The sequence below is a fragment of the Medicago sativa genome, chromosome 8, assembly GCF_051527215.1.
Source record: "Medicago sativa cultivar Bolivia chromosome 8, Bolivia_mono, whole genome shotgun sequence".
Lineage (NCBI taxonomy): Eukaryota > Viridiplantae > Streptophyta > Magnoliopsida > Fabales > Fabaceae > Medicago > Medicago sativa.
In genome coordinates, this window is record NC_140756.1 from 31,271,115 (window position 1) to 31,343,203 (window position 72,089).

Below are 72,089 nucleotides of genomic sequence, written 5' to 3' on the forward strand. Positions count from 1 at the left end.
CTGCGAATGAGGAAAGAGGGTTTTGATCTCGATTTAGGGTTTATGCGAATCTGGAAACGAACGAAGAAAGAGAAAGCGAACTGAACGAAGAAGGTTGAAGATGAAGCTTGTGGTAAGTTTACTGATTCTCTCTTTCTCTTTATGCATGCGTGTCTTGTTGTTGTTACTATTTGTAGATGATAAAGAAAGGAAGAAATAGATGATAAAGAAAGGAAGAAATGTATGTTGTGGTCCTAAAAGTGTGATGTTAGATTCCATTTCTGTACTTTTCCATGTTTCTATCAACCTGGTTTAAACCAATGGGTTGCTGACACATGTCAAGCTAATTTTGATTAAAAAATTAATTTTGTTTACCACAGATAATGGTTTGTTTGATGTTGTGTTCCATCATGGTGGGGAGTTTGTAAGGGATAAACATATGTTTTATAGAGGTGGTGTACAAAATATTGTGTCTGGAATTGAAGGTAATAACTGGGGTGTGTGTGATATTCAGAATACTATGGCTAGCTGGGGATATGAGAAGAATACTTTTAGGGTTTGGGGTCAAATTGAATAGGTTTCTGAAGAGTTTGTTCAAATTAATGAGGACCAAATTGCTGATGAAATTTCTGGGTATTCAATTGGTAACAAAGTAGATGGACATATTTATGTTGAGCACAATGTGTTGGAAATAACTATGAAGGCAGATGTACCTAGTTTTTTAGATTTGGATGCAGGGTATGATGAGGAAGTAGAAATGTTTAGTAGTGATGATGATAGTGTTAAACCAGATAGGTTTAATGATAGTGAGGATGAAAGAACCACTGCACTTGAAGATGGGTTGGAAGAGGTTGAAGTTGAAGCACCTGCTAATGGTACCAACAGAGTCACAGTTAACAACAAAATAGTAAGGATCAAGAAGTGTGGTTCCAAAACACCTAAGAAAAAATCACCTAAGAAGAATAATAGTGGTAGGATCAATGTGGTTGCACCAGTGTCTCTTTTGAAGAATGGGAAAGGAAATAATGTTGTACATGAAGAAGTAGATGAAGAAATAGATGGAGATTACCTTAGTGAGGAGTTAGGTAGCTCAGACCCTGATGACTCAGATGATGAGACAATTAAATATGAGCAGTTTAGGAAGGAACAATTAAATAAGGATTTTAAGTTCAAGATAGGTATGGAATTTAATTCTCTGGTGGAGTTTAAAGAAGCAATTATTGAGTGGAACGTATTGAATGGTTACCAAATTAAAATGCCAAAAAATGAAAGTTACACGGTAAGGTTGATGTTTAGGGACCAATGTGGCTATAGGGTATAATGTTCAAAAGTGGGTGGCAGGAGGACTTTTCAGATAAAGACATTTCATGGGCCCCACACATGTGTTAAGGTGTTGGAAAATAAGAGTGCCAACTCAAGATGGGTTGCTAAGAAAGTTGTTCCAAAAATGCAATTTACCAAAAAGATGACTGTAAAAGAGGTCTTTAATGAAATGCCTGTTAATTTTTGTGTGGGTATTACCATGGACAGAGCATGGAGAGCAAGGAAGATTGCAAAGAAAATAATTGAGGGTGATGCATATAAGTAGTATGCAATGATATGGAGGTATGCAGCTGAGTTGAAGAGAGTGTGTAGGGATAATAATGTCAAGATAAATGTTGATGGTCCATCTGCAACTATTCAACCAAGGTTTGGGTCTTTTTATTTCTGTTTTGATGGGTGTAAGAAAGGGTTCACATCTGCTTGCAGACCCTTTGTTGGAATTAATGGTTGCCACTTCAAAACAAGATATGGGGGCCAACTGTTGATTGTTGTAGGAAGAGATCCAAATGGCCAGTACTTTCCCATAGCTTTTGGGGTAGTTGAAACTGAGTGCAAGGAAAGTTGGAAATGGTTCATGCAGTTGCTGATGGAAGATATAGGTCAAGATAAGAGATATGTGTTCATATCAGATCAACAAAAGGTATGTTTAGATCTATTCATGATTCATCTATATATGTATTCATTGTTTCAGATCTATTGAGATCTATATCTATTTATTGTTTCAGATCTATTCAAATCTATATTTTATTGTGACCTATGTATATATTTACTGTTATGCAGAGGTTGGTGTCAGTTTTTGATGAGATGTTTGACAACATTGACCATAGATTGTGCCTTAGACATTTATATGCAAATTTCAAGAAGAAGTTTGGAGGAGGCAGTCAAATAAGAGATTTGATGATGGGAGCTGCAAAGGCCACTTAATATCAAGGATGGTTGGAAAAGATGAATGAAATGAAGAAGATAGATATGGGAGCTTGGGAATGGTTAATGGCTGTAGAACCAAAAAAATGGTGTAAGCATGCTTTTACCTTTTACTCTAAGTGTGATGTACTGATGAACAACATATCTGAATCATTTAATGCCACAATATTATCTGCTAGAGATCAACCTATTGGCTGAATGGATTAGACAGTATCTAATGAGAAGGATGGCATCATCTGCTACAAAACTTCAAAAGTGGCAACATAATGTGATGCCTATGCCTAGAAAGATATTAGATAAAGAGATAACCTTAGTTGCTCATTGGACACCAACTTGGTCTGGAATAGGTGAACAATTTCAGGTTATACATTCATATAACCATCAACAATTTATTGCTGACATTGCAAAAAGGAGTTGCAGCTGTAACTTTTGGGAGTTAGTGGGAATACCATGCAGACATGTTGTTGCTGCACTTGGTTATAGGAGGTAAAGGCATGAACTGTATGTTGATGATTACTACTCTAGGAGTAAGTATGCCATGTGTTATAGTTTTGCAATTAGTCCTATTAATGGTATGGATATGTGGCCTGAGATAGAAGCTCCTGAACTTCTGCTTCCAAACTATAAGAATGGACCAGGAAGGCCTAGAAAGCTTAGGATCAGAGAGTTTGATGAAAATGGAGCTAGGATGAGAAGGCAAGGTGTGGCATATAGGTGCACAAAATGTGATAAATTTGAACACAATCAGAGGAGATGCAAGAGTGCTGTTCAGAATCCAGAGGCTGCAAAAAGGAAGGTACATTAATACATCTCAATATTGAATAATTATACTTACTGATTATGTACAAAATCCTAACTTATGACTTTTTATGCATGTTTATGTTGGAGAGGAAAACACCAAGAAGGAAAGCCACTTCAAAAGCAACTGTGCAAGAAGGTGCACCTGTGCAAGAACCATCAATTGTTATGCAGGGGTCTGCTTCTCAACCAACAGGGCCTCATGTATCTACTTCTCAACCAACAATGCCTCATGTATCTGCTTCTCAACCACCAATGAACACTGAACCTGTTCAAGGACCATCAAGGCACATTGCAAAAGTTGTGTATCACAACAGTCACCCTGAACGTCCATTCAAGATACAAAAAGTGGCAAGTTCTAATGCTACTAATACTGTACCAAAAACAATTGTTACTGACTTTTATGATGCCCCTCCTGCATCACAGATTGATAGTGGCCTTGGGCCAGATGTGTTTGATGATCTGGATAACCATGTGTTAGCAGCCATCACTGATCAAATGTTTGAGGCAGCAGAAAACAAATTCAAGACTGTGAATGGTGTGAAGAATTTGAAGCAACAGAAAGTGAAGACCTTGGGGTTGAAGAAATCTGTAAAACCTAAAAGTTGTAGGAAGAGTTCTACGCTGATGAAATTGAAGACCCAAGCAATCAAAGGTGCTGGTTCCAGTCTTGATCAACCTATGGTCATTGAAGAGTCTGAAGAGGGCACCTTGACTTAGGAGAATGATGGTGTGATAAAAAGTGGGACATGTATGAATGTGTTAAGAGGCTTACCAAAACTGGTTATGAGAGGCTCCAAGCCTAATTGAACAAGTGCTTTTGGTTTTATGCTTTTGTTTGTCTAAGTTCAGTTTAAGACTTATGCACTATAAGTGCTTTTGGTTGTATGCTTATGTTTGTCTAAGTTTAATTTAAGACGTATGCACTATAAGTGCTTTTGGATGTATGCTTATGTTTGTCTAAGTTTAGTTTAAGACTTATGCACTATAAGTGCTTTTTGTTGAAGTTACAGACATATGCACTATAAGTGCTTTTGATTAATGTAATGACATATGCACTTTAAGTGCTTTTAATTATTGCTTATGTTTGTCTAAGTTTAGTTTAAGACTTATGCACTATAAGTGCTTTCGAACAAGTGCTTGTGGTTTTATGCTTTTCTTTGTCTAAGTTCAGTTTAAGACTTATGCACTATAAGTACTTTTGATTGTATGCTTATGTTTGTCTAAGTTTAATTTAAGACTTATGCACTATAAATGCTTTTGGATGTATGCTTATGTTTGTCTAAGTTTAGTTTAAGACTTATGCACTATAAGTGCTTTTGTTGAAGTTACAGACATATGCACTATAAGTGCTTTTGATTAATGTAATGACATATGCACTTTAAGTGCTTTTAATTATTGCTTATGTTTGTCTAAGTTTAGTTTAATACTTATGCACTATAAGTGCTTTTGTTGAAGTTACAAACATATGCACTATAAGTGCTTTTGATTAATGTAATGACATATGCACTTTAAGTGCTTTTCATTATTGCTTATGTTATGGCCTGTTTAGGATTATGCAAAGATTACTTCAAACATTTTTCATAGATTACTAAAGGAGTTATATTAGTTGCTGAGATAAACAAAAGCATAAATGCTGACATAATTCTTACTACATAATCATAACATTACAATGACTTAAACAATTACATTAACTTGAAAACAACTGAGAACACAATCCAAGACACAGCTAGCGCAACAATGAGGCCTACATTTTTCTTCTTCTCAGCTTCAAACTTCATTTTCAGTTTCTCATGCTTCTTTGCACTTATTTCTTTTCCAGGTTCTTTTCCATTTTCTTTCACAAACTCTTTCCCAAAGTCTTTGCCAAATTCTCTCAAAAACTCCATTGTCATTACATAGTTGTTGCAACCAGATTCAGACTTCAAACAACCTGGTTCGTAGTACTTTCCAAATTTTTGTAGAAATTCATCAAGTTCATCATCCCAAATGAACAACTCACAACTATACTCAGCCTGCAATAAGTTTCAGGTTATAGGTTTAGCAACTATTACAAAATTGCAGATGTAAGCAAAATTTGAAACATGCACAAAATTGACATCTCCAGAAAACTAAAAAAAATCACTTACACCCGAAAATCGGCATCTCCAAAACTTTCTCTTGGGATTTTCATCTGTGTTTGAAATCAACAGCTTCATAACCTTCTCACAACCGCAGATTGGTTTCTGTTTCCACCATTGTTACTATTTGATGAAGTTCTGCTTCCACCCATGATAAACCCTAATTTCTAATTTCTTCAATTAATTAGGATAGAAGAGATGGATAATGAGGCAACGTTGGATACGGAACAAAGGTAACGATGGAGGAATGAAGAAAGGAACAAGAGATGGAGAAGAAGCCAGAAATTTCGATGGGGGAAGGAAGAAGATGGAGATGATACGGTGGATAAGGATCAAAGGAAGAGATGTTATACACTTTCTTTTTTATTTAAATTTAATTAGTTTAATCTAGGTGGAAAATAAAAAAAATAAAAAATAAAAAAAATACCTAGTCAGCACGCCATGTCGCCATTTTTATACAGTCAGATGCTGACTGTTGGCTTTGGGGGGGGGGGGGGGGGGGGGGGCTAAACCAAAAGTCGCCTAAATGGCAGGGGTAAAAGCCTATTAACCCTTAAAAAAATACAAATTTCTTAGTTTTTATGATTAATAAAATACATTATGTCAACAAATAATAATATACAGTGCGTCGGTGTATTTTTGCAAAAATATTACATATGCTAAGTTTAACAATGAGTACATCTTATACTACAAATAATTAGTATAAGTATAAATCCAAATACTTTAATCGTTATGTGCAATGTTTAGATATTTCAAAATATATACAAAATTAACAAAATTAAGATGATATTTTTTTCCATATCAAATTTAAATTATAACCACACTTATAACTTTAAGATAACATAATATAAAATCTATACATTTGATCAAAAAAGTTTTTTATTTCCCCGTGCTTGGCACGGGTCACTATACTAGTTCATGTTAAACATCACCGACTCAAGTTATTTTAAATCCACCGAGTCATATGCTTTCTCAAAATCAACTTTCAATAACAACATTTCCTTATTAAACCGCTTAGCTTCATCACCCACCTCACATATATTTAATTATATCCAAACATAAATTATTTTATGTTCAATTTACTTGTAGTAACAATCAATTAATTATAAATCAATTTATTTAAAATCAACTATCATAGTCATAGATCAAATAAAAGAAATTACAGAACATCATTTTATAATTGTTAGTTTTTTCTCCTTTTACTAATTGTTAGTTTTAGAGCCCATTTGTTATACCCTTTTAAGATTTTTTTTTTTTTTAAATATCCACTTTTAAAAGTATTCTATGCATTTCTTGCGATTTTGTTAAAAAATTAGAATCTAAAAACAGCTGCAAATGAGAAGCTGTTAATAGTATCTTCTTAAAACATAGATTTTTTTTAAAGGAGATAGCAAATAAATGTCAAAAGATTGAACTAGTTTTGTAAAAAAAAATTAATTTTTTATAATTGTATCCAAATAAACAAATTTTTTTATTTTTTTTAAATAAAATGATTTTTACCACAATAAACAAACGCAAAATAGATCCTGATTTTTTATATTTTTTTTTTTGCTAAGTCAGAAGATTGGACATGCATCAAGGGGAAGCAACGACATCCCAACTAGGATAGCACCCCGCAGAACCCCCATCCTATGTCGCCAATCTTAGAGGAAATTTTTATTAAAAAAAGGGCAAAAAGAGTACAAGAGGGGGGACTAGGCCAAAACCCTAAAAAAACAAAGAACAAACAGAAAAACAGTAAATAGATAAAAAGAAAAAAACTGTCTACGGGAACCTAGAGCGAGGTATCCCACTCCGGTCCAAGAAGAAGTCAATCTGAAGAGTCTGAGGAAACACCGAGTACCAAACCGTGCCCTGTATCGAGTGTCCCGTATAAGCAAGAAAATCACCACAACAGTTACCTTCCCTAAAGATGTGAGAAGTAATAATTTGAATCCCTTGGTTACTTAAATTCCAGCACTCATACAAGATGTTATGTATGATGTCCCGACAGATGTCAAGAACGATGTCAGGACTTCATAATAACTATGTCAACAAAAAATAAAAGATGTACAAGAAGTAAAAAACACAAGGTCTTTGTCAACCCAGTTCAGTGCAACTTCACCTACGTTTAGGGGCTACCAAGCCAGGAAGGAAATTCACTATAATAGTATCAATTCAAAGCATACATAAAAACCCTTGGTCTACTAGATTCTCACTTAATCACTACCCGTGCAATTTCTACCTATGACTCCCACTAGTCCTAGATATGAGAGACCCCCCTCCCACTTCCTCTTAATCAAAACCCAGTGATCGTCCTATAAATAAAAGATAATGGAGGCACACTCTGTGAAAGACAGAATTCACACTTGCTTCAAAGCTTATGAGTGATTCAAAATTACAACTTAAAGACATTCCAGCTATACCATCAATATGATACTGGAGTGGCTCAAAAGTAACAATGACTCAAACCTTAAAAGTCTCTCTTGTATATTGCGGCTTTAGTGCTCAATTAGGTCTTCTGTCTTTGTTTATATAGCCTGCTTCCTGAATGGGCTTTATGCGTAGAACCGGCTAAAGATCAGCTCAATCTCGATATTTCAGCACAAATATTATGAAGCAGATAAGATGTTTCCTTAAAAGTTGCAAAAACATTCTTAAGGACTAAGCTAAGTATAAACCGTCTTTCCCTGCTTTTAGAAACACGCTTTCTTGGTCAACTCTCCACGCGAAACAAATCTTTAGATAATATATGCAAATCTTCACGTTTAAAACGAATCTTCAAGAATGTGGATCAAGGCACGCTATGATGTCGTACCAACATGTTAAGATTGTATATGACATCTTTCTATAACTAAAGTTTTAACAAAATGCAGCCAATACATGTATAAAAACCCAACAGTTACAAGCATTGTGCCATCGATTTCGGAGCATGACCGGGACCAAGGACCAGTTTTTAAAGACCATCACAGTACTCGTCGAGTCGCTCTTTAACCAAACATATATTCAACCATTATGAGCGGCATACTTCAAAGCAAGAAGAAAAGCTTGAACTTCAGCGTTGAAAACTGTAGAGAGTCCGATGTTACAAGAAAAGGCGCCTAGAAGTGTACCTATGTGATCACGGAACAATCCTCCACAAGCGGCATGGGTACCAATCACTGAGCCATTTGTGTTCACCTTTATCCAAGGGGCCGAGGGGGCCTTCAAACTAACCAACAAAATATCTCTAACACGACGATTGTGCGGAGAAATCGAGAAAGTATCTAGAAGCTTTGCATCAGAAGTAATACATTTGCCAGCAGATATATTTCCACTCAGACTAATAGCAGCATGGATACGCACCTGTACCGAATGCAAAGAAGCCATGAGCATAGTGAACCTCAGAATTTTGAGACAACCAGATATGATGAAGAGTGTGCACCACTGCAGCCAAATAGATATCACGAGATTGGGAGGAGCAATTCGGTGGAATAGAAATCAGCAGGAACTGAAATGAAGCAAGATGAAACATAATATTTAAATTGTGACCCAACCAAAGCTGAAGGTCCTTTGCGAATGAACAATGCAGAAACAAATGGTCCGAAGATTCATCCGTACTTAAACAGAAACTACAGATAGAAACAATGAAACAACCATGTCGACGAATATTTTCGTCGGTGGTCATTTTCCCATTCATAATGCGCCAAAGGATAAAAGAATGGGAAGGAGGAATGGAAGTCTTCCAAATCGCTGCAGCCCATGGTAAAACAACATCAACCGGCCACAAAATCAAAAGCTTGTTTCGAAGATAACTTACCATCGGAAGAAGGGAACCAAACAAGAGAGTCGAATAAAGGACTAGTCGGCAAAACCATAGAATGAATATGGTTTGCCACACCTGGTGTCACGACCCAAAAACAATCATCGTGACCGGCGCGCGAACTAGATCATTCTAGCCCGGCAAGCCTATTAATCAAACTTGACAACTATAATACATAAAAATTTCAATTTAAATTTCATTTCAAAATAAATATTCACTGAAATTTCGACGGAGTTTAGTCTATATTTTTAACATTTTCCAAGATGTAAATCCTGTTTTAAAAACCTGTTATCAGCCAGAATCTCCAAATAACATCTTTATTTTTAAACTACTTGTACAACTCAAAATAAACATCCTAGATATTATATTAAATCATGCCCCTTTCTAACTAGTCTAAATCTACAATTTAGCTCATTTCACAAAAATCATGACAAAACCCGTAAGCCTTTTTCCAGCAGAATTATCCAACTTCAAACGCACTTTCCGAGTTCATTACTAATCGGAATCACATGAAATTTAGGTCCAAACTGTAGGGAATTGAATGAGGAATCCAAAAATCTAATTATTACTTTATTCCAGGTTACACAACAAGATATATCACGAATATACTACGAATATGTCATACGAAGCTTTTACCCAATTTTCATAAGGTTCAAGTACGACCACTTTTAACAATAATACTCCATTTTGATCACCAACTCATCTCAATTACATTAGCAATAAACCTTCAACAATGATCATCAAACAAAATTCTCTAATTATCTCCTTTCAATAATATTAGAATAATTCTTGACTTAAAATTTCATATCATTAATTATACATTTCATTCGTTACTATGAGCCGTACCTCATAGGCTACATTATCTCTCGTTGTAGCAAACGGAATACTATGACCCGTACGTCATAGGCTACATTATATCTCGTTGTAGCAAACGGTATACTATGACCCGTACGTCATAGGCTACATTATATCTCGTTGTAGCAAACGGTATACTATGACCCGTACGTCATAGGCTACATTATCTCTCGTTGTAGCAAACGGTATACTATGACCCGTACGTCATAGGCTACATTATATCTCGTTGTAGTAAACGGTTTTTTCCATATATTCTTTTTTTTTTCTTTTTCTATGAGCATGTTACTCATTTCAATTTTTCTCCTCATTTCCATTTTTCTGCGATTTTCTATAATTCACTGTGAGCATATTACTAACAAGATGCATTTCAAATTTTTCTTTCAATTCTTTACTATAAGCATATATGCATCAATTAACATTACTATCCAATCACTTATTCTTAAAATCATCACTTATAAATAATATAAGAAATCCTCTTACAATTATCACTTATAAATAATATAAACAATCCTCTAGGTTATCAAACGTGGAAAAACCTCGATAACCTAAACTAACCGACTTGTGAACAAAAGTAATCGTTACATCAATTGTCTTGCTTAGCATTTTCCTCCAATATTCATACTAACATAAACACACATATTAACATACAAGAGATTTTAGAATAAACACACATATAATTATGAAATAATCATACTATCTCATAATTTCTATTCAAATGAATCATTCATAGGGCACAATTCTACTACTCAAAATGGAAGGTTTACTAAGGAACTCACCAATAAACATCTGACAACTCTTATTTCTCCGTGATACTTCAACTTAATTCCCAATAGCCACTTGTGCCTTCATCTTTGTTACCTTAGCTTCTTACTAATCCAACCGTGAAATTTTTCCCAAAATTGCCACATCCAATTGTTGAAGGAAGACATCAATGTGATGTTTTTGAGGATTTGAAAGACAAAAACTCTCTTTTTCTTATATTGATGTACGGTTAGAGAGGAAGGGAAAATAGAATTTGATGCATATTTCTCATTTCAAGTTGCTAGAAAAACACTAATCCAAACATGTGAGTTGAATTGCTAAGGATTTGGTTGAGAAAAATGAAGATTGAGAGGGAAAGGGTGAGTGACGAGAGAGAGAAGTGAGAGAGGAGAAGAAGAGGAAAATTTGGAATGATGTGGAAGAATGTAGAAAATTGTGGATTTTCCACTTAAAAAAAATCTTGAGTGGCAAAATTACAATTCTGCCCCTTCCTTAAAAAAATCTTATGGAGGGATATTACAGTGTGTTTATGTTAGTATGAATATTGGAGGAAAATGCTAAGCAAGACAATTGATGTAACGATTACTTTTGTTCACAAGTCGGTTAGTTTAGGTTATCGAGGTTTTTCCACGTTTGATAACCTAGAGGATTGTTTATATTATTTATAAGTGATAATTGTAAGAGGATTTCTTATATTATTTATAAGTGATGATTTTAAGAATAAGTGATTGGATAGTAATGTTAATTGATGCATATATGCTTATAGTAAAGAATTGAAAGAAAAATTTGAAATGCATCTTGTTAGTAATATGCTCACAGTGAATTATAGAAAATCGCAGAAAAATGGAAATGAGGAGAAAAATTGAAATGAGTAACATGCTCATAGAAAAAGAAAAAAAAAAGAATATATGGAAAAAACCGTTTACTACAACGAGATATAATGTAGCCTATGACGTACGGGTCATAGTATACCGTTTGCTACAACGAGAGATAATGTAGCCTATGACGTACGGGTCATAGTATACCGTTTGCTACAACGAGATATAATGTAGCCTATGACGTACGGGTCATAGTATACCGTTTGCTACAACGAGATATAATGTAGCCTATGACGTACGGGTCATAGTATTCCGTTTGCTACAACGAGAGATAATGTAGCCTATGAGGTACGGCTCATAGTAACGAATGAAATGTATAATTAATGATATGAAATTTTAAGTCAAGAATTATTCTAATATTATTGAAAGGAGATAATTAGAGAATTTTGTTTGATGATCATTGTTGAAGGTTTATTGCTAATGTAATTGAGATGAGTTGGTGATCAAAATGGAGTATTATTGTTAAAAGTGGTCGTACTTGAACCTTATGAAAATTGGGTAAAAGCTTCGTATGACATATTCGTAGTATATTCGTGATATATCTTGTTGTGTAACCTGGAATAAAGTAATAATTAGATTTTTGGATTCCTCATTCAATTCCCTACAGTTTGGACCTAAATTTCATGTGATTCCGATTAGTAATGAACTCGGAAAGTGCGTTTGAAGTTGGATAATTCTGCTGGAAAAAGGCTTACGGGTTTTGTCATGATTTTTGTGAAATGAGCTAAATTGTAGATTTAGACTAGTTAGAAAGGGGCATGATTTAATATAATATCTAGGATGTTTATTTTGAGTTGTACAAGTAGTTTAAAAATAAAGATGTTATTTGGAGATTCTGGCTGATAACAGGTTTTTAAAACAGGATTTACATCTTGGAAAATGTTAAAAATATAGACTAAACTCCGTCGAAATTTCAGTGAATATTTATTTTGAAATGAAATTTAAATTGAAATTTTTATGTATTATAGTTGTCAAGTTTGATTAATAGGCTTGCCGGGCTAGAATGATCTAGTTCGCGCGCCGGTCACGATGATTGTTTTTGGGTCGTGACAATTTGGTATCAGAGCAGGTCGATTCAGATCGTACCTTGGGTCAATGGAATTCAATAAGATGTAGTGTGACTTTTGGGTTCCAGATATTTATTCCAAATGTCATATCTGGCTGAGCTTGATCAACTCAGACTAGTATATAACAGTTAGAATAAATGTCTGAGAGATGAATGGAACCTTAACAGAAGACGCAGTATAAGGAGTATGATGTAAGGTGTGAAGAAATAAATCAGAGTGGCGCAGCGGAAGCGTGGTGGCTGGTACCTATACAGTTTAAATTAGTCAGGAAGAAAGAATCAGTTCGTAATGGACGTATGTTGAAATCTAAAGTTGAAATTGTTTATGCTTATTAGCAAGTAAATCCCTAAAATTTCGAGGACGAAATTTTCTTAAGGGGGGTAGAATGTAATATCCCTCCATAAGATTTTTTTAAGGAAGGGGCAGAATTGTAATTTTGCCACTCAAGATTTTTTTTAAGTGGAAAATCCACAATTTTCTACATTCTTCCACATCATTCCAAATTTTCCTCTTCTTCTCCTCTCTCACTTCTCTCTCTCGTCACTCACCCTTTCCCTCTCAATCTTCATTTTTCTCAACCAAATCCTTAGCAATTCAACTCACATGTTTGGATTAGTGTTTTTCTAGCAACTTGAAATGAGAAATATGCATCAAATTCTATTTTCCCTTCCTCTCTAACCGTACATCAATATAAGAAAAAGAGAGTTTTTGTCTTTCAAATCCTCAAAAACATCACATTGATGTCTTCCTTCAACAATTGGATGTGGCAATTTTGGGAAAAATTTCACGGTTGGATTAGTAAGAAGCTAAGGTAACAAAGATGAAGGCACAAGTGGCTATTGGGAATTAAGTTGAAGTATCACGGAGAAATAAGAGTTGTCAGATGTTTATTGGTGAGTTCCTTAGTAAACCTTCCATTTTGAGTAGTAGAATTGTGCCCTATGAATGATTCATTTGAATAGAAATTATGAGATAGTATGATTATTTCATAATTATATGTGTGTTTATTCTAAAATCTCTTGTATGTTAATATGTGTGTTTATGTTAGTATGAATATTGGAGGAAAATGCTAAGCAAGACAATTGATGTAACGATTACTTTTGTTCACAAGTCGGTTAGTTTAGGTTATCGAGGTTTTTCCACGTTTGATAACCTAGAGGATTGTTTATATTATTTATAAGTGATAATTGTAAGAGGATTTCTTATATTATTTATAAGTGATGATTTTAAGAATAAGTGATTGGATAGTAATGTTAATTGATGCATATATGCTTATAGTAAAGAATTGAAAGAAAAATTTGAAATGCATCTTGTTAGTAATATGCTCACAGTGAATTATAGAAAATCGCAGAAAAATGGAAATGAGGAGAAAAATTGAAATGAGTAACATGCTCATAGAAAAAGAAAAAAAAAAGAATATATGGAAAAAACCGTTTACTACAACGAGATATAATGTAGCCTATGACGTACGGGTCATAGTATACCGTTTGCTACAACGAGAGATAATGTAGCCTATGACGTACGGGTCATAGTATACCGTTTGCTACAACGAGATATAATGTAGCCTATGACGTACGGGTCATAGTATACCGTTTGCTACAACGAGATATAATGTAGCCTATGACGTACGGGTCATAGTATTCCGTTTGCTACAACGAGAGATAATGTAGCCTATGAGGTACGGCTCATAGTAACGAATGAAATGTATAATTAATGATATGAAATTTTAAGTCAAGAATTATTCTAATATTATTGAAAGGAGATAATTAGAGAATTTTGTTTGATGATCATTGTTGAAGGTTTATTGCTAATGTAATTGAGATGAGTTGGTGATCAAAATGGAGTATTATTGTTAAAAGTGGTCGTACTTGAACCTTATGAAAATTGGGTAAAAGCTTCGTATGACATATTCGTAGTATATTCGTGATATATCTTGTTGTGTAACCTGGAATAAAGTAATAATTAGATTTTTGGATTCCTCATTCAATTCCCTACAGTTTGGACCTAAATTTCATGTGATTCCGATTAGTAATGAACTCGGAAAGTGCGTTTGAAGTTGGATAATTCTGCTGGAAAAAGGCTTACGGGTTTTGTCATGATTTTTGTGAAATGAGCTAAATTGTAGATTTAGACTAGTTAGAAAGGGGCATGATTTAATATAATATCTAGGATGTTTATTTTGAGTTGTACAAGTAGTTTAAAAATAAAGATGTTATTTGGAGATTCTGGCTGATAACAGGTTTTTAAAACAGGATTTACATCTTGGAAAATGTTAAAAATATAGACTAAACTCCGTCGAAATTTCAGTGAATATTTATTTTGAAATGAAATTTAAATTGAAATTTTTATGTATTATAGTTGTCAAGTTTGATTAATAGGCTTGCCGGGCTAGAATGATCTAGTTCGCGCGCCGGTCACGATGATTGTTTTTGGGTCGTGACAATTTGGTATCAGAGCAGGTCGATTCAGATCGTACCTTGGGTCAATGGAATTCAATAAGATGTAGTGTGACTTTTGGGTTCCAGATATTTATTCCAAATGTCATATCTGGCTGAGCTTGATCAACTCAGACTAGTATATAACAGTTAGAATAAATGTCTGAGAGATGAATGGAACCTTAACAGAAGACGCAGTATAAGGAGTATGATGTAAGGTGTGAAGAAATAAATCAGAGTGGCGCAGCGGAAGCGTGGTGGCTGGTACCTATACAGTTTAAATTAGTCAGGAAGAAAGAATCAGTTCGTAATGGACGTATGTTGAAATCTAAAGTTGAAATTGTTTATGCTTATTAGCAAGTAAATCCCTAAAATTTCGAGGACGAAATTTTCTTAAGGGGGGTAGAATGTAATATCCCTCCATAAGATTTTTTTAAGGAAGGGGCAGAATTGTAATTTTGCCACTCAAGATTTTTTTTAAGTGGAAAATCCACAATTTTCTACATTCTTCCACATCATTCCAAATTTTCCTCTTCTTCTCCTCTCTCACTTCTCTCTCTCGTCACTCACCCTTTCCCTCTCAATCTTCATTTTTCTCAACCAAATCCTTAGCAATTCAACTCACATGTTTGGATTAGTGTTTTTCTAGCAACTTGAAATGAGAAATATGCATCAAATTCTATTTTCCCTTCCTCTCTAACCGTACATCAATATAAGAAAAAGAGAGTTTTTGTCTTTCAAATCCTCAAAAACATCACATTGATGTCTTCCTTCAACAATTGGATGTGGCAATTTTGGGAAAAATTTCACGGTTGGATTAGTAAGAAGCTAAGGTAACAAAGATGAAGGCACAAGTGGCTATTGGGAATTAAGTTGAAGTATCACGGAGAAATAAGAGTTGTCAGATGTTTATTGGTGAGTTCCTTAGTAAACCTTCCATTTTGAGTAGTAGAATTGTGCCCTATGAATGATTCATTTGAATAGAAATTATGAGATAGTATGATTATTTCATAATTATATGTGTGTTTATTCTAAAATCTCTTGTATGTTAATATGTGTGTTTATGTTAGTATGAATATTGGAGGAAAATGCTAAGCAAGACAATTGATGTAACGATTACTTTTGTTCACAAGTCGGTTAGTTTAGGTTATCGAGGTTTTTCCACGTTTGATAACCTAGAGGATTGTTTATATTATTTATAAGTGATAATTGTAAGAGGATTTCTTATATTATTTATAAGTGATGATTTTAAGAATAAGTGATTGGATAGTAATGTTAATTGATGCATATATGCTTATAGTAAAGAATTGAAAGAAAAATTTGAAATGCATCTTGTTAGTAATATGCTCACAGTGAATTATAGAAAATCGCAGAAAAATGGAAATGAGGAGAAAAATTGAAATGAGTAACATGCTCATAGAAAAAGAAAAAAAAAAGAATATATGGAAAAAACCGTTTACTACAACGAGATATAATGTAGCCTATGACGTACGGGTCATAGTATACCGTTTGCTACAACGAGAGATAATGTAGCCTATGACGTACGGGTCATAGTATACCGTTTGCTACAACGAGATATAATGTAGCCTATGACGTACGGGTCATAGTATACCGTTTGCTACAACGAGATATAATGTAGCCTATGACGTACGGGTCATAGTATTCCGTTTGCTACAACGAGAGATAATGTAGCCTATGAGGTACGGCTCATAGTAACGAATGAAATGTATAATTAATGATATGAAATTTTAAGTCAAGAATTATTCTAATATTATTGAAAGGAGATAATTAGAGAATTTTGTTTGATGATCATTGTTGAAGGTTTATTGCTAATGTAATTGAGATGAGTTGGTGATCAAAATGGAGTATTATTGTTAAAAGTGGTCGTACTTGAACCTTATGAAAATTGGGTAAAAGCTTCGTATGACATATTCGTAGTATATTCGTGATATATCTTGTTGTGTAACCTGGAATAAAGTAATAATTAGATTTTTGGATTCCTCATTCAATTCCCTACAGTTTGGACCTAAATTTCATGTGATTCCGATTAGTAATGAACTCGGAAAGTGCGTTTGAAGTTGGATAATTCTGCTGGAAAAAGGCTTACGGGTTTTGTCATGATTTTTGTGAAATGAGCTAAATTGTAGATTTAGACTAGTTAGAAAGGGGCATGATTTAATATAATATCTAGGATGTTTATTTTGAGTTGTACAAGTAGTTTAAAAATAAAGATGTTATTTGGAGATTCTGGCTGATAACAGGTTTTTAAAACAGGATTTACATCTTGGAAAATGTTAAAAATATAGACTAAACTCCGTCGAAATTTCAGTGAATATTTATTTTGAAATGAAATTTAAATTGAAATTTTTATGTATTATAGTTGTCAAGTTTGATTAATAGGCTTGCCGGGCTAGAATGATCTAGTTCGCGCGCCGGTCACGATGATTGTTTTTGGGTCGTGACACCTGGAGCAGCCATCACTTCCGAAGGTAAATTCCAGTCCCCATCAACAATAACATCAGCCACTGAAGAGATTAGGTGCTTGTGAGGAGATGGCAGAATGTGCAACAAATCCACCGTGCGATTACCAAGCCAATTATCGGTCCATAACTTAATGTTTGCACCCGTAACCACAATCCAAATCGAATTAGATGTAATCGTACCCATCTGCTCTTTAATACCACACCACACCGAAGATTGGTAATAGTGCTGAAGCGGTGTGCCATTTTTGATCAAACGCTTTCTTAACAGCTCCGCCCATTGCGAATCCCCCGATGAAAAATGCCAAGCAAGCTGCAAGATCAAGGATTCATTAATGAGACGTGTCGGCTTAAGATCAAGACCACCCGGCAATCGAAAAATTCCAATCCAACGTGTCAACGGCTTTTTTAATATCGACTTTCAAAGCCAAATTACCGCCAAATTGCCTTTTATCAATCATATTAACGGCCCCAGATGCAAGAATAATACATTCAGAAATATTCCTATCACGAATTAATCCCTGTTGCTCCGGAGAAATAAATTATTCGATATCAAAATCACTTTTATTTAAACCGTAACAAACAAACTTTTACATAAATGAAAATCCATAAATTTGCTCACTTGGTATTTGTCGGAAACCATGTGACGAAGCCATTGATAATAGATAGGCCCAATAAATATCATGTGTTTTTTTGAAATAAAATATCATGTTAGTTTTGTTGCATAGACCCCGCAGTAATTAAATTGATTTATAGTTAAAATGATTTATAATTTTTCTTCAAATGCATAGTATTGTTCTTGCAGCTAACTGAGTTGCGTTTACAAGACAAAAAATTAGATAATTATAAAAAAAAAAATGGATAAGTAATTGTTATAATTTATCCTCGTGAACTTAATTCAGTTGTTAGAAACAATGCATAATATATGCAAGATCAGAGTTTGAACTTCAAACACCTCACTTATTTGTCTTAGAGGTGAATTTTTAACCACCAAGTTATTTGGCTATTTTTTTTTATTGTCGCTATTTAATGATTTTTTTTTTGAATGAATTGTCGCTATTTAAAGATATAGAGTTATTATTGCTGAAACTCATTTAATATTTTTTTTAAGTACCAAATTGCAAAGATTATGTGATTATTAAGTGTATACCGACATGAGTAAGAATCGTCTCCATTTATAAAAATAAATGGAGGATGCTATTTAAAATGAGATACACACAAGAATAAGTTATGAGTCCTACTACTAAATGAATTTCATCATCTTTAATTTTTATTTATTTTTTATTTTTATGTGTCTTTATCTCTTCAAATAAAAGAATTTTTTTTTTTTTTTATAAATGGTAAGATCCTAAGCCGACCGACATAATCCATTTAAGCGGTCAAATGAGTACGGCTCTGTGCATGGTCCATTGCCTTTATGTGTATTGTAATCTCATTAAGTTGATCCCTACCAAAAAAAATAAATCTAATAGACAGTCTCTCCACACTTTATTGTTTCTGCCTGAAATATATATCAAAGAAAAGGGGCGGGTAGAGGTATAATATTTTAATTTAAAATACATTCACGAAGTTCACGTGGGGTATTGTTTATTACAAAAGTAGTGATAATAACATTCTTTTCAACATTCTTTTGACACTCGCTTTTAAATTTGATTAAATCAATAAGGGTATTATATTTTAGAAATGTAACTCATATAAAATGGTAGGACATACTTGAGTGACCGGTTAGAGAATGTTCAAAAAAGTGCATTTCTAGTATTTCTTTTATTATAATTGTGTCATTCTGTAATTTCTTAATTAAAACTTTCAAGCTATATAAATAAGAGCTGGTTAAGAACAAAATTTTCAAGGTAACGACTACCAGTGGAATACCAAGCTAGTATTTGTGTTGTCCAATGGCTTCAAAAGATCTCACACATATGAATGGAAACCAATCAAGGGGTGAACAAGAAAAAATTAGTGAAGAAGATAAGGTAAGTCATGATTATAATGAGTTAATCTTGTCACTTCCTAGAGAAAATGGTCCCATAACCCAATATATGTATTTTTATCATGGATTTTGGTGTCCATCAACTCTTATCCAATCTGTAAACTCTTTTCAAAATAATTTACATGCCAAAGATTATAATGAGTTAAGACATTGTGTATGACGTCTTGCTATAACTAAAGATTTAACAAAAATGCAGCCAATACATGTCTAAAAACCCAACCGTTACATGCATTGTGCCATCGATTTCGAAGCATGACCGGGACCAAGGACCGGTTTTTAAAGACCATCAAAGCACTCGTCGATTCCCTCTTTAACCAAACATATCTCCAACCGTTCTAAGCGGCATACTCCAAAGCAAGGAGAAAAGCTAGAACTTCAGCGTTGAAAACTGTAGAGAGTTCGATGTTACAAGCAAAGGCGCCTAGAAGTGTACCTAGGTGATCACAAACAATCATCCACAAGCGGCATGTGTAACAATCACTGAGCCATATGTGTTCACCTTAATCCAAGGGGCCGAGGGGGTCTTCCAACTAACCAACAAAATATCTCTAACACGACGATTGTGCGGAGAGACCGAGAAAGTATCTAGAAGCTTTGCATCAGAAGTAATACATTTGCCAGCATATATATTTCCACTCAGACTAATAGCAGCATGGATACGCACCTGTACCGAATGCAAATAAGCTTTGAGCATAGTGAACCTCAAAGAATTTCGAGGCAACCAGATATGATGAAGAGTGTGCACCACTGCAGCCAAATAGATATCACAAGCTTGGGAGGAGCAATTCAGTGGAATAGAATTAAGCAGGACCGAAATGAAACAAAATGAAACATAAAATTTAAAGAGCAATGATATTTGAACAACCATTTGGTACAACCTATTTGACAACCTTCCTTTTCTCTCTTTTCATTGGTCAAAAACAATGGAGAGAGAAAAAGGAAGAGAGAGAGTAAGAATATAATGTGAGTATGAGAGAGAAAGTTGTCTAAAAGTTGTCACAAAATGGATGTACAAATATCATTTCTCATATTTAAATTCCCACCCAACCAAAGCAAAGGTCCTTTGCGAATGAACAGTGCAGAAACAAATGGTCCGAAGATTCATACGTACTTAAACAGAAACTACAGATAGAAACAATGAAACAACCACGTAGACGAAGATTTTCGTCGATGGGCAGTTTCCTATGCATAATGCGCCAAAGAATAAAAGAATGGGAAGGAGGAATGCAAGTCTTCCAAATCACTGCAGCCCATGGTAAAACAACATCAACCGACCACAAAAAATCAAAATCTTGTTTCGAAGATAACTTACCATAGGAAGAGTGGGACCAAACAAGAGAGTCGGATAAAGGTGTAGTCGGCAAAACCATAGAATGAATACGGTTTGCCACACCTGGAGCAGCCATCACTTCCAAAGGTAAATTCCAGCCCCCATCAACAATAACATCAGTTACCGAAGAGATTAGGTGTTTGTGCAGAATGTGCAACAAATCCACCATGCGATTACCAAGCCAATTATCGGTCCATAACTTAATGTTTGCACCCGTACCCACAATCCCAATCGAATTAGATATAATTGTACCCATGTGCTCTTTAATACCACACCACACCGAAGATTGAAAATAGTGCTGAAGCGGTGTGCCATTTTTGATCAAACGCTTTCTTAACAGCTCCACCCATTGCGAATCCCCCGATGAAAAAAGCCAAGCAAGCTGCAAGATCAAGGATTCATTAATGAGACGTGTCGGCTTAAGATCAAGACCACCCAAAAAATTCCAATCCAACGTGTCGAAGGCTTTTTTAATATCCACTTTCAAAGCCACATTACCGCCAAATTGCCTTTTATCAATCATAATAACGGCCCCAGATGCAAGAATAATACATTCAGAAATATTCCTATCACGAATAAATCCATGTTGCTCCAGAGAAATAAATTATTCGATATCAAAATCACTTTTATTTAAACCGTAACAAACAAACTTTTACATAAATGAAAATCAATAAATTTGCTCACTTGGTATTTGTCGGAAACCATGTGACGAAGCCTTTGATAAGATAGATAGGCCCAATAAATATCTTGTCAGTTTTGTTGCATAGACCCCGCAGCAATTAAATTGATTTATAGTTAAAATGATTTATAATTTTTCCTCAAATGCATAGTATTGTTCTTGCACCTTCTAACTGAGATCCTAAGCCTACCGACATAACAAATGAGTACGGCTCTGGGCATGGTCCATTGCCTTTATGTGTAGGAAAATGCTAACAAATGTCCTAAGGACATTGTTTAAGCATCTAAAAGTGGCAATTTTTGTATTGAAAATTATACGATTATGACTTTTAAAAGTGTTTGACTTGTATTTTCAAGACATAATTTCTTTTTTTAGATTTCTTAAACAATGTCTTTAGGGCACTTGTTAGCAAGACCCTTATGTGAATTGTAATCTCATTAAGTTGATCCCTTCCAAAAAAAAAAATCTAATAGGCAGTCTCTTATTTTTTTTTTTTGCCTGAAATATATATTAAAGAAAAGGGGCGGGTAGAGGTATAACATTTTAAAATACATTCACAAAACTACCAATTAACTTATGAAAAACCCTCTCTCTCTTCTCTCCTTCTCAAACCCCTTTCTTATTTTTCTTGTCAGAAGGGTGATTTAAGGTTTTGACTCAAAAATCATCTATCCGAGTTGTTTTTCCTTCTATCCTAATTGAATAAGTGATATTTCACATATTTTTTGTTTTCTTTCGTTTGTTTTTGTGATTTCGTCGTCTCTGAACGATTCTGTTTGTTTTGATTTTCCGTCTTTGTGCGGTGTGTTTTTGATTTCCCGTCTTAGTGCGGTGTTTATTTGATTCAGATTGAAAGATTAGCTTTGAGCAAGTGCAGATCCGATCAATGACAATGACTTTGGCGTCGTCAACGTTGCAGATCCGGAGACATGAGTATTCTGGAGACTTGAATATAGTCATATTACTCATATTTGTAGGCATAGATACTTTGCCGTTTTATGCTATTAACATGGATGCCGTGAGATTGTTCATAGATTCATCCTTTCTGTTTTTAGCGAATTTAAATTTGTATTGTATCGATGTTCTCTACCAATTTGAATGAATGAATATCGTTTACTTTTGTCAAAAAAAATACATTCACAAAATTCTCGTGGAGTATTGTTTATTACAAAAGTAGTATTAACAACATTCTTTTCAACATTCTCTCTAACACTCGGTTTTAAATTTGATTAAATCAATGAGGGTATTATATTTTAGAAATGTAACTCATATAAAATGGTAGGACATACTTGAGTGACTGGTTAGAAAGTATTGAAAAAAGTGTGTTGCTAGTATTTCTTTTATTATAATTGTGTCATTTTGTAAATTCTTAATTAAAACTTTCAAGCTATAAATAAGAGCTGGTTAAGAACAAAAATTTCAAAGTAACGACTACCAGTGGAATACCAAGCTAGTATTTGGGTTCTCCTCCAATGGCTTCAAAAGATCTCACACATATGAATGGAAACCAATCAAGGGGTGAACAAGAAAAAATTAATGAAGAAGATAAGCTGGTAAGTAATGATTATTATAATCAGTTAATCTTGTCACTTCCTAAAGAAAATGGTCACCTAACCCAATATTTGTATTTTTATCGTGGATTTTGGTGTCCATCAACTCTCATCCAATCAATAAACTCTTTTCAAAATTGTTTTAATGCAAAAGAGAGTGATATTGTTGTAGCTTCCATACCAAAATCGGGCACTACATGGTTGTCAGCCCTTACATATGCCATTGTTAACCGCAAACATTTTCCCTCCTTTGAGAATGACCATCCATTACTTGCATTCAATCCACATGAATTAGTCCCTCATTTTGAATTAAATCTTTATGGTGATAGAAATGGTCATCATTCTCAAATGGACCTATCAACTATGATTGAACCAAGGCTTTTTGCAACACACCTTCCATTCCCTTCGTTGGCCAAGTCAGTTAAAGAGTCGAATTGCAAAATAATTTATATATATAGGAACCAATTTGATACATTTGTGTCATATTGGAATTTCATCAACAAAATTAGATTAAAGATGTCTTTACCTTTGTTAACCATAGATGAAATTTTTGAAAAATACTGTAATGGGATAAGTGCGTATGGACCGTTTTGGGATCATATGTTGGGTTACTTGAAGGAGAGCATAGTTAGACCTAATAAGATTTTATTCTTGAAATATGAAGACCTTAAAGAAGATGTTAATTTTAACATCAAAAAAATTGCCGAGTTTGTGGGATTTCCTTTCACTCAAGAAGAGGAAAATAATGGAGTGGTTGAAAATATAATCAAGTTATGCAGCTTTGAGAGTATGAAGGAATCAAAGGGAAATCAATCTGGAACTGTATCAACAATCGTTGAGAAAAAGTTTTTCTTTCGAAAGGGAGAAATAGGAGATTGGGTAAATTACTTTTCTCCTTCAATGATAGAAAAATTATCCAAAGTCATAGAAGAAAAATTAAGTGGATCAAACCTATCATTTAAAGGTGGCCCTTAACTCTGCTAGAGTTAGTGATTACGTACTTTGATGCTGTTTTAATGTGTAATATGTGGTTGGTGTTTGTACGTTTTTATTTCTTTCTATAATTTTCAAAATAAAGACATGTTACATGTCTCATCAAAATTATGTGGTAATCTTAATTGTTACCCATGAACTCCATCGTGAAACAATTTGATGGAAAGTATCAGCGTGTGTAATTTTACCTGTTGAATTTATTTACTTCTTTAATTTGCAACTTTTATTTAGACGAAACAATCATTCATCTTTATTATTTAATACTAATAACTTGGGTTAGTTTTGTAACTTTCATTAAACAACAAAATAAAAATAAAAAACGCAACATAGGTTGGCTCATAAACAAAACAAAGAAGAAAAACATGCATACAATTATAAACTTTGTTGTCAAACACGGCCGCTCCTGGGCGCGGAGCGGCCAAAAATGGACTGCCGCGTCACAACGCCACCGCGCAGCGCGTTTGGAGAATGCGGATTTTGTGGCCGCGAAACTGGGAAGCGGAACGGGTCGATAGAGGGTCAAAGCGGCTGCTATTTGGGTCGGAGCACAAAACGAGAGGGAGAGAGAGCCAAAACGATTGTGTTTTGGTCTTTTGAAGGTTGTTTCTGATTTGAGACGGAGTTGCAGGAGAGAGACAAGGAAGGAAGAGGAAAGAGAAGAAGAGAAAAGAGAAGAAGATCTAACGTTATATTAGATCTGAGAACTATTTTACCGGTGGGATACAACTGTTACTTTTCCTTTTATTTGAATTACTAGAAAAATGCTCGTTTTACAGGCAAATAGAAAAACATTCAAATCGAATACTTTCTCTAGTCTCTATTATAAGATAATGTTTAATAATGTTTATTTTGTAAATTTATTTAATAAACAATATATTTAAATAAGGTCTCTTTGTGAAATGAGGTATATTTGATCTACCAAAAAACAAAAAAAGGATGAGATCCATTTGATGTACATCGTTGCTGATTTTCTCGTCAGCTATATCACATGGCTGGTCCCGTTTTCTCTTGATTTTATTTGCAAAGTTGGTCTGGTGATGATTAATGAAATTCATGTCCTTTTATTACTGCTGTTTTTATGTGCAGTGTATCCATTATTGGTGTCTAAGTGATTGGGATAGCTATATGATTGCACTCTTTTTTTTTTTAAGGAATAATTGCACTCATTATAGTTACAATTTTTTTTTTGAAGGATTTACAATTTTCTTTTTGACAAAAGACTTTATTTTCATTTGGTTCAACAAGCTTAATATTTTTTAATAAATGAAATGAAAATAATCTTTGAAAACTTACAAAGCTTAATATTTTTTAGATAAAATAATAATAGTATTTGAAAACTCAGACAAGTGAATGAACCGTGATTCAAATCACACTAACAATGTATGATTCAATAATTCGATATTTTTGTTAGTTGAGGTAGAACACATGACAAAAACTCGATTATTTTTAATCTATATATAAATAGACAGAAGATTTGTGCGAAACATGGGTAAGAAGATTTGTGCTATAGGAGACTAACGCTGAGAGATGGGGGGAGAAGCAATGGTGATTGGATTGAAGTGGATTGTGTTTCTTTTCACTATTGGTTTGGAGTGTTTGAAAATTTTTCTTCTCCCTTTGATTTTTGCTCATTTCCACCCTGGAATTCTCCAATTAACTCCAGTGACAGTTAACTGTCACTCGGAACCTAACTGCAGTTAACTTTCGATGTCCCAGCGACAATTAACTGTTGTTACGTCCTTTTAAAGCAAAACCAGCAATTCATTTATTCCATTTCACATTACTCAATCTTTAAAACTCTCTCAAATCATCCAACATCCTATTTCTTCAAATTCAAATCAGCCAACACTCCAATAACAAGTAAGTCTTCATAATTTATTATCATTGGTATTTTATGTTTACATGTTACATTTTTCCTCTTAAATTAGAAATGTTTTTAGTTTAAGGGTTTATGTCATTTTTTTGTAGAAAAGAATTAAATGTTTACATGCTTATGTTATGAATCCTTGTTAGACTATTTTTTTTTTTGTAGTTTTAAGTTTTAGGGTAGATGTATAATTTGCACTTCAAGTGTTTAATGAAATGTTAGAATGAGTTTTTCTTTGATTGTTTTTGATTTCTTATGGTGTAGATATAAACCATGGACATTTATCCAGTACATCTGAACACGGAGTTAGTTGCAGTATGCTACAACGGTGGAAAGCTCCATCTGTTTAGAGTTTGGGTCGATATCACGTTAGTAGATTAAAGGATCAACTGGATCAAATCAACCGAAGGTTCAACCATAGAGACACAAGGATGGTGGACGGTGTAGGGTATCGACGTCCATCAATTGACTCAATCGGGAGATTGCAGTTCAACCAGATGGTACTCAAGAACGACAACAACATGAGGATCATGTTCTCATTATTTGGTCAGCACAACACTAAAGGTCCGAACGAGTTAGATGTTTCGTTGCTGCTGAGGTCTTCTAAAAATATTCTCAAGAGTTTGATTCAGGCAGATGAAGATTAGGTTGTATTATTATGTTGTGTCAATGTTTTGTTGGATTTTAGTTTAATTATTGTTAGTTTGTTGAAAATGTTGGTATTGAAGTGTCTTATACTTAGTGTAACAGTTTGTCAGTCTCTTTGAAAACTCAAAAGAATGAAGAGAACGCATTTTGTATTCTACCAAAAAAACTATACACGTTGTCACATCGAATTCCTTCGTATAAGAAGAATGGGGCATGAGGGAATGCATTTTTAAGATATTTTGATTTTGATCATGCTCATCTATCAATTGAAACTTGTCAGTTGACAAGGTAGTATCAAAGCTCCAACAGCGGTCCAATGCTCTAGGATTTCTAGAAACTGAGACATGACATCTTCATCCAAGACCATAAAGCATTAAATATATGTGTCACCTCTCTTATATATCCAACACTTACTCATTCATAGGTGATGGAGGATTTAACCGCTAATATTTGAAACTCAACAATAACCGATGGAGCTTTTTTTTTGTGGTGGCCGGGATTTGAACCCCGAACCTTGCATATATAATGCATTGTTCTTACAAGTTGAGCTAAGCTCACGAGGACATAACGATGGAGCTTGTAATGAAGAACTAGAGTTTATATATATAGTATGAGCAATGCTAAGAACAGTCACTCTTGCACTCTCTATTGGTCACTCTCTCTTGTATTGGGCCACGTAATTCATTTTTTAATCTCTTTCCCCGGCAACCGGTTGAATAGGTAAAGGAGCCATAAGTTTTTTTTTTCTTTCTGAAATTGTTTATCTTTAAAATTACTCTCCGGACTCAATTCGTAACCCAATCCGAAAACACCCTCAATTCAAACTCTCCATTGTTGCTACAGATTTAAGGATCGAAGGAGATCTTTCTTAAGTGACATCTTTCTTTTTGATAACAAATTTATTGTGTACCTAAACCACTGGACTGGCTTTGCAATCTCAAAAACTTTTATTGCAAATCTCTGAAGCTACAAATTAATGAACAGGGTGGCTGATTTCATAGTTGTTTCGTGACTGGGTAACAGTAGGAGAGCGAATAATTGACTTTTTGTTTTCTCTTTTCTGGTATGTTGATTTGAGTGTTGGTAATCTTTGATTTTGGTTTTTGTTTAAATTTATTGGATGCATCATTATTGGTACGTGAAAATAGATTTATTGGAGATTGGGAGTTTATTGGAATAATTAGATTTGGCCCTTCCACCCTTCGTCAAATTTGGGAATATATTTGGTTTTATTTTATGAAATTGGAAACTGAAACTTGAAGGTTGGGTTTGATGAGTGTCAGCTTGCTGTGATGTCTGCTCCAGATCCTCCTAGACAACTTCCTTCTGCAGTTAATTAAGTCCAGGTCGAAGCAGCTATGGCGTTTTGATTTTTTTTTTTCACATTAAAAAATAACAAAAAACTAAACTTGAGGAGCCTGTAAACAGGTAACCGAGTTATTAAGAAAGTGTGACGTGGCCCTATAGTCAAGAGAGTGTGCAAGCGAGAGTGTGCAAGCAACTGATATTAGCATTCCTCATATAGTATTTTTATACCTCTTCTTCTGTTATAATTATAAGCAATGTCAAACTTCGTCAACGTTATATTTTAAACCAAATCCAATAAATAATTTTTTTTTTATGTCTGAAATGGTATTTCTTTATTGTCATTAACCTTAAACGAAAGCAATGATATACTTATATAATAATGCTTGCATTATTGAACAATAGTTTGACTAGATCTTGCTAAAAGAATTACAAAGAAACATTAAGGTAAAAAAAAATATACTATGCCAGAAACTTTCAAATATTTGCAATAGAAGCTAAATTGAACTAAAAATTGATCTATAAACAATTTTATTCTTACGAAAAATTTCACTAAATTAGGACTTGCATACAATTATGACAAACAAAGAAACCAACCACCAAATAAATGTGGGGAACCACATACAGATTCCATTATTATTTCAAAAACAGTCATTTTCTTCTACATATCATGTTGTCAAGTTGTTTTCTTTTCCGCAAACTTATATATTGTTCCTCTTGGGGAAGAACAAAATATTCATCACACTAGTGACTACCAAAATCAGTTCTCCTTCAATGGATGGACAAGAAGCAAGCCAAGAAGACGGTAAGCAGTTCATCCTCTCACTTCCTAAAGAAAATGGGTGGGGATTGTCACAAAATTTATATTTGTTTCAATGTTTTTGGTGTCCATCAAATTTGATCCAACCTATAATCTCTTTTCAAAACCATTTTCAAGCCAAAGACAGTGATGTTGTTGTTGCAAGCTTACCAAAATCAGGCACCACTTGGTTGAAAGCACTTACATTTGCAATTGTTAATCGTCGTACTTTTTCCTCCTTAGAGGATCATCCATTACTTAAAAACATTTCACATGCACTAGTTCCTTCCTTTGAACATAGTGTTTATGCTGTTGATGTCATGGACCAAATTCCTTTATCAAAAATGAATGAACCAAGGATTTTTGGGTCTCACATTCCATTTCCTTCACTTGCCAAGTCAATCAAAGAGTCCAATTGTAAGATAGTTTATATAAGTAGAAATCCATTTGACACTTTTGTGTCTTATTGGATTTTTGGTAATAAACTAAGGTCAAAAATTCCATCTTTACCAACTTTAAGCTTAGAGAATTTTTGGATTGTTTATAGTTGTTGAACTTCATTGTTGTTTGAAGTATTTCATGTATTTCTTTTTATATCTTCTTACTACATCTACTTCATGTGGAGCATCATCATCAGCTTCTTGCAACTTCAACCAGTCCTCTGAAAAAGTTAAAAGAATTAAATACAAATTGCAATTCAGTTCCAGAAAACATTTTCTTTTAATTTCATGTTAATTTCTACTAATAATTAACAAGAGAAAAGTTTGTATTTCCTATTTTCACTATTAATAACCAAATATGCTACCTTGGTTTCACACTGCAACTTATTTTTTGAAGATTTGTATATAGAACAAGTGAAAGAAAATAAATTATTTTCATTGTTTCCTATAAAAATATTTGAAAACAGGAAACATGGTGAAAATAAAAATAACGAAAATGATATTTGTCGCGAATAGAAAACTAACAAGCTGGCACATATAGTAATGCAACCTTCCATGCGTGTTTTCCGGTCAATACATGATTTAATTGGCTGACTGCAAAATCGCGATAACTTCGTGAGAAAATCAGTCGCTATATTTAGCATAACTCGAAAAATAATTACAAATAGAAAGCATTTTCTCTAACCAAACTCTAAATCATATTTGCTTGCTGATTCCAATACAACATTTCCAAGAATGCACTTTACTATGTGGTGATGTGGAGTAATTGTTTTGGAGTAGAATAGAGTCAAATTTTAGATTAAGGTCCCGTTTGGATTGACTTATTTTTTAGCTTATGAAAAATAGTTTATGAAAATACATAATCTTTTATGAAGATTCATAAGTTCTTACTAACAAAAATTGTATCTTCATAAGTGATTTTTTCATAAACTACCTTGGACAAACTCATGAATAATACATAAAAGCTTATTTATTTGCATAAGTTGTTTTGCATAATCTCAAAAACAAGTAAATCTAAACGGACCCAAGGCTTGTTTTGTTGAATAGTTCGGGTGCTTTTTTGTTGCAAATCAAGTGCATTTGATACTTGGGTTTGTATCATTGAAAAATTTGATCTACCCCTTGCACAACTAGTCTAAAAATAAATTTTAAACACTTATCTTGGTCCTGGGCCTCGTCTAAAAACAACATAGGAGAATTTTTCATCTTCAAAGCCATGTAAGGGTTCACCCTTCGAACGCTGAAATATGATGAAATTTAGAACATAAATTAGTTGGTTGTGATGATAATCCTTCCTAATATCAATGAAAAGAGAAAATTAGGAATGTAAATTTGAGTGTAATCCATGAAATACAATATGCATAGACCTCTGAAGCTCAGATACTTCAAAATTGATGACGTACCGTATCCCCTGCGTATCTTGCACCGATACATGTCTCATACTTCCAGATACGTATTAGAAGAGTATCCGAAGAATAAATTTTATTTAAAAAAAAAAAAACAATTATCCGATATTACTTACATTTATATTTCTATTGTTGCCGCCGTCTGTTTTGTGTCTCTTTGATTGTTTGAGAACGATATTATTGTTGATTGTTGTGTGAAGACAATTTCATTGATGTGCCTTATTGTTTTTCTATGTCTGTTTGGTCTAGGTTTTGCATCATTTTTGTTTTGTTTTTGAGTTTTAGTCCCTATTTTGTATTTTGAGTGTTAATATGTAGTTCAAATTTAATTTTTTATTGAAGTTTCACAGCCGTATCATATCTTAAATTTTAAAATTTTCCCGTATCGATGTTGTATCGTATCATGTATCTGGGCTTCATAGGCATAGACTAACAAATCTCAACTACTTAAATTGAAGAAGCTGCATTTCACAAAAATATACGTGAATAATCCAAAAGAACAAACTTACAACAATTACAAGGTCATGGCCTCTCTCTACTTACAAAACATGTACTCCCTCCGGTCTCAAATATAAGAAAAGATTCCTTTTTTAGGTTCATTGAATAATTAATGTATTTGTTTTACAAGGTAGACTAGATACATTAACTACTCAATGAACCTAAAAAAGAAATATTTTCTTATATTTGAGACCGGATGGAGTATATGATTAAAAAAGATAGCACCGTGCTTTAATTTTCAGTATCTTGGGCAATTGGGTATCTTGTTCAAACAAGTTATGTTGGGCAATTGAACAAAACTTCTTAGGATGGACTCTTCACGTGAACTCTTTAAGGCCTTGTTTGGTTGTGAAAAGAACTCTTTAAGGCCTTGTTTGGTTGTGAAAAGAAAGAGTGAAGAGAGAAAAATGTGAGAAAGAGTTTGAAAAGAGAGAAATAGAGTAGATTTGATATATTATTTGGTACAAGAAAAGAAAAAAAAAATAGAGGAGATAGAAGTGTGTTTAATTTTTGAAAAGACTAAAATATCCTTGGATTAAAAAAACTAATACAATTTATTATCTTAGTAGTTTAATTTCGTATATAAATTTTTTAAGAGGATTTCATATATAAATTAATGCAGGTTTTTTTATTCTAATTTAATTAAGAAATTAAATTGATTATTTTCACATAGAAATTAGACTACTTTTTAATTAATTGCTTAAAATATTTTAACATAGTCAGTTAATTAAATCAATTCATTACAGTAATTTTTTCAACAAAAAAAATATTTTACTAGATTATCACGCTATTTAATTTCACTGGTTTTATCAAATCATGTGTTGTTATTTGGTCATACGAAAAATAATAATGTTATTCAGCCTTTCAAAAATAGTAATAAGATGGTCTATGTTACTGTTATGTAAGCAAGGACATAATTGAGAAATGCACAAAATAACAACAGCTCCTCCTGTTTCTTTCTTCCAATCCATGGAGAGAAAGAATATTGATGGGGCCCACTGATTTTTTTATCTCTCTCCCCCATTTCTTCCCTCACCAAAGAGCTTTGATGGGACACTTCTATCCTTTCTCTCTCCCTTCAACTTCTGTCGTCCCATCTTCTCTTCAACCAAACAGACGCTAAAGGAAAAGAGACCAAGTATTGTTTACTTTCACCAATTTGGATATACATGATACATCTTAAACAATAAAGTCTATTTAAAAAAATTTGATGTCAAAACTCAGAAGGGTATCTTCTTAGGATACTCTGAACGCTCAAAAGCATACGGAGTATATAATTCTAAAACTAACGTGGTTGAAGAATCAATACACATCAAAGTTGATGACAAAAAGGTTGAAAATAAAATGACAGAGCTAGTTGAACGTTTTACCGAGATTTAGATCATTGAAGATGCTTCAGAACTTATTGGTGCTACGGATGGTTCGGAAGCTAGTGCAACCTCTGAAGCACGCCTAGAAGGACATTCAAATACAAGTATTCACATCCAGAAGAGCTAATCTTTATGAACAAAGACACTCATTTAAAGACAAGATCAGCATTCAGAGATGAACATTCAATGCTGGGACTACTTTCGATGATTGAACCCACTTTTATTAATGAAGCACTTTCACATGATGAATAAATTGTAGTTATATAAGACGAGTTGAATCAGTTCCAAAGAAATGATATTTGAGACTTAGTTGTTAAGCCTAGAAGAAGAAAAAAATTGGAACAAAATGAGTTTTCAAAAACAAGCTAAATGAGCAAGGTGAAGTGGTAAGAAACAAAGCTAGACTTGTAGCTCAAGGCTACACTCAGCAGAAAATTATTTATTACACATAAACTTTTGCACTCGTTGCTAGATTAGAAGCAATTAGATTATTTATGTCATATGTTGTTAATCATGGTATCACTCTATATCAAATGGATGTTAAGAGTGCTTTTTTAAATGGTGTTATTTTTGAAGAAGTGTATGTCAATTCTAGTGGATTCCAGAAACCCTTATTTGCATGTTTATTACTTGCAACTTGTTTGTTTATCTCTTAGGTTTAGCACTTGCTAATCCTTGCTTCTGTTCTGCGTCTAACACATTGAGATAAAACATCATTTTATTATAGATTATGTTCAGAAATGTGTTTTAGATATACAATTCATTGATACAAATCAACAATGAACTAATATCTTCAACAAAAAAAAACCTTTAGCGGATGAAAGAATTGACTTTATTAAGAAAAACTTGAACATACATTTTATATCAGAATGATACTTGCCTCTAAATAAAAAGTCGGAGTCTACGTCTTTGATTTTAAAAATGATCGACACTATTTTCAATTAACGTAAATATTTATTATTGATTTTAAATACTACATGTATTTTTTATCACAATACTACTATTGTCATTTTATACTAATTAAAAAAAGATATGTTTGATATATAAAATAAAAAAAATGTAAGGGAATGTGGTGTTTTTTTTTTAAAAAAAAATACTAAATTAAATCTTTTGAATAATTAAATGTGGTATACTTTTGACCAAGTTTAATGTGGTTTTGTTTATTTGACCAAATTAAATGTGGTACTTAAAAAAATAGTATTAATTTCTAGTGATTTATTTGAATAAAACACATCACTTCAATGTTTAAAAATTCTTCAACAAGTACAAAGTAAATACATATTATTTATTATTTAAAGTAAAAGTAAAAAGTAAAAGTCATTCGAACTTAATTTAGTTGGTTGAGACATTTCGCAATATATACAACAATTGCTGTTTGAACTTCGGACATCCTACTTATTTATCTTAACAATGAATTTCTAGTCATTAGAGTACTTCACAAAAGAAATTTGCTCGATAAGTACAACTATGTTGGTAGTTGCAAAAAGTAAAAGATTGGGCAAATGCTTTGAAGAATTTGAGTTTGATTTCTAGTAGAAACGAGTCTTGATAAAATTGTACTTATCACTACAGAATTATAAATTATCGAATCTCAACTCCTCTAATAAACAAAGGATTAACACCCACAAAACCGATAACTTCAAAGAATATGTAAAGGTTGAGATCCTAACTCTAGATACATCATTAAGGGCCCCACATACCCACATAAAAAGGTTGAATGAAAAAAGAAACAGACAATGAAACTCTTAAAATGAGTAAAAGTACATGAATCCAACGGCTGAAAACAAACTACAACCGTTAAGCGGTGGTCACACACAAAAAACAAAAACAAAATATCTCTCCCGTAACCAAAACATTTGTGGTGGGTAAGTCCTTTATCGTGTTTAGGCATTGGCGAGTCTATTTTGTGTACTTCTTGAACTGCTTGTAATTTTTTAGCGTTCTCTTCGGTACGCCTTGTGCTGGGAATGCTATAGTAGTGTTATTATAATTTCATTTTTCCTTGTTAAAAAAAAAGATATTATTGATTTTAAATACTAGGTGCATTTTTATCACAGTACTACTATTGTCACTTTATAGTAATTTAAAAGAAATATGTTTATAAAAAATGTAAAGGAATGTCGTATTTTTTTCAAAAATATTAAAAAATACTAATTTAAATATTTTGAACAATTAATTGTGGTATTTTTTTGACCAAGTTTAATGTGGTTTTGTTTATTTGACCAAATTAAATGTGGTACTTAAAAAAGTAGTATTAATTTATAGCAATTAATTTCTTCAAAGTAAATACATAGTATTATTTAAAGTAAAAGTAAAAAGTAAATTCATTCAAGCTTAGTTCAATTGGTTGAGACATTTCACAATATATACATGGATTATGGTTTAACCGTCGGACTTTCTACTTATTCATCCTAGAAATTGAATTTCTAGTCATTAGGGTACTTGACAAAAAATTATTGCTCGATAAGTACAACTATGTTGGTAGTTGCAAAAAGCAAGCGATTGGGCTTTAGTTGACAATGAACTCCCTCTAGGACGAATGCGTTGGAGAACTCAAGCTCGATTTTTAGTGGAAACAAGTCTTGATAAAACTGTACTTCCCGCAAGAAAATTATAAATTATTGAATAATAAACAAATGATCGTCCTCGTGAGATAATCTCACTCGATAGAGATAATGCATAATATATACAAAATTTGTTGTTCAAACCCTAACCACCACAAAAAAAAACCAACGATTAACACCCACAAAACCGATAACTTCAAAGACAATATAACATGTAAAGGTCGGGATCCGAACTCTATATACATCATTAAGGGCCCCACATACCCACAGAAAAAACTTGAATGAAAAAAGAAACAGACAATGAAACCCATAAAATGAGTAAAGTACATGATCCAACGGCTGAAAACAATCTACAACCGTTAAGCGGTGGTCACGCACAAAAAACAAAAACAAAAATATCTCTCACGTAACCAAAACACTTTCACTGCACACTCTTAACTCCCTCTCACATGTTTGACACGTGTCCCTCTCCGCCAAATACAAGTTTTTTATTTTATTTTTTTTCACTGTTTACGTGGGCCCCACTCTTCTTCGTGTTCATATCGTGAAAACAAAGAAGAGAACAACGCAAGTTGCTTATATAATTGCCATAGGTAATTGCACTCTAACCCCTCTCTCTCTTCTTTCTCTCTCTAATTCTTAGGTTCACTTTCTCTCTCTACAATACAATTTTCAGTTTTTTAATTTTGGTTTTCAATTTTTGATTTTGATTGTGATTATGATTATGATGAATTGGATTGTGTAGGGAGGATTTTAAATTTACTGGAGGATCTCATGTACTCGCCTGTGGATCTTGATTATATTCACGATCATGATGGCCCTTGAAAATTCAGGTTTTTTTTTTAATTCAATTCGGTTTTTGATCAATTGGATGAAAAAAAATGTTTTTTTTTGTTTCTGGTTTTAAAATTTTTGATTTTTTATTGTGTTTATGTGTGGTTTATAATTGTGTGAAAAATTGTTGTTGTTGTTGAGAGTGTTGGGTTAGTGTTTTTTGGTTTTATAGTTGTTGAATTTTGGTTTGATCATTGATTTGGTGTGGTTGGGGACAATGTGTCTAAGAATTGGGTTTTAATAAGTGGTTTTTTACTTTGTTCTGGTGTTAATTTACTTGTTCAACTGTGAATTTTACCTTTTTTGTGTATAAGATTTTTGGATTTGGCATGTTAATGCTGTGGGAGTGGGTAGCACACCTGGGAGAAAGTGTGAGATTTTGTATTTGGTGGATGTGAAGAATTTAGTGTCAAAGGTATGCTGGGAGTGTATATTGGAGAGCTATGAACGAAGCACCGACACTGACACGTTTATTTGCGAAAATGACACAATGTCGGCTACATATGTCAGACACTGGACACTACTTCGATCAGATGTGAGTGTCGGTGCTACAGAGTGCGAGAGAGAACAGCATGGGGAGCTTATTTAGTGTGTTCATGTTAACTTATCATAGTTTCAGATTCAAATTTAATTCAAATTTAAAACAGATTGAAAACCGAGTAGTTTGCACTAACATTTTATTTTGAATTGTGTTACTCCTTGGATAGCACAACATGACTTAGATTTTTTTTGACATTGAAGATATCTTTCTGATATTGTTTATGCATTTTAAGTATGAAAAATGTTAATGTGTTTAACAAAAAAGTTCTCACATATATCCAATGAATGATGTGGCATGGAGAGCTTGCCCTTCAATACTCGGGTTCTTTTTCGGTGGTCGGTTCTTTTTGTTTTCTTTAGTTTCTGCATTATTGCTTGCCCATGTGAAGGGTCTTACGTAATCATAACCAAGGAGAAGAAACTACCAACAACTAAAATCAGTTTCACGTGGAGAGAGAATTAAGATAGAAAAGAGCTTGGTTTTGTTTGTCTTTTATTTTGGATGATATTTTGATTTTAGTTTATCTTTTATTTAGAAGATTTAAAAGATTTCCACAAGCTGTAGATAAATTCGAAATATCTGAGGTTTCACCCATTCGTTCAATTCGTGCAAGCGGTTTGTTGTGTCATATTGCATTGTTCCATTTTGTCTGCAATCCAGTCCTTTTTGGGAAACTTGATTCTTGAATACCACTGTTGTTGGTTTATGCTAATAGTTTGTTTAGTTTCTTACCATATACTGTGGATGTATGATTTTTCCAGATTTATACTGGCCTCAATGTAATCCCGCTTCTTTCTTTTCGTGCAGAAAATATGCAAATAACCTGTGAGGCATCTCTAAAGTGCCTCCAGGGAAAGGGACCCCCTTTCACTTTTCAGTGTAATGGGAGTTCTATGGAAGTATTTCCGGAGCTTAGTAATGAACCTGGTAATCATCCAGCTGGGAATGTTCCTGAACCTAACCGCCGTTTAGGCAGTGAGTTTCTTGAGCCTTCCAATGAATTTCACAATAAACCTACTTATCACCATGATTACAGTACCTGGACATCCTGCCATTTCCACCCTCACAAGATGCAGCAGTGTCAAATGAATGCTTTTGAGAACCACTTTTACCCTCATCCCGTCGAGAACCAATTTCAGTATGCTCCGATTAATATGGTTTCTCAGGGTTACCCGCGTGAGCAATATCAAGAATTTCAGTATTTTGTGGTCATAGACTTTGAGGCGACCTGTGATAAGGATAAAAATCCCCATCCTCAAGAAATAATTGAGTTTCCATCTGTCATAGTGAGTAGTGTCACCGGTCAGCTGGAAGCATGTTTCCAAACATATGTGAGGCCTACCTGCAATCAGCATCTGAGCGACTTCTGCAAGGATCTGACTGGTATCCAGCAAATTCAGGTGTGTTAATGGCAAAATCTTACCTTTACTTCTGAAAAGGAAATAATTCAAAAACAGCAAGATAAACTTTTATGCACCTTTATTCTGTGATTTGTTTAACTCTTCGTTTTGTCCTTATTATTGAACTAATTAATACAATACTATGTGCATATCAAACAACAGGATTTCTGTAATATTTGTATATTTGTAATTGTAAATGGTAGCTTAGCAGACGTGAAAATAAATTTATGCAGACCACCCATCTCCGTAACCAGTAATGTTTATTTAGGATTGCTTGTATAATAACAGTTTTTTAAGAGTTGACTTGTATAGAATTGCATGTCTTTTAACTCCATATAGGTAGCTATCATACTATATATAGTAAACTGTATACCTGTTAATTAAACATGGAACAAATTCCAATGATATAGAAAACCAGCACTAATTACCTGAAAACATTGCTTAAGCAGGTGCATATGCGTCTTGTGAACCAACTTGTTACAAAGAAAGTCAACCTTAGGTTGTTAAGAGATTTAGTAAATATACAAGCTAACTGATTTTTTAAATGTATAGAACCAAAGTGATCTTGCTTGAAAGAATCATTTTGTTTCCTAAGAAAATAACTATTTGTTCGGTTCTTCGTTAAAAGCTGAGCGAAGAGGCAATATGCAAAGCTATTTGGGGGTCACAAGTCCATTTCATTTCCTTAATATCTCCCAATTTTAATTGCTAAAGCAATTGTTTGACTATATAAGATTATAGGTGGCTATTGCCATTTTACCCTAGCACAATACTGTCTTTTACTGTCAATATAGTAACATCCAGCATCAATTAACCTTCAACAAGGACACAACATCCTAAATTAATCTTCTATGAAGTTAGATGGTAGACTTTATGTAAGAATGTTGATGTAAGAATATTGACGACAGCATCCCAATGACTATCTAAACCAAGGAACATTCCAAAAGTCCCACCCTCACAGCTAAAGTAATCTTTGGTCAACCGAGGTCTATCATTAAACCCCCATAACTTGGCTGAAGCATTATTGTGAAACTAGAAATTTGACCCGTAAACTCGTCTGTTTAAGTTTCTAGGTAGGGAAAACATTGTATCTTGTTACGGACTTGTACTCCATCAAACTAAGGCAGACTTATTAGAATCAGTTTGGCCTGCTCTTACTTGTGAGTTGGTGACCTAGTATATTCGTCTGAAACAAGCTGGAATAAGCCTAAAATGACATGGCTCCTAGCCGTATCACTTTTTTTTCCCCCTGATTCTTCACTGCCTTGTTTGAAACCACAGAATAGAGAGTGCTTATTGCTAAGGGTACTTGAACGGTGTTTTCCGGTGAATGGAGAACAGGGCTCTCAGTGGGCAGAAACTTCTGGAAAACAACGATGTGCTGCAGAGCATTCCACTGCAGCACCAAGCAATCTGGGAACTGTGTCCTTGCATTGCATCTTTTAAACTGCCCTGCCGTTGCATCCCAGAGCATGGTTGCTTCACTTGCTTATTTGAATCTTGTGTCCTGCTCTTCATCTTTCCATCTTGATGGAACATGTCTTCGCATATTCTTCTGTTTTTCTGTTTGCGTCTTTCCACCATTTTAATTTTTGTTATATTTCCAGGTCTGTGTTTCTTTGTTATGGAAATGTTTTCACTTTAGGGACTTCTGTATTTCTATCTTATCTAGTAATGTACAGTCTTCATTATTCTGCTTTGCTACTTGCTTTACTATGGAGTTTGCAATGTTGAATTATTGTTGTGTCAACAGTATTCTATTATCCACACTTGCCATTTAGAGGTTTTTGTGATGTTATTTTTTATAGTAGATAAACTTGAGTTTACGAGTCAAGTCAACATAAGCTCTATGACTTTATGCGAACTCTTGAGTTTTACAACTTTGGTTAGGAATTGAACATTAGGATCCACTGGAGTTTTGTTAGATTGGTAGTCCACCATGCCTCCTGCTTGTTTCCTAAAGCATGTGTAAAGCATACTTTGAGTGATGGCAATAATAACATTTTCTTGAGCAACCGCACTCCCTAAAAAGTACTATTTGATAGGCCCCAAGTGTTGTTTGATTGTGGTGTGTCTGAAAGATATTGCTTTAGATTCTAGATGCTAGCCTAATCATTTTCTCCTGATGATGATGTTATGTACAATTTTACACAAATAACTATGTGAGTGTGTTGACTTTGTTACAACAAAACTTACCAAACCAAACACAGGGTGGTTCTTTTTTTGTCCATAATTAAGGGTACAGCATGGAAGGCATTCCTATGTCGATGCTTCATGTGGAGTAAAGATCGTAGTTGTTGCATATAGACCTTTTGTAATATACCATGTTGAAAATAATTCTTAATGTCTAACTAATGAAATGGCCATTAATGAATAGTAGCACTGGCAATTAAGTGGGAAACGAAAGCCACATTGTCCATAAGAGAAAAGGCGTCTCTGTAATTGAAGCTGAATATCTATGAATATCCTTTAACCACAAGTGAACTCTTAGGCTGTCAACTTCTTTATTGGGGCCAATCTCAGCCGTATAGACCTATTGACAAACAGTAGAATACTGTTCCAATTTTAAGCAGCCAATTCGTTAACCTTAGGCCCCATTTACTTTGCGAAAATGTTTCTATTTTCATTTTCTAAAATTTCTGTTAATTTTACTTGCTAACAAGGAGATATTTTACTTGCTAACAAGGAGATACTAGACTCTTGGAGTGAAAAATTGTGTGCATTTTTTGAAAACATTGAAAATGTCAAAAGGTTGGTTTCATTATCTCCAAAAATGCATCATCTTTAACTAGTATTTTGTCTACTCTCTATACAGTTGTTCATTTTAAGAGTCTCACATGTTCTTATTAGTAAGTTAAAAACGAACACATTTTAAAACATGGAAACATATGTTTTCAGATAGTAAATGGGGCCTTAGCTTGTCTCCATCTGGGATTTAGGTAGGGCTTCACTTGTAGTTTTGGGTGCAGAAGTAGAAACCAAAGAGGACACAAAAGTGTAATAGGAAAGAGATAAATGATGACATAAAAAGCATTAGGTTACAAATTTAGCATATATGTCAGTGTTGTGCTACTGGCCTGTTTAGCAAAGGAGGTGGTTTCAGAGAGTTCGGTGGAGTGGGACATCGGAGTGGACTAGAAAGGTTTGGGTATAGTGGGTTTTGTATGTGTTTGTGGCTGTTCTTAGAAAAACTAAAAGCTGAATGTATGAACGGTGGCTGATGTTGGGAGTTAGCCGTGTATAGAACAGGGTCTCAAAGTAGCACACTCGCTCATACGAGTTGAGTTTTAAAAGACACAAAAGAGAAAGGTGTGCATAGGATATTCGTAATAGTGCATCTGATGAGGGAGGCAGTGTGCTTATTGGAAGCGTTGCTGCTGATTTGAGGTTGTTGGAAGTGATTGTTGCTGTCAAACGGTAGTGGTAGCTAAAGGTCGTTGCAGATGAGAGGGATCAGGCCATAAGGGGTTATACCATATTGAATAAGGACTGCGGTAAAATTATGTATTTAATCTTTGTAAATAGAGATTCATGTTTTAGCGCTTGTATTAAGTTATTATCAATTATATTCGAAGTTATTATTTTCTCTGCTCCTTTTATCTTAAATCCCATTAATTGAACATGAATCAGAGCTTGATTCTATTCTCCGTGACTTGTCTCGTCACTGTTATGCTGCCTAGTTCCAAAACATGTTTGGGAATGTAAGTTTCCCCTTTTTTGCACAAATTTTTCATTTTCTGGTTGCTGTCACTTTTAGGCATCATCAATGTCGTCCGCTACCACTTTTCCTGCGACCTTCCTGTTCCTGATCCAGTCGCATTTGTTAAGTTGAGGATAAAGTTTCCAAATGTATCTAGACCTTATAAAATACCTGTTGGGAAAATTGGAGCAGTGTTGATGTGTATAGTTCCAACAGTACTAATATTTGTGGTTTTAGCTCTTGCTACTTTGAAGGTCTTTCTCATAAGTATCTCAGCTGTTATAATCTCTCGATTTTGTGTTTTAGGCCAACATGCACCTACGTTTCAGTGCATACACCTCCTTTCTCTCCTACTTTTGACGCATTTTTCTCTCTTCTTTGACCGATCATGACTTCCTGTTGTTACAACTTCAATTTAGTGCTTCTTTTGTTGTTGAAGCTTTGTCTTGTGAGAATTTTCTGAGCACTTTGTTGTTGTTTGCTGACCTTCCGCTTGAGATGCACTGGCCTAGTCTTTGGCATCGTAGCAATTCTCAGACTTATTTTCAAGTAAAATATTTAGGGTCTCTGATGGTTTAAAGATTCCAATTGTGATTTTGAGAAGGATGGAACTTTCTTCGTTCAATGTTTGCCGTGAATTTTTCTCATGTTGATGATTATTCCAACTATTTGATTAAACCATCTTTAAAAGTAATTCTTTTCGGCTTCTCCAATATCCTTGAGTTGTCCTCCCAACTTTTGTTTTTGGTGGAGTTCAATTTTTGTTTGGTTTTCTATTATATTTTATATGTGTGGCGAGGCATTGTTTTCTTGTAACAGGTTAAAGTGTAGTAAGCTTTAGCTTGAGGGAGAGTGATAGACTACAAAATAATATTGCAGAATATCCTGGTTTATCTCCTATGATTAGTTTTCAGTCGTAGCACATCTTAGATTATTGTTTAGGATTGAGTCTATGTATCCTTATTAATAGTGATTAGTGTTCAGTCTTTAGTGGCAAGTCGGTATAAAATTATTAGTAATAATATTCGAGGTCCCTATTATTTTCTTTTCTCCTTTTTATCTAAAATCTCACAACTTCAACAATTCAGAACTGCGGTATGATGTGTGGTGCAATTATGATTGTCAAAATAATGTGATTAATATTTATTTTGAGCATATACTGTTACTTCTCTATTAATATGGAAATGCAAGAAATATTGATACAAGGATGTTGATTAGACATTCATATTATGTGGGTCTGTAAATTGGGGAAATGAAGAGTATTTTTGATACCTCCCTTTCGGTGAGTGCTTTCGGTCACTGCTAAGCACTCACTAGGTTTTGGTTGAGTATAGTCTTGCAAGTGCTTTTCAGATAATTTTGTATCATTGCATCTTCTGGATCAGCCAGAGGTGCAGGCTAGTGTTCAGGGGCTTGAGCCCATGCATAATTTTTTAAATTTGTAATTAAAGCTCAATGCACATAAACCTATTTGAAACCACATTATAAATATTTGCATTATTAAACCTAGCCATTGTGGTAGTGTGTCCAAAGGCCACGTAAACCCCCCTGTACCTCATCTTTTCTAGAATTTTTTCAAAAATTGTCACTAACTTTTTGTTTTGGCCTCTGTGAGACAATAGTCTGGCTCTGCTCCTGGGATCAGCCTTGTGTGTGCAGTCTGATTGGATGATTAATATCCTTTGAGGTTGACACAGTTAATACATGGGCGTAAATAAAGAACCTTCACTTAGGTATGGGCTCAGTAGTTTCTTTGTGCCCTTACAGACAATCTCTTTTGAACACATAATAAGTTGTGCAACCCAAACTTACCTGACAGAAATACTTTGATGCTTTATTTAGTATTTTTATAACCTATTTTGCTTGTCAAATACTACTATGCCTTGTTCATTCTTGCCTTTGGGTGAAGATTGTTAATCGTATTTCTTATTGTATATGGTTCAGGTGGACAGAGGTGTTACATTGAGTGAAGCTCTACTTAGGCATGACAAATGGCTCGAGAAAAAGGGAATAAAGAATGCCAACTTTGCTGTGGTTACATGGTCTAACTGGGATTGTCGTGTGATGCTTGAATCTGAGTGCCGTTTCAAGAAAATTCGAAAGCCACCTTATTTCAACCGGTAAATGCTGCACAGTATAAATGATAACCTATGTTTATCAGGATTTCATTTCAACTGACTTTTGTTTATCTGCTTTTGAACTTCTGTTAGCTGGATCAACTTAAGGGTTCCTTTCAGTGAGGTATTTGGTTCTGTGAGGTGCAATCTAAAGGAGGCTGTTGAGATAGCAGGCTTGGCATGGCAGGGCCGTGCTCATTGTGGTCTTGATGATGCCAAAAATACTGCTCGTCTGCTGGCACTGCTCATGCATAGGGGTTTTAAGTTTTCCATCACCAACTCCATTATGTGGCAGACTGCTGATCGATCACTGATATGGAAGCAGTCTCCCGAACAACCAAGTGCTTACCCTCATTTCCCCTTCAAAGCAAGGGATATGAATACCCCCATCATTCAGTATCATCACCCTTGCTGTTATTGTGGGGTGAAAAGCAGTAGGGGAATGGTCAGGAAGCCAGGGCCTAAGCAAGGGAGTCTTTTCTTTGGATGTGGAAATTGGACTGCAACTAGAGGTGCCCGCTGCCATTACTTTGAATGGGCTTCTGCCTAATTTAAGGGTACATTTTGATCTACTATGATCAAATTTCAAGTTTTCTTATATATGTAAAAAAGTGAAAAAAAGAAGAGAGAATGGCTTATGAAAGTAGTGTTGTCTCTAGTGGAAACATGTATTCCTGGATTGTGTGCTGAGGTTTGTGCTTCATGAAGTGTAGAAAAATTAGTTGGCTCAATGGCTCATTACTGTGACTGCTAAACATCAATAGTGGTCTTGTTGAGGAGAGAGGGAGCTTCAACCTTGTAAATCTGACTTGTTGACTGGAGAACCATTGGGAGTGTGAGGAATGGATAGTTAGGATTGATGCTTTTACATGCTAAAGCATGCTAAGTTATCTTTTAAAATAATCTGTGAAATAGGACTCTGTTACCCTTGCTCTAATGGGAATCACTATAATTTCCTGTGGCCCTTTCTCTGCGTGTTACCGATAACATTCTAACTTAGACTCTCTTTACTGTCCTTGAGATATGCTCGTTGAGTTTCGCTAGGATTTGGATTGCCTGCGGTACACATTCATGCAATCGATAAATCTGGCCCTTTGAATTCATTTATTTGAGAACTTAGGAAGAGATGTTGGGAAGCAATGGATGAGTTTCATTGGCTGCATGAATGCTTGCCTATCATAATTGTAGGCAATCCAAAGTAGGAAGTAGTAATGATAAGAGTAATAGGTATTGAAGATGTCTCCTCAATGGGAAATTGCTCAAGAAAATAGTATGACATAAAACAAACCAACCCTCTATTACTGAGGAAAATCAAGTAAGTTTTTGAAACTTTTTTTCAACAAGATCCAGATTACTAAACAATGAAAAATATTAATTCACATTACAATAACAAACAAGTTTTATCCCATTAAGTAGTAAATATTAATTGACATTAAGTATGAAAAATCTCAGTCATACAAAACAGTTTAACTAACATTCATTTGATACTGTGGGGTCTTAGAGAGTGTGACACCAAGGATGGGCTATAGGATCATTACTTTGATTTCCTTCCATAATGATAGAAAATGTGTAATTTACCATTGTGTTTCTAACAATCTCTATTTAAAAAACCTAAATCACTATCGTTAAACATTGTCACAACCTTTCTAGTAGGCAAACCTTCTTCACTAAACTTCTCAATTCAGTTAAACACTTTTGGCACTAGCCATAACATGATTGTGATTATTGTCAAAAGATTCTATAGCTCACACATGTCTATTCTTTTCTTTTGATACAATAAGTGATGCTTGACATCCCATGCACATGGTTGAACAATTTTTCCTAACTTCTATAATGTCATCGATTTTACTCTTCTCGAGTAGTTTATCTTCTCTCTACCAAAATGCAATAATTTGACTTCATTGATCGGATACCAATTCCAAATCCTTTTGCCTTTGCAAATAATGTATAAATTTTTCTAGTGAATCAAACTTCATTCTGATATAACTTCATAAGTTTGGTCTAGTAGTAAAAAGATAGGTCTTGAATCCGAGAGGTACCGGGTTTGAACTCCGTTAGTATCTTTGGAGGAACGTAAATGTAAAATACATTTGTAAGTACTCTTTGAGCCTAAATGTATTTTCTGCTTTGAACTGGTGTATCATCCCTCGCCCTAAACTTTGTTAATAACAAAAAATAGAAACTTCATTCCGACATGAGGCTAAATATTCTCTCGCTCAACAATAGCAATCTGTGGCTCATCATTAAAATCAGAATGTGTAATTTGTCTATCATCAGAAGTGATAAGAGTCTCCATCATCGTGTTAGAAAAATTGACAGTGTCCAAATCCATTTTTACTAACCTGAAGAAAATTAAAGAGAGATTAATCTAACTTACCCCACCAAAAGAATCTATAGGTAATGTTGGATGTCACTCCAACCATGTAATAGCAGTAATAACAGTAATTATATGCCTAAAATAATTGATACAGTAGGTATCTGCCCTAAACCAATAAATGACTATTCTTTTCAAAAACAAAGATAGAAAGCAAAAGCAAGAAATAGAAACATTGTTCTCATGACATAACTAGTGTATACCTTAGTAAAATAGAAAAATATAACCAGTGATACTGCGTTTATGATGTCAAACAACGTCGAATCAGTGTCGTGTTTCACTGAACAACTTATGAGAAACGTACTTCGGGCGGATCGCACAAATAGTGTTTCCAGCGAATAGATCGTGGCAAAGAAGGGTCTGTTTGTCTTTGGTAAATTAATATAAAAAGAAAAGAGAAAACAAAATAAAAAGATTGGTGAATCCCATCCAAAAAGAGAGACGGTTGATGAAAGTTATGACAGATAACTGAGACGAGGTTTCAAAAATAGAGGTGGAAGAGAAGATTAAAGGTTGTAACTTGAGCATGATTGAAGGTGCACTTAAAGAAAAGAGGTTTCAGCCATATTTGAATTCGGTTTTCTCTGGCGTGGACACAAGATTTACAGTAAAGAAGCGCCCGATTGAGTTTTCAACGAGAAAGGAGTTGGAATGTCACGTTAGTACTTAAAGTGGTTATATTGTAGCCACTACCAAATCAACGGTTAATAATGAGTGTAATTTTAATGTTAGACTTTCAGGCTCAAAATAGATACAGATTTTTCGCAACTTAAAATTCCAACACGTATAATCAATGAAAACATGGTTATGAGTTGTAAACATATCTTATTTCTCAGCAGTATTCTGAGTTTAGTTTCCTTTTAAAAATGAGAAAGATTGTGTTTAATCTACCAAAGGAAAACATTTTATTGTTTTAACTATTTGAAAGTAAGACCTACAATTTGCACTAAAAACTAACAATACACCAAAAGTACAAAGGGTTAGAGGCGGCATTCTACAATCCCACCGCTCGTACATAGCCCCTTGTCTCAAAAACCACCAACACCTAGTATGAACTCAGTATCAGAAAAGAGACAAGTAGAATGTACACATCATTCAATTTAAGAGTCAGGTTGCTCAGACTTCAACGGTGCACCCGATGATGACGCGGAACTTCCATTCTGCAGATAGAGGCTGTTTGCAACCATAGAGTCACTAACCAAGCCCACATCAACGTCATCAAACTTGAGGGGTCCTCTTACTTTCCGGTTGCTGAAAAATGGAAACAGAATAAAATAAGGACGCAATTTGTTGACACAAGTACAATTCAAAAATTAGGACAGAAAGAGGAGCATACCTGTTTAACCGATTGTTTATGGCAGTCAGGTCTTTTGAAGGGCTCTGATAGGCATGAGTGCTCTCCCCAACACATGCATAATAGCTTTTGGAGCTATGTGAAATTAAAGCATCCATCTGCACGCACATACATAACCAATGAATACAATTATGCTCTATAAAACAATTATGTATCTCAATTAGATGCTGGTTTTGTGCAGTAAAACTGAGAATAAGTCATTCATTTTGGCAATTAGGTGCCTAACTGAAACAAAAAAAAAAAAAACTAGCAGAAATGACCAAAGTTCCTAACTGTTGTAACTTGGTTAAAATGGAAAAAGAAAAAAAAAAAAAACTTAACCAAAGCATCCAACATTTGTAATTTAAGGGAGAAAAATGAAACGGAAAAACTTTACCAAAGTGAAATAAAAAGAATAATAACTTAAAGGACCAAAAGTTGTAATTTAGCCTGGAAAGAAAACAATTTTCTATTTCAAATAGATACTGGTTTTATGCAGCAAGACTGAGTAAAAATCATTACCAAACCAAGTACCCTCCTTTCCCTATCCATTTTCTCAGACAAAATAGTCCAAAGAAATTATAACAAATAAATTAGTACCTTGGATGACCGTAATGGAGAGACATACACATTGTGTGCGGCAGACACTTTTTTAGGGGACATGTCAGGAAGGCTTGGGAAAGGCGATATTCTAGGAGATCCAGGATTTTGAACTAAATGGCCTGCAAAGAGTAAACCAAATGTGTCACGGATGCAGAGGACTACATAGCAGGTATGTAAATGAAAGTAACTTGGGGAATAAGCAAGTACCGTCAGTTTTGCTGTTAGCTTCGGGTACTTGGTCACTTCTCACAGTTGCTCCACCAGGGCCAAGTTCAACCAGAAGTGGCTTTACAGAGGGAATGAAAACTTCGTTGTAAAATGAAATGATATCGATGTGCTCCTGTCCTGTTCTATGTCTAGCTCCCCCATTACGGCGTGCCGGCGACCAGTCAACAAATACACTACGGAAAACCTGTGGCTTGCATTGTGGTTGCTTTCTGTAGTTGTATATAATCTCCCTAAAAGTTAGGTTCAGTTGTGAAATCTGCAAAACAGAATAGAATGAGAAAAAAGTAATCAAAGCATATAACATTCAAGTTTCTAAAATTTAAGAGAAACCTTTGCTACTCCATAGAAGCAACACAAAATGATTTGGTCAATATGGCGGTTGAAGAAGAGAGATGTCCGTTGATTTAGGATTCGCTGGAAAAGAGAGTATACATTCTCCCTTGTCTGCTGAGATAATTGTAGCCTTTCAACCATTCCACTTATTCTGACTGCTCCCAACTTAACAATCTAGAAAACATAGGTAACAGAAGATTTAATGCTTAAAATGACTTAGTGAAGAAACAAAATGCTTAACTATCAAATTAAATAAACATACAAATCAGAAGAGCTAGCCATCAGCATAAAATTACACATGGAAGTATGATGTAACAATCCTTATAGACAAACACATACAGTAGTTCATAAAATAACATTATTGGGTCACAAAGGTAGAGCTTCATATTAACAGATAAATGTCTTTCCACATTGAACAAATAGGTAATACAGTTTCACACCAAAAGGGTTTGATTTGAGCCCACCCAATTCCAGTGTCTAGAAAGTTATCAAATGAACTCTTATAGAAGACTATGTCATATATAGCTTGCAGTTCGTATTTTAAAACCAAATGGGTATAACAGTACTCTCAAGGCTCAATACCTTGCTAAAAAAGACGCTGATCCCAGTTTCTGCACATGTTTCTCCTCCACCTCCTGGATTCGGCTTTGTTGGACTGCAAGGAATGCATATAAAAATTTAGCACAGTAACCAAGTGCACCAACAGTAAAGTGGTGAAAAATTGAAATAAAGCAAATTTATAAAGAATGTTGCTTCAAGACTCATCAGACTTATACCTGGCGAATGCTGATTGCAACGGAGGTGGGAGTAGTTTTGATTTAAGGTTACTTAAGTGAAGAAGCCTATCTTTCACCGGTGAAGTAAAAGAATTTCGTTCCGCTAAAACATTTCGATTCTCTGTACAGAGCCGCTTTGGTGATCTCATATCCCCATTTTGAGCTGAAATCAATTAGTTGATAGATGTGTTACTTAAGGTAAGAAATGTGTATCTTTCAACATGTGCTATTTGTGGGAGGGATTCGTAGAAAGAATGAAGGAAATTATGCATGCATCATTATAGATAACAGTGACAACAACTCCATAGAAGTACAAAAAATTATATGAAAACATGACTTAAAATTTTAAAATTATAAAAGAGAATCATTTACCAGGCAAAGTCTCGGGCTTAGGCAAGGAAGGCACAGGAGGCAGTCCTCCACAAGAGAAGTTAATATGCATTGCAATTTCATCTAATGATGGCATTGGTTCGGCTAACATACTAAGCCGATTGATTTCTGCAGAAAGGGCAGGTCTAGCTACTGCTAATGAATTATACATCGAAGAACCTTTTTCCCATACCAAGCTCTCCAAAAGTCGTTCCTCCAATGAATTAAGATGTCGCCTCAATTCTCTTGGGAGAGATTCTTCATATCTAATGAAACTTTCTATCACCTTGCTAAGATCAAAAGCTGTTATTCCAGTCCTCTCAAGTACAGCAGGAAACAACATTGTCACAGTCTTGTGAGTAGCCAGGACTAATTCTGCAGAACATGCAAGCATACACCTATGGAACCTCTCATTAGTGAGCAGTGAAGTTAAATTGTTGCCAAGTATTTGAGCTTCTGCTCGGCACATTGTTGCCAACAACCTATAGTATAACTTCATGGCTTCTAATCTTCGTTGTTCGGCCCATATATTGTCCATGAGATTGGCACTTTGCAGGCTTCCAGTTACACATCGGTCGCCAAGGGGACTACTAGGAAATATAGCTTGCAATATAATCTGTGCTCTGCGTACTACCTCACTAGTAATATCTCTGTCACATGAAGTCAAGAATCGCTCTAGCTCTTGTGACGGCTTTGATGGAAGTGGAGAAATAACAGTTCGAAGCCACTTTGCAGTAGTCATTGCTGTGCTTACAGGGGTGGCAGCAATCTTTGAATTTGTGCTACCTGGAATACCATTAGCATGGGACGCAGGAGAGCGCTGGGGTGAAAGCGGACTTATAATGGTCTTGGAGGGTGACATCATCAAATCATATTTCCTCTACAGAACACAATCAATAGATTATTTTAGATATTATCTTCACAAGACGGAACAAGAAATTTAGAACAAATTTTTCATTAGACATACCTTTACACCTCCTGCTGAAACTGAAGAACCTCCAGACAAACTTCCTGAAGCTAGCAGGCTGTCATCCTCATTAATGAATAACCTTTCATCCAGTTCACCCTTGTTGCGAGTCATTTGATCATAATCATTTTCTAAGATATTCAAACTAGACGCCAGAGAGGATTCCTCCATGAGATCTTTAAAATAGGTCAAACCATCTACAAAGTGCAATAATAAACAACAGTTAAAGACATCATATGTTGGAATCCTGATGCATAGAATGATAAAAGGGCAAAGGAAAATAAACCTTTATCAAAATCCTCTAGGTTTTCAGTTTCGCATTCAGATGCCAAACAGGGCGTCTTCTTCAATATATCTGCTACTAAATTATTGGCTTGCTCCATGGTTTTCCTCAACTCATCTTCTGAAGTGTTATATATGTTGCAAAGTGAAGCAAGGAGGTCCACACCTTTGCTGCTTTTCTTAACTGAAGAAATTTTGAATGGACTTAAATTAAAATTAGTCCACATTTAAGCCCACCACTGTAATACCTTATAATTATAAGTAAATGTGTATGTGTGCAGATACCATGTCCCTAAGATATAGAACAATAAGAATATAATCAAAATGCAGGAAGGGGTAACAAAGACATTACCGAAGCGTGCAGAGTCCTGAATGTTGAAATTCCGAAAACGAGCCGGAACATGAATAATTAGGATAGCCTGTAACAGATACACCAAGAACAATAAGAAATTGTTTCCTTCACCTCAAAAGTATTACAACCAGACATAATGGAATAATTGAAATTAATCTATGTACATTAAAAATATCAAAATGCTCAAACAATTATTTTCAAGTGTTCAAAGTTTCAGCAGTGAAACAGACTCCAATGACTGAATTTATCCTAATATTTATGCGAAAAGAAAAAAGATATGAAACCACTTCATGGATATTCCATTAGTGAAAAAGACTAAAAGACTGCAAAAGAATCTAACTGACCATGATAGAAATTAAACCATTGGTGCAAGTCACCAAGTCTTTAAAACGGCTGAAAGCATGTACACGGAGCGCCAAGAAAAGTAACCATCCAAAACGATGGCACTCAGATACACGGTTGGTAACAGACGACTTATTTTCAATATTTGCATCAGTTGACACGAAGAACTCTTCAAATACACGCTTATAATACCTGGCACCATCAAAGTTGTAAGATGTAAAGCAAACTATAATCAAAGTAAACAACCTTATCCTGCAAAAATAAAATAAAATATACTGGGCTTCTCACTTGCTAAGAATCTTCAAGTGAATAGTGTTAGCATGCATCTCTTTCGCCTGATATAAACATAGCAACATAAAAGATTGGCTAAGTATATAACTGATTTGAAGGATTTAAAAGTATATAATCACAATTAATTTGGCAAAAATACAATCGTGATTCTCAGACTAGTCAATACCTCAAGCTTGTTTTCCCAATCAGAGCCGAATCGATTGCTTAAAATTGGACCAGCTTTGACAACAAACTGAGGAAGTTCTTTAAAAAAATCTGCAATGCTGTTCAATACAAGATAAACATAACAGTTAATAAAAGACCAAACTGAAAACTCTAAGACTAGATAAAGGTCAGAAAAATACTTAAGCTTCGCTGCTCTCAATATTCGACACAAGGTAAGACCAGTATTCTCAATCTCTTCTTTTTCACTCTCCTCATTTTTCTGAGTCAGCCTCTTGATAGAGTATAAAATAAAAGCAAACCAGTACCGCTCTGCTTCTTCTGTCTGAAAATATTTATAAACCTCATGAATTCAAATAAAAACTTCAATGACAAATGGATTTCATACTAGAGTTATCTACATACGTACCGTTCCATTTCCCATTGATGAAACATTTGCCATGAGAAGATGTTTGGTTTCTCCAAACAGATCCATTGCTTCTTTACAGCTTTTCTCATCCAATGCTAGCTCATTCTGCAACAAAAGAGAGAAAGTTAGAATACATAAAAATTATCCTGTCACAAAAATATTATATTATCTCGTAGGATTATTTTCTTATACTTTCCCATTTTACTTAGATATTATCATAATTTGTTTCCCTATTTAATTAGGATTTGGAGTCTTAAGATAGTATAAATAAAGGTTAGTACTTAATATTTTTGCATCATCAACCACAGTCATATTTTTAAGTCATTATTCTTTATCTTCACTATCTGTCCAAAAGACTATCATTTCAACAGAGCCAATCAATGTATAATATAATGAATAAAAAATCTCAGTTTGAAACTCATTATATCTGTATAAACACAAGTAATAACCATACATATACATTTATCCTATTTGGCGTCGCACATAAAGAAAATTGTTGTGGAACAGAGGATACTGCAGAGCTTAGCCATAATGAGAAGGTACGGCAAGTAAACGGAGTGAGTTGAGCGAAAATAATGCAAGCTTCGAAAGACATGTGGCTTAATGACAGGACTTGGCCAGCAAATGAAGGGGCTGGGATGCGAAGGGATAGCCAGCGCTTAATCGGGCAGCGTGACTATCCTTCGTAATCCATCCGTTATTTGAAATAAGCTAGGAGTTTCATGTTTCAAACAATGGATGCAATAAGTGATGCTACTCGCAACTATTAATTTGTACCATAAACTCTTTCTGGAACAAATTAATAATGAATAGGTAACCGATGTCAAACTCCCCTCCCAATAACATAAAAGAACCGGAAACGACAGATCAATTAATAATAGTGATCCTAAAAGAAAGACTCCCAACAGATCAATACAGATCAATTAATCATAAAGTGAAAACGCTCGATCACTTAATTTGTAAACCACATTAACCGACCATACACCACAGATCAATAAATCGGTCAAACTTTTCTGAATTTATACATTCATTTCCGCTAAATTAATGACCTAGGAAGGGTTGCTGATCCGCTAAATTGATGACCTAGGAAGGGTTGATGATTAATTGCTCCCTAAGTTTTCACCATCACATACTATCACCAAAACATGTCTGATTGTTGTAACCAAGTCAAAAAGAATAATAAAAAACTCAACTTTATCATACACCAAAATGTAAAAAATGCCTCAAATCACAAGTAAAATACCACTGCACCTATCTTTTCGCAAAGATCGATCGATTAATCAATAAAATATTTTAACATGCATCTTCTTATCTCTCAATAATAATTTAATTTAGGGTTTACAAACAAAAACAACAAATTTCATTTCACTTCTTCAAATCACCAACCAACCCTACAAACTACAAAACTTAAAGATCACAACTTTATAAACATAATTCACAAGCTCAAACACAATTAAAACACAAAACACCAAAAAATACATTAATTTAACTAATTTCACATCAAACAAAATAAAATAAACTGACCCAGAAAACGAAAAATGAAAATTAAAACAAAGCAATCACCTTTGAAAACTCAGCAAAACGAGAAACAGCTTGGTCACCATTTTCGACAACAGAAGGCTTAGTATCTTCCATCTCCGTTTCAGCTGAAGGACTCATGAAAGAACCCTAATTCACACAGATCGAGAGATTAGAAACCCTAATTTGAGCGAAAAGTGGGTGAATTTTGACAAGGAATCGCAATTTGGGTGTGAAATTGAGAAACCCTAGGATGAAGGAAAGGGGGGAATAAGAACAGAGAAATCTCAGAAACTCACAAAAAGAGAATAAACATTTTTATTTTATTTAATAATAATGTTTTTTTATTATTAAAAAAAGGTTAAGATTGTGTTTTGGCGCCACATATGTTGTGTCCTACAGGTTTTTCCCGCCTAATGTAAGGCTGATGTGGATTTGGGGTATGTTAGGGATTTTGTGTTGTTTGACTGGTTTTTTTGTCTTTCTATGTTTTTTACTATGTTTTGTTTTCTTACCTTTTGGTTGTTTTTTTGTTTTGACGCAACCTTTGTATAATTTTTTCACATTTGGTTGAATAGGATGAAAAATAAATAAAAAGTTCTCTTTAAAAAAATAAAAAGCTATAAAGTGTAAAAAACAAAAGTGAAAAAATAAATAAATTACATTAACTCTACCTCTCTCTAAGAAGTGGCTATAGTTTTTCTCTTTAGTTATCTCTATTATTTTCTTTATTGATGTTCTAAAATTGTCCATCTTTATCTTTTTCCTTTATATTTTAATCTAAATAACTGACTTTTAGATAAATGGGTTAATAGTGTTTTAATCCCCTGTAAAATATTTTTTTTGAATTTCATCCTTGAAATTTGAAATTTTTTTGGTTTTGGACCTTCATGAAAAATTTTACCCTCTATAATTTGAGCAAATTTAAGTTTACCCCCTTGTAATTTGAAAAAAAAATCGGTTTACCCCCTGTTAATTTGAGCAAATTTCAGTTTACCTCCTGTCATATCTTCGATTTTGTACTGTCAAAATTCATGAAGGTCCAAAATCAAAAATCTTCAAATTACAAGGACGAAATCCAAAAAAAATATTTTACAGGGGGTAAAACCGGAAATGACCTATATTGCAGGGGGGTAAAATACTATTAACCCTAGATAAATTTAGTTTTTTGCTTGGTGATTTTGTCGTTCAAGTGTGGTGTTACTTTATTCGTCGCCTTTGTGCGACGTTGATTGATTTCTTGTTTTGATGCATTGTTCGTTTGGTTCGACTTGACAAATCAACTTTTATGTATCCATGTTCAATTAAATGACCATCATTTGAACGTTGTATATCTGAAGACATGAGTATTTCAGCCACTTTGATTTTATCGAATTAATAGTATGCATATTGTGATTTTATGTTATTAACTTGAGTGTTGTGAATTTGTTTGCAGATTAATACTTTTCACTCTTACTAATGTTGAATTTTAATTCATTCTTATGTACTCTACTAATTTGAATGAATGAATATAGTTTATTTTAGTAAAAAGGAAATGTTAAAAATAAAATATGTGGTTCAACATAATTAGGTGACATTTTATTAGAGAAAGTATCTTCTAATTTAGTTTCTTGTTTTTGAAACTCCTATTATTTGATTTCTATCCATGTTTGTTTTTGTAATAAACGGTATTTAATCTATCTATTATGAATTGAATTCATTGATTTATTCATTGATGAGCTACTAATACACTATACTCACTTTTGGCACGGTTTCGGTAAAAATCACTTTAAACATAAGTGAGGATTATTCTACTATTACATGAATTGAATAGATTGCCTTAAAAAAAATGAATTGAATAGATTTGAGAGGTGGAGGCTCCGTTAGCGCAACTATTGTTTCTTATCATGCAAACAATGTGTATAAAGAATGGTGAAACAAGATATTAGTGATGAAATTAAGAGAAAGTATTTTTGTTGTATCAATTCTCACTGGTGAATGAAAAATGTGATTGCAACCTATTTTATATTGGTTATTTGTTAGTTAAGTAACAAACTCAACTAACTAATTAACTAAGGCTCTGTTTGGTAAAAATAGCGGATAGCTGATAAGCTAGCTGATAGCTTTTAGCTGATAGTTGATAGCTGATAAGCTAATTAGAGTGTTTGATAAAATTAGCGGTTCAACTAGCTGATAAATGTAAAATGACATAAAAAGACATTTTAATTCATAAAAACTTTATATCAATTAATGTTTTAAATATTTAATAAGTAAATTTTTAATTGAAGATATATTTTATATATTATTAAATTAATTTTTCAGTAAAGTTTTTTTTTTAGTTTATTTCATTTCATTCCTAAAAAAAATCATTTCATTTCAGTTTTTTATTTTTATACGTATAAAAAATAAATTATGCAGTTTACCTAAAGTAGATGAACATTCTTTCATAAATGACAAAAAATATATATTTTTCATAAGTCATACTAATGTAAGCAACTAAATGACATAAAAAATGACATAAAAAATATATATTTTTCATAAGCCATACTAATGTAAGCAACTAGATTTGTACCCAGAAAAAAAAACGGAAGCAACCACATACATTCATATAAAATTCAGTTATAAGGAACATAAATGCAATTATTTGTGAAGAAAAAAATGTAACGATTGCTTAATGAAACTAAATAAATCGTACGGGACTCAGTGAAGGTGTGTGGTCATAAATAAATCATAAAAGGTATATGTGGGTTTTAATAAAAATAATAAGGGTAAAACTGGAATTAAAAGTGAGACGCTATAAGCTATAAGCTCAAACGCTACTTGGAATAGCTTCTGAAAAATAGCTTATAAGCTCGTTGAAATTCGTGAAATAAGCTATAAGCTCATTGTAAAAAAAGTTACCAAACAGAGCTTATTTTGTCAAATGAGCTTATAAGCTATAAGCTATAAGCTATAAGCTCTTTTGGTGGCCTTACCAAACAGACCCTAACTATGTAACTAAAAAGGTGTTGACTCATTTTTATGATTAGATGGGAGATAATGTGCACGTATGTAAAGAGTCAATTAAGGGAAAAGATAAACAACACGATTAAGTAAATTATACTAATTCACTCCATAATCTGAAGTTAGTCCAATTCTCTCGCACTTTCGAGAAATTTCATTATGATCCAACATATTATAACAACAAACACTAAGACTACATATAATTTAAAAAATCTTTCAATAATTTTGATTATATTAGCTGCAACAATTAATTAATTTCTAATGATTAGCAATTAACTCAAAATATCAATTAGGTCTTAAGCTTCCAAACAACATGCACAAGTAACACTAGAAGAGTGATAACGAAGTTAACAACATTGTTTCATTTATTTAACTTTTTGTACCAATTTCAACAATAGAAAAAGTCCTCAAAGATACATAAGTAGAAAAGAAATAAATACACGAAAAAAACATTACGACCGAGAATTAGGATTAAACATGCAAAAAATGTAAAAAAAAAAAAAAAAAAAAATCAATTTCCCCTCATAATTTTCAGCCCTCAAAATCTTTCCTTCCCCTCCACTCTAAACTTCCAAGGCTTTGTTTGAGAGTTTGAAGCGGAGGGAAAAGGAGGGCTTTGGGGGTGGGAAATATATAGGAAAATGAAGAAATCTTTCATATTGTTTGAAAGAACAAATTTTTAGAGAAAGATAAATTAACACTTATGATTAATATATTTTTAATTTTAAGAATATTATAACAACATAGATTTAAATTGAAAAATTCATATAATCCCTCCGAAAATCCTCTTCTAGTACAATTTTTGAGTTCCCTAAAATGAGGGCGGATTTAGTATTATGTATAAAAAAATTAACCCCACAAAACTCTTTCATCCCAATGTCTTTTATTTCTGCTTCTTTTTTTCAAAACCCTTCCATCCTCTCCAAACTCTCAAACAAAGTCTAAGTTTTTAACCATAGATAATTTCGGATAATAATTCATATAGACCGATAGTATAAAATAACTAATAAATTTCGGATTTAATTCATATAGACCGATAGTATAAAATATTTTTACACATACATCCAATCATTTTAATTAAATATTAGTAGAGGTATTAAGAAGTAGCTTAAAAAAAAGTAACTTGATCAAGAGATCCAATCATTTTAATTAAATATTAGAGCATGTTTGGCCCTCCTTATTTTCTACTTATCTTCCAATTTTAAGGAGAAGTAGGGCCAAACACAATTTTAATAAAGCTATTTTTAAAAAAAGTAACTTATTTGTAAAGAAGAAAACCACATAAAAATAACTTTCAAAATAAGGTGTAAAAATGAACTTTAAACCAACTTATACGGCACTTTTGATAATTTGTTCACCATCGATTCCCATCTGAGACATTTTTTCTTTTATTTTATTATTTATTGTGCATCTCATTTCAAATTTTTCTGGTGCCCACCCAGCTCAAAGCATTAAATATTTTAGTTTTAATTTTTTTTTTTACATTAGTTAAAAATGTTATCGAAATATGCATATCCAGTAGCCACGTTTTTATTTTCTAATAATTTCAGTAGCCACGTTTCTATCTAATGTTAGAGTAATTTTTTTTAGGAAAATATTATAATAATATATACATGTTAGATTATCTAATTTTTTTGACCAGATATTATCAAAATGGTTAAATAGGTTACAAGGTAATTATTATTTAATAATACTATACTTTATAATATTATTAAAATATAACACACACTATGACATGTTTTTTACGAAATAAAATATTTTAATAGATTATTATTGAATTCTCTTCAAATAATTACTCTTGTAAAATATTTTGTATGTGTTTAATAAAATTATTTATTAAATTTTATTTATCACATATAAAAAATTATATATTTTTCTTATTTATAAATTATGATCAAGACTTTCAATAAAAATTATATATAAAAAAAAGTTTGTCTAATGTGTATTTTTAGTAAACTTTAATAAAATGTTATTTTTATTTTCAGTTTTTCATTATTATAAAATTTATGCTTTACTATAATTTTTTTAAGACAACTATGAATTGTAAATGTCCATCTTGGGGTTCTCGTGAGCTTAGCTCAGTTGGTATGGACAATGCGTAATATATGCAAGGTCCGGGGTTCGAACCCTGACCACCACAAAAAAAAATGTCCATCTTAGGACTATTTTTGAGAGGACTCTATTAAACAACCCTAAAAAGTTTTACTAATTAAGTTGAAAAAATAACAAATACCAAACGACTTTAACTTTAACTTTAAAGTTTTAATTCTCAACTTTATTATCAAAGTAGCTTTTAGACCTCAAAAAAGTAGGGCCAAACACACCCTAGTAGAGGTATTAAGAAGTAGCTTAAAAAAAAGTAACTTCCCTAAAAAAAAAAAGTAACTTGATCAAGAGGCGTCAATATGATTAGATTAGATACGAGTATATAACATAGTGCATAGAAATTAATCTTATTTGTTTAATGATATGAAATTTTTTAATGATAATATGTTGGTGTAATAATTTTTACACCGTGAATTGATAATAATTGATTGATCACTGATTATGTTTGGTTTTACTCATATCTATTTTAAAAATTACACATATAATTGGTTGTAATTTGATGACGGTATACAATCTTCTACACTATCGATGTATGATGATTATATCATAAATTTATTTTAATAATTTATAAGATTAATTTTTATGCACATCGTAGTGTAGTTTATTTTACAAACGTATTCAATCGAATCACACAAAATATCATTTTTTGAAGAAAACACACAAAATATCATTGTTATCGATTGATTCCTAAAATATATCCACAAATATCTACGTGACATAATTTGGTATTTTCATTCAAGTGTAGGTAGATAAAAAGCTATGAGCAATTTTTTGAGGAAAAAACTATGAACTTATAGCTACAAACGCTAGGATAAAGGCATATACATTAGTAAAAAATAAATAAAATATCTTCCATCCACACATACATAATACAAATTTTACTACAATGTTCTGAAATTATATTCAGATAAACTTGATACTTTAATTTGTTATTAAGAGCACCGTGCTTGATTATCTTTTCCTTGCTACATTGATCATAGAAAGTTTAAAAAACCGAAAGCTTAGTAAGGTTTAGTTTAGAATGAGTTTACATTAATCGGTTGATCCTGATATGTGTCACTAGTAATGCTAAGATACTCTTTAGTCTAAACAAGGAATCTACAATAGTGCTAGAGTTACATATCTGCAAGAGGAGTGATATTTGTACAACCCAAATTAGACAACTTTGATGACAACCAATGTTCTCTTCTTGTGATTGGACAAAAACAATGGAGAGAGAGAGAGAAGAAGAGAGAGAATAAAAAACACATGTGAGTATGAGAGATAGGGTTGTTTAAAGAGTTGTCAAAAAGTGGTTGTACAAATATCATTTCTCATCTGGTTAATTTCTACCAATAGTTTTAGAAGCTTCTATAATTTCCACAACAAGACCATAAGTTCAATAATGTTTGTGGACTAGGGTGATTGCATGAAAATCTTTAAAAGGAATTGTATGTAATGATCTGCTTTGCTCGCTCGATCCTTCATATCAGTAGTGATCTGGCTTTTACTCAGTTCAAAGAGTGAAAAAAGGTCTTCTATTGCACTTCTATGATATCTAAAATTAAGTTGAAGATTCAGCCTGAAGAAATTTAATATAAATAGGAAAAATATGTAGTAAAATTAAGAAGGACGATAAGCAAATGAGAGTTTTCTAGAATCATAATTTGATTGAAAAATTCACAAACCTCAAGTCCTTTGCTAAGCATTTGGTGAAATAGAATGATCAGAATAATAGCACATCCTCAAGGATAAAATCAAATGATAAAATCGTGATTACGAATGAGTTAAGAGTAAGCATCAAAAGAGATTCCAAACCCTAGCTTAGCCATGAGACCCAAAAGTTGGCACACTTGCGGCAATGCGTTCATTTTACAAAAGGAAATCAGAATGTTATTAAAGCCGTCATTAGTACTAGGATAACAAGGCATCCTCAACATTTCGGTAAGAACATGAGAACTATTGGCAATGTTATTCAAATGGGAAAGGTGAAAAAATGCAATGTCGAGAGTGAAATAATTAGAGTAATTATGGGAATTCATCTGTTTGAAAACTTTTAAAGCATTATGGGATTCACCAATTCTGAATAGAGAATCCAGAAGTAAGTTTGAAGCGAAGATATTAGGATCAAACCCATGAGATTCTACCATGTAGTAATAAGCATCAACCAGCACATCGTGCTTACCTGCATGAGACAAAAGCCTTAACAAGAGTAAGAATTGTGAGTCTTTGTCTGAACCATTACCGAAAGTTTCAAGAAATTGTAACGCTGAGATAACTGATTCAATTGATTTGGGATTGTCACCGCCAAATAATGTGGATAGAAGGAATCGTGAGCTCGAAAGTTATTATGGATGGTAAGAAACCCTCAAGGAAATTGGATAAAAGATATATATCAAATGTTTGTGCTTTCTTACCGCGGTATATAGGGAAGAGATATTGCACAAGATCTTCAGGGATGACAAAATCCTTCGCAGTTGTACTATTGTAGAAGGGGCTTTCGGGTGGCTCTTTAGGGATGATAAAATCCTCATACTCTTCTGTAGTTTTCTTCTTTTTGAAGGGAATTTGGGGTCTGTGCTCTATAGGGATGATAAAATCCACATGCTCTGTGTTGTGATTTTCTTTGAAAAGATTTTGAGGATGCGGTGTGATGATGGGCGCAATAACATTGATAAACTGGAATTCATGCTTGCGAGATAAAGGAGAATACGAAGGAAGGAACAAGAGCAAAGAGACCCTGTGTGTTTTGTTTGACTTTTAGGGTTAGAAAATTACTTTTCCCCTAAGAAACACCATGGAATGAAATGATAAGTTTAACCCCAATGACAGTTAATTTTAAACGACAGTATAATTTTTTTTTTTTTTGGGTTCCTAGGATTCGAGAAAATTTAGCAAAAAAAATCTTTGTAGTTGTTTATTTGGCCAAAACTGTCGTCTAATCCAATCAAATCCTATTGATATGGATTTCGTAAAAATTTATCTTTTATTTTTATTTTTTAAATCAAACTTGAACCAAGTCAATTTGGAGCCACAAATCATGTTGATTTTGCTTAGTAGTAAAAATGGATTTAATTGGAGGTTAGTGTATGACACTTCTTACTTGTGATCTCGCCTCTTGAACCCTTCACTAACTTGGACGTCGGAACATATGCAGGTACACAACTGCCCCTTTGTCTCACCGATTATCAACTTCACCAAAGCCATCACTTCACCACAACTCAACTGAACCAGACAAACGACGGACTGACTGGTGGCTCGACCCCAACAAACGACGGATCTAAGCAGCTCAACCATCCTCTGAGTTATTATTGTTAATTTTTTATGCTAGGAAAATAGATATTTCAGAGAGATGAATTCATAAACTAAACAAGAAGTGAGTAATTAATTGATTTAAAAAATTAATAAAACTTATCTTCTTTCAAAAGTTTGAAAGATTTGTATAACAAATGATAAAGTACCGTGCATTATTAGATGTCTTTAAATTATGGGAAATGATAGATACAATGACAAAATTTATTAAAAAAATTCAGGACAGTGTATTTGCTAACACATTTCCTTAATTACACACCATTACCTACCTTGATTTCCGCCAAATAACAAATTTAATTGGTTGAGACCTTTTCTTGATAAATTCTTGATAAAAACTCTCTAGATAAATAGCAATGCTCTTAAATTATTCGCCTAGTGACACAAAATTCTTATACAAAGCCCAGATGATGAAGTCACGCATATGCACACTTGATGATCAGTCTCCTTCGTAACAAAATACGAATTATTAATATCTTATATGTTATGTTGCAAAATGCCAATTTTATGGGAATAGAAAAAAAAAAGAAAAAAAATATCGATGTTCAGCCTGTTATGTTGTTCAAGTATATGGACCTACGGGTACTGAATTCAAAAGTGATGTTATTACTTATTGGTACATAATGGACGAAAGAAAGCTACAAAGATTGGATCTGTGTGGCATGATTTTTGTTATGAGAACAGATTCCATATTCGGGATACTGATGTTTAGGTTTTTTGATATGAAAACATCAAATTTGATGAAGGTGTCAAAAATTTAGTCATGTTGATGTTAATGTTAGAGATGATGATGTTATATTTGATCAATTTTAGATGTTATATTTGTTAAGTTATTTCCTCAAAAAAAATAAAATTTGTTAAGTTATATTTGACATTCATGTAATAAACAAGTTATTTTTTAATTTTGGTAATTAATCTAGTTATTTCCAATTTGCATTGGCTATGCTCCATAATTTAATTTATTTTCTTGATTTCACTCCATAAGTAATAAGTTGAGGTATTATTTTCTTAAATTAACTCTATAAGTCATAAGTTGGATTATCAGATAAATTGACTCTACAAGGAATATGTCAACCACTCAAATTGTAGTTTAGAATCAATATACTATTTATTTTCCTAGCACAAACTGAATTTTTTATATCATTGAATATATATATATATATATATATATATATATATATATATATATATATATATAACATATACTATGAGATTGACATTCTTATATGAGAATCGTGAGAATGAATATAAGAGCCATGAGATTAAAAAGTATTGGTTGAGATTAAAACATTCCTAAATGAGTCATTTGTCATTGATATCATTATATAATTATGTTGTGTCATTAGTATTCCTTTTTTGAACATTCCAAAAATATAATTCTGAATCCTCATTAATCAAACTTCATAGAACATTTGCTTAAAAAAAAAAAAACGCTTCTTAGAACATATCTTTTTTATAAAAAAAACTTTGAACAGTGAAATGAGTATCAAGCTTCTTTCTCATGGATCAAACTGGATCACGATAAAATAGAATAAAAAAATGGTTACAAAAGACAACAATTTAGAAGGAAAAAAATTGAAATCAAAGAAAGGGATGGATGTGTATTTCTATGGTGTGATAAGCACCGAATTCTAAAGGAAACCAATGAAGAATAGATATCTTGAAATGGAAATTATGAATTTTTCAATGGAGGAGATGTAGACCATGGAGAGAGATGATGACCGAAATAAATGAATAATAATGACACCCTTTTTAAAAAAAGAATATTATTGATACAATAAAAATCACAATTATATCATGATGTTAATGACAAATGACTCATTTAGGAATGTTTTAATCTCAACCAATGTTTTTTAATCTCATGGCTCTTATTCATTCTCACTATTCTCATATAAAAATGTCATTCTCATAGTGTGTGTGTGTATATATATATATATATATATATATATATATATATATATATATATATATATATATATATATATATATATGATATATCCAGTGAGAATGATAACTTTATATGAGAATGTGAGAATACATTATCAACCCTTTAGATTAAAATGAAAGGCTTAGATTTAAAGTACCAAAATAAACATAACATGGACCATCGCTGCCTTCTTTTCATCTTACGTTTCTTCTTCTTCTTCTTCTCACCGTGACCACCCTTTCTCATCGCTGCCTTCTTTTCATCTCCATGATTCTTAGCTGGGTTTTTAATTAAAAATTGAACCCTCTCTCTCTCTCTACAATTCTGCTTTGTTGATTTTGTTAGTTTTGAAAATCCTAGTTTCAATTGCAAAGCTCTGAACCATTTCAATTCTTAACCGAAGAATTATTTAGTACCAAATTAATATCTAGTATGATTAGTTGTTCAAAGATCTGATTCCCAATTGTTTTTAGCTGTTATTTGTCTAATTAATAAACTATGAGAGATATAATTCATATTTTAAGAGGAATCTAGAACAAAATGTCCACTTAAAATTGATTGATGATATCATAAAGGAGGGTAGCAGGTTGGTTCACGTGATGGTGAATCGGTGCTGGAAAGATAAAGCGGTGCTGGATAGTTGAACAGTTGCGAGAGTGTGTGTGAAAATTGGTCACATGATTATTTTAGTGGAGTGTTTTAATCTTATCCCTTCATTTTGAATCCAATGGTTTATATTATATTCTCACATTCTCATATAAAGTTGTCATTCTCACATGATATTTGCTAGAACACACCCACTAGTTTTTGAGTTCTGATACATGTACCACCCCATGTGGCACACCTCTCCCATACACCTTTATGTGGCATTTTTTATTAATTAAATTGGAGGTAATTTTGTCCAACTACAGAAAATAGGGGTAATTTTGTAATATAAACAAACATGTCACTTCTCCCTTCAGCTCCCTTCTCTTCTATGCTGACTTCTCTGCAGCTACCATCCACCTCCACCGGCACTTTCCGGCGACGACGATTTCGGTGATGGCGAAGTTGAAGATGCAATGAGGACGGAACCAAATAACAACCACTCTCTCTTTCTCCCGTCACAACGTTTTTTCACCATTTCCGGCATCAAAACAATCAGATTTGCGCCACCATCCCATCGTCGACGTCAAACACTCATATCTGCTCCACCACACCAACTTCGACGTCAAAACACGGCCCACCGTCGTCACTCGTCATAGTCTCCTTCAAAACAACTTAGATCTATCAAAATGGTTTTGATGGTGGTGTTTTAGAGGTGACAACAATGACCAAAAAAAAAAACAGAGACGGCGGAGACAGGGTGGTTGGAATAAGGTCGGAGGCCAGTAGAGGTGGAGGTGGCGGAAGTGTGAGTGGAGAAAGAAATGATGGGAGAGACTGTGAGGGTTGAGAGAGGGGGGGCTGGAATTAGAACGGAAAAGAGAGTATGCAGGGAAGGACTTATTTAATTTTTCATTTTAATTTAATTTTGTTTTCTTTTATTTTTAAATTAAAATAAAATCAATTTCCAGCAACTCAAATGATGCCACATCAAGAGTGGTATAAGAGGGTGTATGTCATTGGTGTGTCTATGTATCTTTTTCCCTAGTTTTTATGTGGGAGTGTTTTAGCAAGCTACACCTTAAGGTGTATTTAACTACTTTTTAGTTATAACTTGCTAAAACACACCTTCTAAAAAAATAAGTGGGTATATTCTAGCAAATGACAATAGGAGTTGCTAACATACACCCACTTATTTTTTAGAAGGAGTGTTTTAACAACATTCACCTTAAGGTGTATTTAACAACTTTTTAGTTATATTTTTGCTAAAACACACCTTAATAAAAACTAGTAGGTGTATCCTAGCAAACCCCTATATTATATATATATATATATATATATATATATATATATATATATATATATATATATATATATATATATATATATATATATATGCACATGCAGTGAACAAAGATTGTCTTGGTATTATGCCATCAAACCAACATAAAAACAAGTTAAAATTATCAAGCATCGATTAAGCAACCACCATCTTCACCGTAAATATAGCTATCCTTCATGATTTTGAACTCATTGTTGTCTTTTTTTTTTTATAAACTAAAATCATGCATTATGCATCATTCAATATATATTAATCAAAAAAGAAAAGGAAGTACAAAATAGAAAATGGAGACTAGGCCAAAACCTTGTCATAAATATACAAATCTAAAGTTAGGTATTCTCATCCTATTCCTAGTGTACTCCCTTCTAATGGGCTCCGGAATACTATGCCACCATTCAAAAGTATTAACAAGTAGAGTGACCTATATTTGCTAAACAATCTGCACAAAAGTTTCCTTCCCTATAATCTATAGATGTGAGATACTCTGAAATGAACATTCCTATAGAAGGAGACACAATTGTACCATCTGTTTCTTAAGGGCCAAGGAACTAAAGCATGTGACTTAAAAGCCAAAGCAACAAGCCATTGTTATCATTAATGTTAAAGGTAATTCTATCTCCAAATTTGAAAAGACATTGCTTGATACAAGGACTCGGTACAAATCACATGTGTGATCAAAAAGATCAACGTGAATCAACCTGCATTCATTGTCACAACGTTAAACTATATTTGACTCATCTACAACAAATAAAAGCTCAAATCTTATTTATTTAAATAATCATAATATAATTCTCTAAAATACCTATTCAAATATGTAATTTTTTTATGGCCTATACAAATATGTAATAAATAATGATATGTAATTGAATAGACATGCAAAACTATTTTGCAATATGAGTGATAAGAAATTATATATATCTTTTTTGCAATATGAGTGATAAAAAATTGGCATCGGAGAGAATTGAGTGATAAAATAAAAAATTGGCATCGGAGAGAATTGAACGAGAATTGAACTTGAGAGAAGTACCCTCCAAGGTCCGAACCCAACACCACCAAACCAACCCAAGTGAGTTGAAATTATATATAACTAATTTAAAGTTTTAATATTAATGAGTTTTATTTAATAAAAAGTGAGTGTTAATTTTGAAAAGAGAGGGTTGTTAGCACTACTCTTCTTATGGTTAAATATCAAATCAAATAGTGTCGCATAAAGTCCAAAAAAAATGGAGGGTTTAAGTCTAAAGATTTGAGCCATAGCTTTTTAAAGGAATTGAATACAGGGTCCATAAAAAATGGAGCTAGACTGTATGAGCCACATATAACTTGCAAGCCACATTTACGTAAAATAAAAAAAAAAAAATTAGTGTTAAAACTTCAACCTTTGGTCCGCATGCTTTTTTTTTCTTGCTCAAATGAGTGTTCCAACTCCAAACTTTCGGTCATTGTTCCTGCATAATCAAATAGAAAGATCAGTGTCCTTTACGATCCAAATTATAAGTTTTGGTACACAAAATAAATTTTAGAAATCAGAATAGAATTAGAACATATACAAATCTTTTCATTTGTTTGAAAGCATCACCATGAGATAACATTTCTTTATTATCATTTTCTCACATTCCATTTTCTTTTTAGTTTGAGAAAACGTGTTAAACCCTAAACCCTAATATGAAATGAGACTAAACAAATAACAAGAGTTTTTGAAGAGTATATACAAAAAATGGTAACAGTAAGGAAAACGAAAGGCACTGCATGCCTCTTTCTTTATAAAATGATAGTTTGGAAAATAAATCAAAGAGAATGGAAACAAGAAGAATATGGAAGACATGAAACATAGATTTGACTCTAACAACAATAGATTGATGGATTAGTTCAAATCATTGGTACTAATTTCAATTTTTTCTTTATCGGTAAATTTTTGAGATCTTTGTTTTTGAATATTACCTCTAGAGTATCCTCATACCTATTAAACCAAAATTTTGTACAGATAATAAAATCTGAAAATTCTATGTCATTCAAAGAAAAAGAAAATGAAATTATTGGAATCAAAAAGAAATTGTGGAAAGTCATTGGAATTTTTTAACTGAAGATGAGTTAAATATGAATTTTAAGAGAGATTCCTATAATATTGATAAACACATGTTTGTGTTGTTTTGAGAATGTTGGTATTGTTGATTGTCATGTGAAGACAATTTCATTGTTGTACCTTATTGTTGTTCTATGTCTGTTAGATCACGGTTTTGCGACAATTTTTTTTTTTAATTTTTTTTATTTTAGTCCATAGTTTGTATTATGAGTTTTAATCTAGTTTAATTAAATTTAATTTTTTTTATTAAAGTAGCCCGGCTGTATCGTTTCTTGAATTAAAAAAAAATCGTATCGGCGTCGTATTGTATCGTATCTGTATCGTATCAAGTATCCGGACCTCATAGTTGTTTTGCATTACAGGTCATAACAGACCGGATTTTTTTTCCTTAAAAAAAAAACAGACCGAAAAATTGACTTGTTCAAAACGTGCATCGACTGCATTACTGATAGCTACGATAGTTAACTACCGTTGTTTCAACGACAGTTAATTGCCGTTGCAAAATTTCCATGTGTTTTATTTTTTTGTAATTTTATACATGGGAAAAGCAATTTTTTTTCAATTTAAGTTGATTTTAAATGTACGATTTTTTTTTGAGCAAATAGTCACTTTAGTCCCTGACTTTGCACCTCGCTGTCACATAAGTTCCTGACTCAGGATTAAGTACAAACAAGTCCCTGACTCTACACTTCCGTTATCACTTTAGTCCCTGCCGTTAAAAAAATCTGTTAAGTGATGATGTGGCACGCTGACAAGGAGTATGACGTGTCACAGGGACTAAAGTGAAAGTAAAAAATGGTCACTTTGGTCCCTGAATCGAAAATCAATATCCTCAATTTACTGTTAGATCCCTGACTGTGTATACTTACTGTCAGTTAGGTCCCTGAATCGAAAATCAATATCCTCAACTTACTGTTAGCTCATTGACTGTGTATATTTACTGTCAGTTAGGTCCCTGACAGTAAACACGAAATTTCACTAAGATCTTTGGCAAGTTGTTAGTTTAACATGCTACTTTCTGACAACACTAAGGTATCTATGCTAAATACCAAAATATTATTATAACACTTATAAAAATGATTCCATAGTTTAATAAAAAAAAAATGTTTCCATAACATAACTATTAAGTCATTAATGACAACCGCAGAGTAGTCAAAAGATTGCACCATATTTGGGCATTTATATTTGATATTTCTATGAATGATATGCTAAAAAACAAGAACACCATCTGTGTATATTTTTATTAGACTATGAAAACAAACCATAAAACTATTTCTGATATATACAGATACCTTAGTGTTGTCAGTAAGTAGCATGTTAAACTAACAACTTGCTAAGGATCTTAATGAAATTTCGTGTTTACTGTCAGGGACCTAACTGACAGTAAGTATACGCAGTCAAGTACCTAACATAAAGTTGAGGATATTGATTTTCGATTCAGGGACCTAACTGACAATAAGTATACTCAGTCAGGGATTTAACAGTAAATTGAGGATATTGATTTTCGATTCAGGGACCAAAGTGACCATTTTTTACTTTCACTTTAGTCCCTGTGACACGGCATACTCCTTGTCAGCGTGCCACATCATCACTTAACAGATTTTTTTAACGGCAGGGACTAAAGTGATAACGGAAGTGTAGAGTCAGGGACTTGTTTGTATTTAATCCTGAGTCAGGGACCTATGTGACAGCGAGGGGCAGAGTCAGGGACTAAAGTGACTATTTGCTCATTTTTTTTTTTATTGGGTTTGTTGGTACTTGCTCAGTTAACCAGATCATTCGCCAACTGAACCCAAACAAAGAAATAAGATTTCGCTCCACCAACCGGTTTGTATCCTCCGCCGTCAAAAACTTCTCAGATCCTTCTGCCACCACCGGCGACGAAACAGTCACCAATGACATGGTTAGATATTCGTTCACTTCTTACATTCTCTGCAATTTTCCGCGTGATTCTAATCCTCTACGGAGAATGGCAAGATGCGCACATGGAAGTTAGATACACTGACGTTGATTACATCGTGTTTTCTGATGCGGCTTCTCTTGTTGCTTCTGGTTATTCTCCTTATCAAAGAACTACTTATCGTTATTCTCCTCTCCTCGCTTTTCTTCTTCTTCCTAATCACTTCATTCATCGCTCTTGGGGAAAGTTTCTCTTCTCTTCTGCAGGTATCATCCATCTTTTTATATAGCTTGTCCACTCATTTTAGCTTATTTCAATAAGTGCTTACAACTTGTATAAGTTGTTTTTTTGCTTATTTTTTGAAAACTCTTCAGGATAGCTTATGAAAATAACTTACTTGAAATAATTATTATTTTTTTTTTTTTTTACTTTTGTTGTAGAAATAGATTATACATAAGGACTTACATTAGAAATGCTTATGCTGTAAGACATAAGGGCTTAATTAAGTTGTTTATCCAAAAATGGCCATAGCTTATGCTGCATAAGGACTTGTGTGATAACCGATTATTCAATTAAGCGCTCAATTAAACTGGTTATCAAACGGTATTCCATGTGTTGGTTTGTGAGAGCTTATGTGGAGGTAGATTGAAAGGTTTTATGTGGCAGCGATTATGTATGTTCTTCTATGTAGAATCTGGATTCTCCTAGATGAGGGATGCACTTTAGAGAGAAAAACAGGTGAGGAATTATAACTTGTTATTATGAAATTAGGAGATAGAAAGAAAGAGAGGAATTTGGAGAGAGAGATAGAAAGGCCGGAGAGGGGTTGGAGAGAATTTGGATTCAAGACCAATTTAACAGATAATTTGTGACCGAGGTAATGTTGTTCTCAGTTTTACTGGGACGTAGCTGCTACCTAGTTATAACTATGCTCTTTCCTCTGTAAAGTGTACTTCCCATTTTAGTTGAGGCAAATCCTTGCATATGATTAATGCAAGGATTATTTGCGTTGTCTTATTTGAGTTTATTTATCTACTCACATAATCACTTGTGAGATTGTTTGACAGAGCTCAAGGAAATAACCTATGTCACGTCTATAAGTTGTTTTTAGCTTATTTTGGCAAACTCTTCAGGATACGAAAACAACTTACATGAAATCTATTTTATTTTTTTTTATTTTTTTTCATGTTGGCCTTGCTATGCATACCCAAACTTGGGTAAAATGTGAGGGTTGTGTTAGGCCTCGACAAAATTTTGTCATTCTCTTTGACATGGACCAATTACGTAATAGCTGTTGTTTTTTAATTTTGTATATTTTATTGTAGAAATAGGTTATGTGTAAGCACTTCTATGATAAATGATCATGCTATAAGCGCTTAATTAAGTTGTATCTCCAAACTGGATCATACCTTATACTTAAGGACATATCTGACAACCGATTATTCATTAAGTGCTCAATTAACCTGGTTATCCAAATGCATTCCAAATGTTTTTTGTGGCAGTGATTATGCATATTCTTTTATATAGAATATAGAATCTGGCTTCTCCTAGACGAGGGATGTACTTTAGAGAAAAAAGAAGGTGAGGAGTTAATAACAGGTTATTATGAAATTAGGAGATAGAGAGCAAGAGAGGAATTTGGAGAGAGATAGGAAGGCCAGAGAGGGGTTAGAGAGAGCTCTCCTGGAGAAGATTCAGATTCTAGTCCAATGTAGGGGTTATTGGTGAGAGGATCATTGATGTCCTCTATTTTACTGGGACCTCCTTAGATGCTCTCTAGTTATATAACTTATAACTATAGACTTCTAAAATTACTCCCCATTTTAGGTGAGACAAATCCTTGTATATGATTAATTAATGCATACCCATTTTTGGTTCCGATCAATTTCACCTTTTATAGTTCTGAGATAAGAATGTTCTTTCTATCAAAGCCAAAATAAAGAAAAAGAAAACAGAAAATGTCGCTCCATCTTATAGTCAAAGTTACAAAGGACAAAGTGTTGCGAGTGTGAGACGTGGATTGAGGAATTTCTGTTTTGGGTTGATCTAAGGGACCTTTTTGCTGCAATAAATTTTAGGGTCTGTTTACTTTGTGAAGTATTTT

The 72,089-nt window shown here is 33.4% G+C and overlaps 3 protein-coding genes, 4 long non-coding RNA genes and 3 pseudogenes across 9 annotated transcripts in view; 7 read left to right on the plus strand and 3 right to left on the minus strand.

Annotated features, from left to right (window-relative positions):
- Nucleotides 1–100: 100 nt before the first annotated feature.
- LOC146898392 (uncharacterized) lies at nucleotides 101–3,744 on the plus strand (annotated as a pseudogene).
- Nucleotides 3,745–9,385: 5,641 nt separating this feature from the next.
- Nucleotides 9,386–11,064, minus strand: LOC146898393 (uncharacterized). The gene is made up of 2 exons (XR_015021858.1): nucleotides 10,557–11,064; nucleotides 9,386–9,650 (listed from the first exon to the last, which is right to left on the minus strand). It is a non-coding gene; the product is annotated as an uncharacterized LOC146898393 (long non-coding RNA).
- LOC146898394 (uncharacterized) lies at nucleotides 11,062–16,180 on the plus strand. Its single transcript, XR_015021857.1, has 2 exons — nucleotides 11,062–13,380; nucleotides 14,287–16,180. It is a non-coding gene; the product is annotated as an uncharacterized LOC146898394 (long non-coding RNA).
- A 6,630-nt stretch (nucleotides 16,181–22,810) lies between these two features.
- On the plus strand, nucleotides 22,811–24,157 carry LOC146898395 (cytosolic sulfotransferase 14 pseudogene; annotated as a pseudogene).
- Nucleotides 24,158–25,429: 1,272 nt separating this feature from the next.
- LOC146898396 (uncharacterized) lies at nucleotides 25,430–26,694 on the plus strand. Its single transcript, XR_015022559.1, has 2 exons — nucleotides 25,430–25,804; nucleotides 26,076–26,694. It is a non-coding gene; the product is annotated as an uncharacterized LOC146898396 (long non-coding RNA).
- Nucleotides 26,695–28,486: 1,792 nt separating this feature from the next.
- On the plus strand, nucleotides 28,487–29,199 carry LOC146898397 (cytosolic sulfotransferase 15 pseudogene; annotated as a pseudogene).
- Nucleotides 29,200–35,408: 6,209 nt separating this feature from the next.
- Nucleotides 35,409–44,397, plus strand: LOC146898398 (uncharacterized). Of its 2 annotated transcripts, none has more exons than XM_085735990.1 (5): nucleotides 35,409–35,484; nucleotides 35,587–35,674; nucleotides 37,024–37,616; nucleotides 43,261–43,436; nucleotides 43,527–44,397. In XM_085735990.1, the coding sequence occupies exons 2-5, from the start codon at nucleotides 35,653–35,655 to the stop codon at nucleotides 43,981–43,983; spliced, it is 1,248 nt and encodes a 415-aa protein (XP_085592116.1). In that variant the 5' UTR covers nucleotides 35,409–35,484; nucleotides 35,587–35,652; the 3' UTR covers nucleotides 43,984–44,397. The 2 variants fall into 2 exon arrangements, with proteins under 2 accessions (XP_085592116.1, XP_085592117.1); XM_085735991.1 differs by having other exon boundaries at nucleotides 35,409–35,434.
- Nucleotides 44,398–46,565: 2,168 nt separating this feature from the next.
- Nucleotides 46,566–54,071, minus strand: RBR1 (retinoblastoma-related 1). 2 transcript variants are annotated; one of them, XM_085735993.1, is made up of 17 exons: nucleotides 53,818–54,071; nucleotides 52,255–52,359; nucleotides 52,028–52,170; nucleotides 51,850–51,946; nucleotides 51,681–51,727; nucleotides 51,395–51,584; nucleotides 51,051–51,117; nucleotides 50,703–50,882; nucleotides 50,417–50,613; nucleotides 49,453–50,329; nucleotides 49,081–49,243; nucleotides 48,887–48,959; nucleotides 48,302–48,478; nucleotides 47,951–48,227; nucleotides 47,741–47,862; nucleotides 47,144–47,259; nucleotides 46,566–47,058 (listed from the first exon to the last, which is right to left on the minus strand). In XM_085735993.1, the coding sequence occupies exons 1-17, from the start codon at nucleotides 53,911–53,913 to the stop codon at nucleotides 46,908–46,910; spliced, it is 3,078 nt and encodes a 1,025-aa protein (XP_085592119.1). In that variant the 5' UTR covers nucleotides 53,914–54,071; the 3' UTR covers nucleotides 46,566–46,907. The 2 variants fall into 2 exon arrangements, with proteins under 2 accessions (XP_085592119.1, XP_085592118.1); XM_085735992.1 differs by having other exon boundaries at nucleotides 51,850–52,170.
- A 12,209-nt stretch (nucleotides 54,072–66,280) lies between these two features.
- Nucleotides 66,281–67,549, minus strand: LOC146898400 (uncharacterized). Its single transcript, XR_015022981.1, has 2 exons — nucleotides 67,382–67,549; nucleotides 66,281–66,700 (listed from the first exon to the last, which is right to left on the minus strand). It is a non-coding gene; the product is annotated as an uncharacterized LOC146898400 (long non-coding RNA).
- Nucleotides 67,550–69,829: 2,280 nt separating this feature from the next.
- The window catches only part of LOC146898401 (GPI mannosyltransferase 1-like), a 5,115-nt gene continuing 2,855 nt past the window's right edge, over nucleotides 69,830–72,089 (plus strand). The window contains exon 1 of the mRNA XM_085735995.1: nucleotides 69,830–70,251. Within this exon, the coding sequence (XP_085592121.1) occupies nucleotides 69,981–70,251 (271 nt within the window). The 5' untranslated portion in view covers nucleotides 69,830–69,980. The remainder of the gene's footprint in view (nucleotides 70,252–72,089) is intronic.

Bases quoted from the DNA above. Each gene is read 5' to 3' on its own strand.
- LOC146898398 (XM_085735990.1), top strand. From the start codon at position 35,653: ATGATGGCCCTTGAAAATTCAG. The intron at 37,617-43,260 runs GTGTGTTAATGG...TATATGGTTCAG, and splicing joins CTGGTATCCAGCAAATTCAG to GTGGACAGAGGTGTTACATT. The intron at 43,437-43,526 runs GTAAATGCTGCA...AACTTCTGTTAG, and splicing joins AAGCCACCTTATTTCAACCG to CTGGATCAACTTAAGGGTTC.
- RBR1 (XM_085735992.1), bottom strand. From the start codon at position 53,913: ATGAGTCCTTCAGCTGAAACGGAGATGGAAGATACTAAGCCTTCTGTT. The intron at 50,330-50,416 runs GTATGTCTAATG...TGTGTTCTGTAG, and splicing joins TTTCAGCAGGAGGTGTAAAG to AGGAAATATGATTTGATGAT. The intron at 47,059-47,143 runs GTATGCTCCTCT...TCCATTTTTCAG, and splicing joins ATAAACAATCGGTTAAACAG to CAACCGGAAAGTAAGAGGAC.